General features: G+C 41.9%; 1 protein-coding gene across 1 annotated transcript; it reads left to right on the plus strand.

Annotated features, from left to right (window-relative positions):
- Positions 1-22791: 22791 nt before the first annotated feature.
- On the plus strand, positions 22792-33151 carry LOC130929597 (serine-aspartate repeat-containing protein F-like). Its single transcript, XM_057856884.1, has 5 exons — positions 22792-22870; positions 23179-23199; positions 25904-26773; positions 32812-32882; positions 32961-33151. Exons 1-5 carry the CDS (start codon positions 22816-22818, stop codon positions 33039-33041), a joined length of 1098 nt encoding a protein of 365 aa, XP_057712867.1. The 5' UTR covers positions 22792-22815; the 3' UTR covers positions 33042-33151.
- Positions 33152-72089: the final 38938 nt, after the last annotated feature.

Here is a 72089-nt window from a genome sequence, read left to right on the forward strand (position 1 = left end):
TCCCTAACTAAGAAGTTGTTGTTGTTGTTATATTTAATTTATTTAGATGGACAATTTTGAGTGTTCAAATATTTATATTTTTTGCAGTCCTGGATGGTTTAGAGATGATTCCAAAGTTTGTATTTGTTGTGTATGTTAATATAATTTGTGTTTAAATTTGCTAATAAAATCCAGACATTTATTCTGGAAGTTTTCAAAATGTTTCTTCAGTATTTTTTGAAAATAAAGGTTTGAATAGAACGGTGTACCACCTGAACCTATACATACACACTGCAAAAACCCACCTCCTTAAAACTGATTAAAAAAAAAAAAAAATTCCCATGTTTTCAGTGTAAATCTACTAGAAATAAGTGAAATGATCTGCCAGTGCTTCAAATAAATTTGACTCAGATTTCTTGAAATACGAAAAATAGCTAGCTGATAATAAGCGTAACAGACCTACTTTAAGCAAAAGATTTGTATCTTTAATGGAGGTGTGCATCGGCACTGCCCTCACGCAAAAATTGTACATGCAGGTTAAGCTGTTATATTGTCCCTACCAATATTGAAACCAAACCTACATCGTTGTTTTAAATGAAGAATTAAAATTCCGTACAGTACAAGGATAGACTTCTTCAGATCAAACTAGGGCTGTCAAAATTATCGCGTTAACGGGCGTTAATTAATTTTTTAAATTAATCACATTAAAATATTTGACGCAATTAACGCATGCACTGAATGAGCCGCTCTTGCATTGCCTCAAACAGATTTCAATGACACTGTTTATGGACATTAAGAGTGAAGAGAATGCCACCGGCCGCTTGGGGGCAGCGCCGTTCCATACTAATGTTATTCCTTCTAATAGTGGGAGAATTAGTAGTTGTGAGACGTTTATGCTGTTGCTTTGTGCTCCACACATATTTCGGTAAGTTTGCTTTCTTTTAGTGGCAATTATGTGTCTCTTGTTGTATTTTGGGTAAGATATGCACAGAGCTATATCTGTTATAAAGGCGAGTGGACACAGAAGTATCATTTAGTGAAAGCACAACAAAAATAAATAAATAAAAATAATGTTCACAAAAAGAAAAGCACTTCAGTCTGTAGTAATGAGGCCCTATTCTCACACAGCTAAACAACAATGCAAAGTGAACTGGTATTACTCAGAGTTTGGTCACTCAATTCTTAATATTGTTATTTTTATTCTTATTATTATTATATTAACTCTACTTTTGATTGAAAATTGTACAAATTTTATTAAAACGAAAATATGAAGAGGGGTTTTAATATAAAATTACTATAACTTGTAACTATAACATTTATCTTTTATGAACTACAAGTCTTACTATCCGTGGATCACTTAAACAGAAAGAATGTTAATAATGCCATTTGTGGATTTATTGTTATAATAAACAAATACAGCACTTATGTACAGTATGTTGTATGTATATTTCCGTCATGTGTCTTATCTTTCCATTCCAACAATAATTTAAAGAAAAATATGGCATATTTTAGAGATGGTTTGAATTGCGATTAATTACGGTTAATTAATTTTTAAGCTGTAATTAACTCGATTAAAAATTTTAATCGTTTGACAGCCCTAGATCAAACCACAGAAAGCAATTGACCTTGTCACTCATCCACACCTAAGTTTCACACCTTGTTGAATAACTAAGAGAATTATGGTCATTACAATACTTGAAAGGTTGATCTCTTTTAAGAAGGTCATTATGCTCCTCACTCACAAACAATAGTGATGAATTTAGTTAAATAAGATAATGTTAGGTTAGGAACAATGGGGAAAATAAGTATCGGACGCGTCAATCGTTACATGTCATTAGTTAAAACATACCAGAAGCATCTGGAGGCTGTCATTGCAAACAAAGGTTTCTCCACTCAGTATTAAATTAATCTTTGTGTTCATTCTTTTTTCAGGTGTAATTGCACTGAATTACATATAATCATTATTTATGACCTGCTCCTTGTGTGTCGACCAATCCGCTGACTCTTGAGTCACCCGCCTGTGCTGTGTGCTCATTACCCCATGTCTTTATTTAAAATCCCAGTGTGCTGTCAGCAGTGGTGGATGAAGTACTCACTTTTTTTTTTTTTTACTTAAGTAAATGTACAGATACAGGTGCAAAAATTACTTAAGTAAAACTACAAGTATCTAAGAAAAAAACTACTCAAGTAAAACTAAGAAAGTACTTGCTTTAAAATAATATGGGAATGAGAAAAAAAAAGTTGTATTATTACGTAGGGGTAATGTAGCTGTAGCTTGCTTTAAAATCGGACATTATTGTTTTCAGACCCTCCCCTAAATGAAGCGAGCTTTGGTTCGCACGTCCCTTCATTACTCGACATACTCTTCGAAGGCTCGGCACACCTCGTTATATCAATACTATATAATATATATATACTGTATGTACAGTGGGGCAAATAAGTATTTAGTCAACCACCAATTGTGCAAGCTCTCCTACTTGAAAAGATTAGAGAGGCCTGTAATTGTCGACATGGGTAAACCTCAACCATGAGGGACAGAATGTGGAAAAAAAAACAGAAAATCACATTGTTTGATTTTTAAAGAATTTATTTCCAAATTAGAGTGGAAAATACGTATTTGGTCACCTACAAACAAGCAAGATTTCTGGCTGTCAAAGAGGTCTAACTTCTTTTAACGAGGCTCCACTCGTTACCTGTATTAATGGCACCTGTTTTAACTCATTATCGATATAAAAGACACCTGTCCACAATCTCAGTCAGTCACACTCCAAACTCCACTCTGGCCAAGACCAAAGAGCTGTAGAAGGACACCAGAGACAAAATTGTAGACCTGCACCAGGATGGGAAGACTGAATCTGCAATAGGTAAAACGCTTGGTATAAAGAAATCAACTGCGGGAGCAATTATTAGAAAAATGGAAGACATACAGGACCACTGATAATCTCCCTCGATTTGGGGCTCCATGCAAGATCTCACCCCGTGGCGTCAAAATGATAACAAGAATGGTGAGCAAAAATCCCAGAACCACACGGTGGGACCTAGTGAATGACCTACAGAGAGCTGGGACCACAGTAACAAAGGCTACTATCAGTAACACAATGCGCCGCCAGGGACTCAAATCCTGCACTGCCAGACGTGTCCCCCTGCTGAAGCCAGTACGTGTCCAGGCCCGTCTGCGGTTCGCGAGAGAGCATTTGAATGATCCAGAAGAGGACTGGGAGAATGTGTTATAGTCAGATGAAACCAAAATAGAACTTTTGGGTAGAAACACAGGTTCTCGTGTTTGGAGGAGAAAGAATACTGAATTGCATCCGAAGAACACCAAACCCACTGTGAAGCATGTGGGTGGAAACATCATGCTTTGGGGCTGTTTTTCTGCAAAGGGACCAGGACGACTGATCTGTGTAAAGGAAAGAATGAATGGGGCAATGTATCGAGAGATTTTGAGTGAAAATCTCCTTCCATCATCAAGGGCATTGAAGATGAAACGTGGCTGGGTCTTTTATCATGACAATAATCCCAAACACACAGTCAGGGTAACAAAGGAGTGGCTTCGTAAGAGGCACTTCAAGGTCCTGGAGTGGCCTAGCCAGTCTCCAGATCTCAACCCCATCGAAAATCTGTGGAGGGAGTTGAAAGTCCGTGTTGCCCAACAACAGCCCCAAAACATCACTGCTCTAGAGGAGATCTGCATAGAGGAATGGGCCAAAATACCAGCAACAGTGTGTGAAAAGCTTGTAAAGAGTTACAGAAAATGTTTGGCCTCCGTTATTGCCAACAAAGGGTACATAACAAAGTATTAAAATGGACGTTTGGTATTGACCAAATACTTATTTTCCACCATGATTTGCAAATAAATTCTTTAAAAATGAAACAATGTGATTTTCTGTTTTTTTTTCCCCACATTCTGTCTCTCATGGTTGAGGTTTAACCATGTTGACAATTACAGGCCTCTCTAATATTTTCAAGTGGGAGAACTTGCACAATTAGTGCTTGACTAAATACTTATTTGCCCCACTGTACGTATGTACAGTGGGGAGAACAAGTATTTGATACACTGCCAATGGGTTTTCCCATTGGCAGTGTATCAAATACTTGTTCTCCCCACTGTATATGACACATAACTGTGTAGAGCAGTGGTTCTTAACCTTGCTAAAAGGTACCAAACCCCATGAGTTTCACAGGTGCATTCACCAAACCCTTCGGAATTTCATAATAAAGCCATAATTTTACGAATTCAACACCTAGAAAGCTAATATCTACTGTAAATGAATTCCTGTTCACATTTCTTCCAGATTTAACATTTATTTCAAATAATTTTGCCTTTTGCTATTTTAATGTTGAAAAATGAAAGGAAACTCATTAATTTCACACTTTGTTTTAATGTCTACATTCTGATTTTGTTATCCCATCCTTGCATCACATACTATTTTAATGGCGTAAAATGACGCAATTTTAAAAAATTACCTACACAGTTCACACTGTCTGTAGGTCTGTTATACTTCATCATACAAAGTGCCAGTCAACCTTCCAATGAACAAACCGATCTCTCCTCCCATTATAGATAGAGGGACAGCAGTTGAAAGAAATGGAATAAAGCCTGGAAACCAGTCCAAAACCTGGTCTAAAACGTCCCTTTGCCTAGATCAGAGGTCGGTAATAACGTGTTACATGTACTCTGTTACATTTGCTTGAGTCAATTTTTGATAAAAATGTACTTCTAACTGTAGTTTTACTAAGCTTTACTTGAGTAGATTTGTCAAGAAAATAAAGCTACTCTTACGCCGCTACTTTGGGCTACACAAGAGTCGTTACATTTTTCCTCTTTATTCTACATATTAGATTTTTTTATTTTTATTTTTTTTGCCAGCGATCCCAAAAGTAGAGACATGCCTGGTTTATTACCAGGGTAGCGCTGCCGATTTCACCAATGAGACGTTGCAACAATAATCACATGACTCCATTATACCAAACAGACGCAAGCTTGCCGTTCTATCTTCACGCCAGCCTGTTCAGTCATGTGGTATCTTAAAAGCACCGTAAAACATGAAGTATTTGATATAGAGCGCTACCCTCAACATGACTCGAAAGTGCAGATTTTAACCTCTCTCACAGTTTTTATTTGGTCCCAATTGACCACTGGAGATATGATCCTTTTAATTTCAAAATTGTAATTATGAAGGAACTCTTTACTATTCAAACTAGGAACTATTTCCTCCACCAAAGGGCAATCATGCTCTTCGGATGAATAATACTTTATGTAATTTTTCTCTCTCGTTGTTTTAGATTTGATGCACGGTTTGACAGCTCGCTACAGAGTATCAACACCTCTGGCTGCATTCAAAATGTCGGTGTTTGAAGGAGAGTTGCGATCAGGTGAGAGTTTGGCTAGTTTAGAGGTGGTTTGGAGAGTGAAAAGTTTAAGTGAGCTGAGAAAAGGGTACAGTAGTTCATACTTGGATGGAACCAGCAAGAAAGAGGACTTTCCCTCTGTGGAAAAAAATATTTTTTTAATAAAACAGAATGAAAATCCCCACCATCCTGTAGCTACATCAATATCCAAATTACACAAGCATAATTTGTACTCTTTTTCACAAAACACGTGTTAAGGATCGCGGAAGTGGTGGGGGATCCCAACGCAGACAACAGGGAACGTGAGTGGGGAGATGCCAAGTTTATTGAACACACGATGATTACTCAGACGGAAGGAGGAGTTGTTGCAAGTTGAAGCCAACGTGGGATGTCGGCGGCAGTCGGGTTTAGCGGGTCAGAAGATAAGCTGAGGTATCCGACGAGGGGCGCGCTGATCAGGTCCTGGAAGCGAGACAAAGAGGTCATGAGCCGAGAGTCAAAATCAATGTGTACAATAGGGGTGCGGGATACAACTGACTGAGAAGAAAGACAAGTTGATCTGGCGACGTGGTGGTGCGTCCGCTGGGCTTTTGAAGCTGGCTGATTGTAACTGCTCACAGCTGCGGCCACTCCACCCGTCTGACCTGTAATTAGGACGGAGGGGCAGAGGCCCTAACAGGACCCCCCCTCCCACGGGTGCCACCTGGCGACCGACGGAGAGCATCGGGATGGGCGCGGTGGAAATCCCGGATGAGGGCCCGAGACAGCACCCACCGGGACGGGACCCAGGAGCGCTCCTCAGGACCATAGCCCTCCCAGTCCACGAGGTACTGAAGCCCCCTGCCGCGGCGGCGGACGTCCAACAGCCGCCTCACTTGGTATGCAGGGCCCCCATCGACCGACAGAGGAGGAAGAGGGGGCGGAACAGGAGGGGACAAAGGACACAAGAAAACAGGTTTGACCTGGGAGACGTGGAATGTGGGATGGACGTGGAAATGCCGAGGGAGCCTGAGACGTACGGCTGCTGGGTTCACCACCTTAATAATCTCATATGGGCCCACAAAACGGGGGGTGAGTTTAGCCGTACCTGACTTCACCGGAAGAGACTTGGACGCGAGCCAAACCTTCTGGCCCACAGTGTAGACGGGCGCTGCTGTGCGGCGACGGTTGGACTGGTGGCAGGAATCCTGTGAGGCACGTCGAAGGGCAGTGCGAGCCTTGTTCCAGACCTGGGAGCATCGGTCGACATGAGCCTGGACTGAGGGCACGGCGATGTCCTGTTCCTGTGTGGGGAACAACGGGGGCTGGTAGCCAAGGGAGCAGAGGAACGGGGACATCCGGATGAGGCGTTCGGAAGGGAGTTGTGAGCGTACTCTGTCCATGGCAAATGGTCGCTCCAGGAGGCAGGATCGGCCTGTGTGGTGCATCGGAGGGCAGCTTCTAGTTGTTGGTTGGCGCGCTCGCACTGTCCATTTGACTGTGGGTGATAACCGGAGGAAAGACTCACCTCAATGCCCAATGCTGAGCAAAAGGCCTTCCACACCTGGGAGGTGAACTGCGGTCCCCGGTCTGAAACTATATCTGCTGGAATGCCATGCAGACGGAGGACGTTTCGTGTGAGGAGGTCAGCCGTCTCTGAGGCGGTAGGAAGCTTGCGGAGAGGAATGAAGTGGGCTGCTTTGGAAAACCTGTCTACCACTGTGAGGATTACCGTGTTGCCTTTGGACGGCGGGAGACCGGTTACAAAGTCCAGGGCGATGTGCGACCAAGGGCGGCTCGGGATGGGTAATGGGCGTAGGAGTCCAGCGCTGGGTCTGGTTGTCGTCTTGCTACGGGCGCAGACCGTGCATGCAAGGACGAACGCTCGGGTGTCCGTTGCCATGGTGGGCCACCAAAACCGCTGGCGTAGCACCGCCAGTGTTCTCCTAATGCCAGGATGACAAAACAAGCGTGAAGAATGCGCCCAGTCCAGTACCTGTGAACGAAGGTCTGGAGGCACAAAGAGGTTTGACTGGTCCCCCTCACGAGGGTCTGGGTGTGCTCTGTGCGCTTCTTTAACTTTAGCCTCGATTTCCCACTCGACCGAGGCGAGGAAGCAGGTTGGCGGGAGGATAGTCGGAGGTTCTTCTTGGGACTGGCTCTTTTGGAATTGCCGGGACAGGGCGTCTGGTTTTGTGTTCTTGGAACCTGGAATATAGGACAAGGTGAAATTGAACCGGGAAAAATACAAGGCCCACCGTGCTTGACGTGGGTTGAGGCGTTTGGCGGATTTTAGGTACTCTAGGTTTTTATGATCAGTGTGTTTGACAAACTGTAATGATGCCCCCTCCAGGTGATGGCGCCATTCCTCCAGGGCCAGCTTCACCGCAAGGAGTTCCTTATCGCCAATGGTGTAATTACGTTCGGCGGGGGACAACCTACGGGAGAAAAAGGCGCAAGGATGCACCTTGCCGTCGGCCCCGCGCTGGGACAGCACAGCACCAACTCCTACCTCAGAGGCATCTACTTCCACAATGAATTGAAGTGCTGGGTCAGGATTGGCTAACACAGGAGCTGAGGTGAAACGGGTCTTGAGTTCATTAAAGCCATACTGGCAGAGTGAGACCAGCGGAATGGTGTGGCTGTGGAAGTGAGGGCAGTGAGAGGAGCAGCAATCCGACTGTAGTTACGAATGAACCGACGGTAGTAATTTGCAAAGCCCAAGAAGCGCTGGAGCTGTTTACGGTCTGTGGGAAGAGGCCAATCCTGGACCGCTGAGACCTTAGCTGGGTTCATGCGTAACTGGCCTTTGCCGATTATGTAGCCGAGAAAGGTGGTTTCGGGGACGTGGAATTCGCATTTTTCTGCCTTAACGAAGAGTTTATTCTCGAGTAGACGCTGGAGCACCTGGCGGACATGACGCTCGTGATCGAGTTGGGTGTTAGAGTAGACCAGGATGTCATCTAGGTAGACCACCACAAACTGATTGATCATGTCACCGAGAACATCATTCACAAGGTTCTGGAAGATCGCGGGGGCGTTAGTGAGACCAAATGGCATGACTAGGTATTCGTAGTGACCTAGGGGTGTGTTAAACGCGGTCTTCCACTCATCCCCCTCTCGAATGCGGACAAGGTGGTAGGCGCTGCGGAGATCGAGTTTGGAGAATACAGTGGCCCCCTGGAGGGGGGTAAAGGCGGAATCGAGGAGCGGTAGAGGATATTTATTCTTTACAGTGATATCGTTCAGGGATCGGTAATCGATGCAGGGACGTAAGCCGCCATCTTTTTTCGGCACGAAGAAGAACCCCGCACCCACCGGAGAAGAGGACGGCCGTATAACTCCCGTTGCCAGGGATTCCTTGATGTACTGTTCCATCGCCTCCCTCTCAGGTTGAGAGATGGAAAACAGGTGCCCCCTGGGGAGGGCTGCTCCTGGTAGGAGGTCGATAGCGCAGTCGTATGGGCGGTGTGGAGGGAGCGAAGCTGCGTGCTCCTTACTGAAGACCTGTCCGAGATCATGGTAACACTCGGGTACCGCGGAGAGGTCTGGTTGTTCAGCTTTCCAGACAGGGCAGGACGGCGTCAGGGAGGATTTGAGACAGTGCGCATGGCAGTACGGGCTCCAGGCGGTTATTTTGGGGTGGGACCAGTCAATGGACGGATTGTGTCTCTTCAACCACAGCAGCCCAAGGACGAGGGGGGTTCGAGGGCTCTTGAAAATGAAAAAAGGGCTCACCTCCTGGTGATTACCTGATGTGAGGAGGTTGATGGCTTCCGTCTGATGAGTCACCTGGAACAGGACTCGGCCGTCCAAAGCGGTGGTATGTAAAGGAGCCGAGAGAAGGTGTGTCGCAAGCCCCAATTGATAGACCAGTTCCCCATCGATGAAGTTCTCATCTGAGCCACAGTCCACCAAGGCGGTGACTGTGCGTGACTGGCTCTTCCAGGAGAGGGTAGCTGAGAGTTGAAGTCGGCGAGAGGGAATATTATTCATATGGCTCATGAGTCGCCCCTCGACTACTGGTGAGTCAGTTGGTCTTCCCGGGCGTATTGGGCAATCGCGAAGGAAATGTCCCCCGGTTCCACAGTAGATGCATAATCTGCTATTGAATCTTCGCTCACTTTCTCCAGGTGTTAGTCTGGTTCGGCCCAGTTGTATGGGCTCCGGGTTGTCAGCAGAAGGCGCGCCTGCGCGCACACACGCAGTGCTGGGTGCCTGGCCGAGAGGCGGGGAGGAGACACGGGCGTGAGGAGGCTCCCAACGCTGTCGCTGGCGTTCCCGAATCCGATTGTCCAATTTGAGCGACAGCTCGATCAAACGATCCAGCGAGAGGGAATCATCTTGTGTGGCCAGTTCGTCTTTGAGAGACTCGCTGAGAGCACGCGTAAACACTTCCTGTAGAGCCTGGTCATTAAAACGACTTTCAGCCGCCAGTGTTCGGAATTCAATGGCAAACTCGGCGACGCTCCGGGCTCCCTGGCGTACCGGCATGAGTCGCTTAGCAGCTTCCTTGCCACGAATGGGGTGATCGAAGACTTTCTTCATTTCCTCGGTGAACTCGACGTAGGAATTACACACGGGGGAATCCTGCTCCCACACAGAGGAAGCCCACTCCAAAGCTACACCACGAAGGCAGCCTATCAGATAGGCTATTCTCGCCTTTTCATCCCGGTAAGTAGACGGCTGTTGTTCAAATACCAGGCTACATTTTACGAGAAATGCCCGGCAGGTTCCGAGGTCGCCGCTATAGGGAGCCGGGGCGGGAACGAAAGGCTCGCGGAGATCGGCTGTGGCGGGTGGAAAGTTCGGTGACAGGCGTGTGCGTGGTTCGACCGGGCGATCCGGTTGAGGGAGCGGCGTAAGCCGTGCCTGCACTGTTTGGAGTGTGTGCCCGATATTTGTTACCATTTCGTAAAGGTGCTGGATGGCTTGATGGTGTCCGTCCAGCCATGCGGGCGGGCAGCTGGCGTTGTCCGCGGGATTCATTTGGCCAGATCAAACTGTTAAGGATCGCGGAAGTGGTGGGGGATCCCAACGCAGACAACAGGGAACGTGAGTGGGGAGATGCCAAGTTTATTGAACACACGATGATTACTCAGACGGAAGGAGGAGTTGTTGCAAGTTGAAGCCAACGTGGGATGTTGGCGGCTGTCGGGTTTAGCGGGTCAGAAGATAAGCTGAGGTATCCGACGAGGGGCGCGCTGATCAGGTCCTGGAAGCGAGACAAAGAGGTCATGAGCCGAGAGTCAAAATCAATGTGTACAATAGGGGTGCGGGATACAACTGACTGAGAAGAAAGACAAGTTGATCTGGCGACGTGGTGGTGCGTCCGCTGGGCTTTTAAAGCTGGCTGATTGTAACTGCTCACAGCTGCGGCCACTCCACCCGTCTGACCTGTAATTAGGACGGAGGGGCAGAGGCCCTAACAACACGTTGACTGTTCTCTCACTGATTACGTGTAACGGGTACGCTAGGTCTGTTGGCTTCTGGCTTGGTGGTCAGCGCATCTGCCTGCCGTGCTGGATGTGTCGTCCGCGTGGGTTTGAATCCTGTCCCGGGCAAGTGGGGCGTCGTGCGGGTCCATGCAACACCGGCTACATACGCGCTTGTCATTTTCAGAAAAAAAAAAAAAAAACATGGCACAACCTGCCACATTATGATAATGCCATTAATGGAATCATTTTCACACACACACCCACTACATTAAAAAAATATTGTAAGTTTTACTTCATGAGTGACGTATGACTGTGACTGTATGTGGCGTCTCCTCTTACTGGACCCAAAAGTTCATACGTTTATATGTATAATTTGTTGTACGTTGATTTTTGGGGAGTTGCTTGGCACTGCTGACCTACAGGAGACATCGCCATATCATATATTTTTATGACTGTGAGGTACTGTTTATGTCTATGTGTGCGTTTTTGTTTCATATGTATATATACTAGTGTATTTTTGGGGGTACTGCCCCCCATACATTATGGTCTCTCAGGTTATGTGTTTGATCCCATTGCTGAAAATGTATGCCAAATTTAACTTCTGTGATAGGAAAACAATGAAAAGAAAGTTGAAGAAAAAATATATATACTTATGTGATAATCTATGTACATCAAGGATTTGGTGAGACAATATTTTGCTAAATAACACCTTCCCAACAGACACACACACGAAAATTAATGAATCACTCATGTGGTTGGGAGACAAATGACTGTGATTATAGACTCAGCCAGTAGGTGGTTCCGTGGACACGTGAAGCTCCGAGAAATGGACCCTTTCTCGAACCAATTGGCTCAAGTGGTGCAATGCCTCATGAGGCTTCATTTCACCATCACTACTGGGGACCTAATTCATTAACGATGAGAGGGAGTGTTAGATAGTGTCCGCAAAATCCGGTGAGCAGTTTGGTGATAGAACAGGTGAACGGGCTGGCAGGTGTTTTGCCAGAAAAGCAGGACAGGATCTAGGGTAGAAAACACAAAAATGAGCTCAGTATCAGGATTACAAGATTCTTTGTTAGCTAAAAGTACATACCTGTAGGTGACTTGTTGATCTGGCGATGATGTGAGGCCAAGGACTGTTTAAGTAAGCTGGTGACGATGATCAGCAGCACCTGGCTCACCCATCTGCAGTGTTGTTAATAACGGCGTTACAATATTACGGCGTTACTAACGGCGTTATTTTTTTCAGTAGTGGGTAATCTAATTAATTACTTTTCTCATCTTGGCAACGCCATTACCGTTACTGAGGACGGAAAGGCATGCGTTACTATGCGTTACTATATTGGTCGAAAAGTCTGAGGGAGACGGACTCACCGAGACAACGGAGCAGGAGTATGGAGGAGGCAAGAAAGTTGTGACGCCGAGCAAACGCGATGCTAGGTAGCTCCAATAATACATGTTGTAGCTGATAGCTAGTACAAACTACGCGCGTATGTTATGGTAGATATGGTAGACATGATAGATATCACATGTACTGTACATAGATATAACTAGATGCAAAATGACAGACATGGCACTAAATGAGTTAGTAGACAGCCGCCATCTTAAAGCAGTACTTTTTAGGACGGCTCTGTTGTAGAGAACCTTCCTAGCGAACCTAAGTAACTTTTTAACTTCTAAATCGGCAAAATCTTGACTTGAATCTATCTTTAAATGATGAAACAGTTTTAAAACTTTCATATGTCGAAAGTAGAGAGAAGGGAACTAATGCAATAATGGGAGCAATTTTAACAACTTTTAACAGCTGATTCAGGGTAAAGGGTAAATTAGGGTAAAGAATTGGGCTCGGGCCAATTGTACCAAAAACCTTCACAAAAAACTTCACATAGTGTGGCCAATGTTTTTGGTTTTTTTTTTTTTGGGAGGGAAAAAAAAAAGTAATTATCACCAGTTACTTTGCCAAGTAACTAATTACTCTTACGTTCAGGTAATTGAGTTACTAACGCAATTACTTTTTGGGAGAAGTAATTTGTAACTATAATTAATTACTTTTTTTCAGTAAGATTAACAACACTGCCCATCTGTGCAATCAAGGCGACAATTAAGGCAAAACTGTCATAGTGCTGATCCGGGCTGCATCTGGCGCACTGACGTTAAGCGGGTGTGATTGCTATGCGGATCTAGCGAGCTGAGGCCGGATTCGGCACGCTGTCGCCTGCTATTGGGGTACACACGTTCCATCTTTGTTGCCATTGCTGTCAATGACCGGAGGACAACGAGGGAAATTCGACAAATCCCCCAAAATCGTAAAACGACAAAGCCACACCCCTCTAGTGGCATGGCGGTGAATTACAGAGCAACGCGTTCTCTAGACGCAGAACTTCGAATGACGCAGAAGTTCGAATGCCAGGGCCATTCCTGACCAAATTAGTACCCTAGGCAACAAATTTGTTGGCACTCCCCCCAAAGCTATTTTTACCATAAATATTTAAACACTCACTCTGAAAAAGCTTTGCTTTGTAATTATTATATAAAAAAGACAACAACAAACAAATTCAGAAATTTGCTCTCAAAAAATGCTCTAATAACTATTCAAAAACACAAATCAAAAACACTTCAAAAACAAACACAAATAAATAAATTACAATTGCTATTACAATATAATTAACACCGACCTGCACAAACCTTTACAAAATAGTTTTTTTTCTTTTTTTTTTTTTACCTTGAACTATAACCTTACTCGCCGTGTCTTCACTGATGCAAAAGCATCTATTGCCCTATCATATGACAGTTGTGTTGGAAGGTGCACTTCTTTCTCCATTGGCAGTTTGTATGTGGGACGGTACTGGACTTGGTGGGCTTGGACTTGGTGCTGATTTGGATAGGTTTGCTTTAAAAGATGGCCTGGGATGTGTAGAGGTGGAAGGAAAATATTTCAGAAGAGCATCTACAAAGAGAAGTGTAATATTGCATTATATTAGTCAAATAGCTGTTGATTGAGAATGCAGCATGACATCACCATAATAGCGCCTAAATTCTTGCAGTCTACGGTGCCTGTCTACTGGATCTGGCCATTATTTTTGACTGGCGTAGTTAAAAGAAAATAAATTATTGAAACACTGCAATTAAATAGGACTATCCAATAATAATGAATTAAATAATTTGTGATAGCAAAAAAAAAAAAAAAAAAAAAAAGGAATATTTTTTTACATGAACGGGATTGCCATTTTCATGAATTAATGACACATTTGATAACAAATGTTTTCATTTAGTCCTCCATACCACAGAACTGTGAAATTAATAATTGCATATTTAATGGCGTATTAATTTAATTAACCTTGGCACTTTTAGGCAAGGCAAGTTCATTTGAAACACATAATGTAACACAAGGTAAAAGTGGTTCACATCACATGAAAATCAGCAAGACAATTTAAGTCCCCCATACACTTGTCCAACTTTCTCTAAAATGGGAGGTGGAGTAAATTTAACTGAGGCTAATCCACAGCTGGCTGAATACTGAAAATAATTCTAAAACAACAGCTTGGCTAATGATTCAGTATAATTTAGCTTTAGCAGTATGTCATACAAACTCTATGGAAATAACCGCTAGCTTGCAGTTGCGCTAAGTATACGTGTTTATGCCTTTGAAAAAAGTTTTTTTCATCACAACAAACCTGTCTTTTTTTACGTTTATGCTCCTCTTACTTTTTCCTCTTTCTAAATTGCAACCCAGAGGGCTTTTGTGTTTTCATGACGTCCACGGTTCACCGTACATTGCTCAATTGCGGAGGCTAAAAATTGCACCTTCAGGTGGCTCGTAGGTCTGCTGGGGGGTGAGTGAGACTAGAGTCTGTGGTGAAATTATCGCATCACAGGAAACAATGAAATGGGCAGAAGGCACACTAGAAAAATAATGTCATTATTATTCAAAGACTTATTACATGTTTTGTTGTTCTTTTGTTTTATTGTCTTGTATAATTTTTTGAATACTGCTATCATCAAATATTATTTGAACATCTTTCTTGACGCCCTTTTGGACACCGCGACGCCCCTAGGTATTTGCCTAGCTCGCCATATGGCCTGCACGGGTCTGTCGAATGCTCAGTGACGGCATAGGGTCTCACGTTTCCCCACCGTGTCACAGCGGATGCCCGCCTTCAGGGTGCGAGCATTTGTGACTTCACACGCCGAACGTTAAAGTTAAGGTTTTTAGTGCGTCCGGTCTCCACGGTCCGCCTCGGACCAGTGCGTAACCTATCATTTGGACTGTCAGATTGAAGATCCCAGCCGCATCTGTTGCAGTGAGGCATTCAGCAGACATGATTGCTATTTGAACCTGGTGAGCTGACGCCAGATCCGGCACACTGTCACCTGCCATCGAGTTTTGACTGTCAGATTGATGATCCCTGCCATATCAGGCGCACTGACGCTCAGCGGGCGTGATTGCTATGCAGATCTTGAGCACAGTCAACTGCTATCGAGGTTTGTTAGCCTGACATTTGTGTTTGTATTTGGGGAAACCTGTTCTTTTGTTAGCACCTCGTGTTTTTGTTACCATAATTAAAACATCTGAGTTAATCACGACCTTGCCTTCCTCTCTCTGATCTAGGTGGCGTGGCTCAGTGGTAGAGTAGTTGTCGCCCCAACCCGGAGGTTGTGGGTTCAATTCTCCGCCCTGATGAACTCGCCTAAGTGTCCTTGAGCAAGATACTGAACCCCATGTTGCTCCTGGTGCTGTGTCACCAGTTGGTGGATGGCGAGATAGTGTAAAGCGCTTTGAGCGCCTTGAAAGGTGGAAAAGTGCTATATAAGTATAACACCATTTACCATAACACCATTCCTCTCCTTTGTTTCCTTGCGTTTGGGTTGCACCTCGCCTCCGCCCTTGACAAATACCTATGTCTGGGAGGGATTTCATTTGAATTGCAACTGTGGGAATAACTGATGAGAAAACATTTTATATTTAGTTTTGTTGATACAATAACTGTTTTCCCCATTGTATGTATTGCTTTCAGAATTAACCAAAGCTGTCAAGTCAGGGACAACTGTAGGTATCAATTTTGTTGTTTTGGAATGGTTCTTTAATTTTAATGTGGCATGTAAGAATGTAAAGAAAATACAATTTAAAAGTTTTTTATTCAAAACTTGCAAATGAATCGAAATTCCTTCTTGGAAAAAAAAAAAAATTCTATTTGTTGGATGAGGAATAATCATAAAAATATATGACGTCAGGCCAAGGTTGACTTCACCACAACTGGATCTATTCAAGTATACATTAGTATAAATAAGTATATACAAATACTGCATATTTGATAACAGGTGCATCACTATTGGGGCATATTGCCTCTGCAAAGCCCTTTGTGACAACCTTGTTGTGATATAGGGCTATACAAATTGAATTGAATCACTAGACCTCACTAGTCAGAAATAGCACTTTAAACTATTTAAAACCAAACCAAAATACAAGTTTCTGTAAACAAAAGGAAAAAAAATATAATAAATAACATATTTTTTGGTTTTCAACCATCAATAATTCTAAATCAAAAATTGGGACATCCATTGTTGACCGTCAGTTCACCTCTGCTCCCCCTTTTCCTACACTCTACTGCTTTAATTTGTCTCAACAGATATGGGGATATATCACTGTAACTGTTATGCAATTAACCAGTGTTTCTGAACTTGTAGGTTGTGACCTAAAAGTGGTTTATTTTGCTTGGGTGGGTTACCTAGCTTGCCTATTTCATTCCTAGAGAGCGCATACAGCACGTTGTGAATGGTAAGAAAGTATTTTTTTTCAAAGAATGTTTATTCTTAATTAATAATTAATAATTAAATAATAATTAACAATTATTAATTATTTAATAATTAAATAATAATTAACAATTATTAATTAAAAATATTAATTTAATTTAATATGTTATAATTTGCATGTTTTCTGTGTGCCAGAGAACGTAGTGTAAACATTTATAAAACTCTTATTTTGTAAGTTTTGGCGATAATGTTCTGTCTTGATGCTTTCTGGTTTTGTTGTAGTAGATACATTAAACGGTTTAAAACAGTTTTGCCCAAGCAACAAACCAAAATGAAGACCAGATTTGCTATCATTTTAATTTATTTATTTTTTTTTTTTTTTACGACATCAAACGCACATGAACAGGATGCACTCGTAGTTACCAGCTGGCAAGTGGCAAGGATCAACTTTCCCAGAGCATGTGAAGGCACATTTAATTCATACAGATTGATTATATTCATTTTGGTCATATAAACAAGTAGCAAAAAGTCGCATCAGTATTGATACAGTTCAAACATCACATTCCATATTAACTCAATATTAGTCTAAGCTCTAAAGTGAGAGCCTCTCACTCCATTCCTATTTAATTGTCATTGTATTACAGCCAGTTAGCTAAAAGACGGCAACTAATATGCTATTTTGATTTACGGCCAGAGTAGTTTACCACAGTTAACTGCCTCATACGTAAAGAGTAAAGTTGAACCATTTACACTGCTGGCTGAAAGTATCGGCACTCTTGAAATTCTGTCAGATAATGCTCAATGTCTCCCAGAAAATTATTGCAATTACAAATGCTTTGATAGTAATATCTTCATTTATTTTGCTTGCAATGAATAAACACAAAAGAGAATGAAAAAAAAAAAAAATCATTACCATTTTACACAAAACTCCAAAAATGGGCAGGACAAGAGTATCGGTACCTTCAGCCTAATAGACCCTACTCACATGATGTCACAACCACGCCCCCGCGCCATATTGTCCGTCAACTCGTCGTGTTGATGCATTACCGCTACGTACAGTGCTGCTCAAAAGTTTGTGAACCCCCTCAACATTTTGGAATTTTCTATTATTTCAACCTGATTTCCTAATCAATCAATTCAGTAGTTTTTTTTTTGTTTTTTTAACAGTTGTGTTGTCGAGACTAAATTAAAAAGAGTTTTCATCAACTGATGTAGGTGCAAAATTGAACTGTTTGGTCACAACCAAAACCGCCATGTCTGGCGAAAAGTCAACACTGCATACCACCAAAAGAACCTTCTCCCAACAGTGAAGCATGGAGGTGGGAATGTCAAGATCTGGGCTTGCTTTTCATCCTCAGGACCTGGACAACTCCACATAGTCCAGGGAATCATGAATTCTGAGGAATATTGTCAAATCCTAGAACATAACCTGACGCCATCTGTTTTGAAGTTAAAGCTTGGCAGAAGGTGGATCATGCAACATGATAATGATCCAAAGCATTCCAGCAATACAACCAAGGAATGGCTGAAAAAGAAGAAGATTCGTGTTCTGGACTGGCCCAGTCAAAGTCCTGACCTAAATCCCATTGAAATGCTGTGGCGGGACCTGAAGCGAGCAGTTCATGCCAGACGCCCATCAAACCTCTCTCAACTGACTGCGTTCTGCAAGGAAGAATGGGCAAAAATCCCCCAAAGTAGATGTGAGAGGCTGATTAGTCACTACAGAAACCGTTTGGTTGAGGTAATCTCTGCAAAAGGAGGCGCAATATCCTATTAACTGAAAGGGTTCACATACTTTTGCACACATGATATCTGAGTTTTTCTTAAATCAACCACTTTTGTTAAATAAAGAATGACAATATAACTATTTCTTTTGTTTCAGTCCATTATTTGGAATGTCAGTATTGTGGATTTGGGTATAACTTAACATTTAATAAGGTTATTTTAGTTTTTTTTACAAAAAATCTGACCATCGCTGTGGGGTTCACAAACTTTCGAGCAGCACTGTAAATTCCTCCTATTATGGCGTGTTTTTCTGCTCGTTAACATTAATAATCAAAATGGTGAAGGCGTGTGTGGCGGTCGGTTGCAATAACAGAGAAGATAGACGGAGAGACTTGAAGTTCTACCGTATTCCGAGAGACCCGGAGAGGAGAGCAAGATGGACTGCTGCAATTCGACGAGAAAACTGGGCTCCAAACGATTACCACAGATTATGTAATAGTCATTTTATATCTGGTAAGATGCATTTAATATATATTTAGAGGGTTTTGGGCTGAGAACCACAATTAAGATCATTGCTAGGCTAATCGCCGACAACATACACTCAGACATTGTGAATGAACTACCTGAAAATATATAATTATAAGGGGATAATAAGACAGTTGTCATACAATTAATTTACAATTTCACTATTGAGGTCAAAAGCCAAAAAATAAATTCAACTAGGGACAATCTGGAGTAGTGCTATCGCACTTCATATTTATTACATATTATATATGTATGTAGTGAGAGTGCTATCGCTAAACCATATAAACATTAAAAGCCCTAGCGTCATTGACAAATGATATGAAATACATTAGACTTGACAGTGGATGTTAGCAAGAACAAAAGATTTTGAATTGAAAATTTCGTAACTCACCTTCCCGAGCACAAGATAGATTCCTGCCGAATTTTCGTGGACGAGGACCTGTTTCACCCAACCAGCAACGAAGTATTTATAAGCCTCCAAGCTCTTAAAGTTTTTCAAACTTTAGTGAGAATAGGCTAATTTTGTGTGGACAAGATAGTTGTAAATATGAGGGTAGCAGATGTCAGGCAGAGACGGCGAAGACAGCGGGTCGAAAAACATCGATTTAGGCATCAAATATGGATCTGGCGAATGGATAAACTGAAGCTTTTCCACATAACGCCTTTTATGCAACGCATCCAATGAGTTTACAGCGTCAGATAACACCGGGGCTTCCATGAATTGCTCTATAAATTGCACGACTAATTGAAACCATTGAGAATAGGGCTTAAAAATGATGGACAATATGGCGGCCGGATACAGCGACACGTCATTTTGTGACGTAGGTGAGTAGGGTCTATACTTAGTAGCACAACCTTTAGACAAAATAACTGCGAACAACCGCTTCCAGTATCCATCAATGAGTTTCTTACAATGCTCTGCTGGAATTTTAGACCAGTCTTCTTTGGCCAACTGCTCCTGGTCTCTGAGATTTGAAGGGTGCCTTCTCCAAACTGCCATTTTCAGATCTCGCCACAGGTGTTCTATGGGATTCAGGTCTGCACTCATTGCTGGCCACTTTAGAAGTCTCCAGTGCTTTCTCTCAAACCATTTTCTAGTGCTGTTTGAATTGTGTTTTTGGTCATTGTCCTGCTGAAAGACATCTGAGGGAGACCCTGCTTTCTCACAGTGGGCCCAACATTTCGCTGCAAAATTTGTTGGTAGTCTTCAGACTTCATAATGCCATGCACACGGCCAAGCAGTCCAGTGCCAGAGGCAGCAAAGCAACCCCAAACATCAAGGAACCTCTGCCATGTTTGACTGTGGGGACAGTGTTCTTTTCCTTGAAAGCCTAGTTTTTTTTTGTTTTTTTTTTTACTGTAAACTCTATATTGATGCCTTTCCCCAAAAAGCTTTACTTTTGTCTCATCTGACCACAGATTATTCTTCCAAAACGTTTCTGGCTTTCTCAGTTAAGTTTGGCAAACTCCAGCCTGGCTTTTTTATGTCTCTGGGTCAGATCTGGTGTCTTCCTGGTAATCCTACCATAGAGTCCCATTGCATTTAGACGCTGACAGATAGTACGGGTTGACACTATTGTACCCTCGGACTGCAGGACAGCTTGAACTTGTTTGGATGTTAGTTGAGTTTCTTTATCCACCATCCGCATAATCTTTCATGGAAATCTCGTCAATTTTTCTTTTCCGTCCACATCGAGGGAGGTTAGCCACAGTACCTTGGGCTTTATACTTATTGATGACATTGCGCACGGTAGACACAGGAACATTCAGGTCTTTGGAGATGGACTTGTGCATTGCGATTGTCCATGCTTCCTCACAATTTTGCTTCTCAAATCCTCAGACAGTTCTTTGGTCTTCTTTCTTTTCTCCATGGTCAATATGGTACACACAAGAACACAGGACGGAGATTGAGTCAACTTTAATCCATTTTAACTGGCTGCAAGTGTGATTTAGTTATTGCCACCACCTGTTATGTGCCACAGGTAGGTAACAGGTGCTGTCATTTACACAAATTAGTGAAGCATCACATGATTTTTCAAAGGGTGCCAGAACTCTTGTCCGGCCCATTTTTGGACTTTTGTGTAAAATGATAATGATTTAATTTTTTTCCCCTTCTCTTTTTTAAATTTTTTTTTATTGAAAGCAAAATAAATGAAGATATTACAACCAAAGCATTTGTAATTGCAATCATTTTCTGGGAGAAATTGAGCATTATCTGACAGAATTGCAGGGGTGCCAATACTTTTTTGGCCAGCAGTGGAAATTCAAAATTCATGGGAATAGGCGACCAAACAGACATCAACACAGAGCAGGTGGGAAGAAGTCATTTGCAGTAATATATCTTTTCCGTGTGAAGTAATCGGAAGAAAAAAAAAAAAAAAATCTTTATTACATGGTGTCTATTAAAGCGCCAAGTAGTCATTCAAATTGTGATGTATTGTTGGAGCATTAAAATAGGCTACTCTTCTTTGTAGCAACAATATTTTTATCCCACAGTAAGACTTTAAAACACATCAGAACGATTTTCCAACTTAGGAACTCAGATCTCCGGACACACATGAATGCAGTATATCCTCCGAAGGTGCTTCGCGGAAGTGTCAACTCATATGCCAATCAAAGCCAAAGTTACTTGCATAAATTTACCATATTATGGAGCCATGTAATATGACCATGTGAAATAGACACATTGTGTTAAACTAAGTAGGCTTAAAGTGCGTACGACAGGAGGAAAAAAGTCTTAAATAGCATAATTGTTTGAATTGGAATCATATTTTGAGACGTTTCGACTACATACAACAATTTGGCAAAGCGCAGATGACGAAAAATTAATCTTTTAATCCGCCGATTAGCCACACCTACCATTATAGGGCTCTAGCGTCCTCAACAGGAGAATGACGTCGGCAGGGTCATGGTTTCATCTGATTTACAATTCAGCCCAATGAGGGGGAATTATTCAGAATGAGAAAAATGCGAAGAAGATAGCTGCAAAATGTCATTGTTTCGGTCTCTCTACTCCAATATTTTTACAGGAAATTTTTTTATCCAAGTATTTTTCCCCAATAGCTAAACAAATTGTATGGTCATGACAAATAACAGACTTGTGCTAAATGGAATATGAAATAATAAAACTGAATTTATTCAGTACGACATGGCAATTACTCCATAATGGTCAAAACTGTCAACAAGTCGTCGGCCGAATGGACAAGGAGCATGTCAGCCAAAAAATGCAAGCCACCTCCACATTAAAACATGTGCTATGATCCCAGTATTTGACATTATATAAAACACGATGTCTACGCACTTCCTCGTAAGTGCAATAGTCCCACAGTTGTCGCACACATGTTTTGGCCGATCTCGGGGTGAACGGGAACTTTCTGAAACCCCAAAAGGCTCACAGGCGTTAAAATAAATCAAATTAATTAATTAATTAATCCGCAGTCCATCTGCATGCTATAAATCAATGCTATATTGTGAGATGCTTACCCAGGTGTCGTCACATTTGCATTCCTCCTAAACCCGAGACTGGAGTCGGAAGTAACTCACTTTCATGGTGCGTGATTCAAAAGTTGAATATATAAAACGATCGCTTCCACACACATCCCTGCGGTCCATTTCATTCAGGAGCATAAAACACTGCGTGAAATATCAAATAAACATGCTTTTTGGTGTCATACGCACTTTTAAAAAGTTTTTTTTTACCGGTGAAATTTATCCTGGGGCACTGCAGATGAATACTGGGGCACCTGCCCAAGTGAAATATGTCTGGCGACGCCCATCATGAGAAAAGTATAGAAGTGGGATTAAGATGGAAAAGAAGATTATGATGATGATGAAGAGGATGACAATGACAGCAATGAGAATGAATGAATAATTAAATCACATGGGCTCATCATTCAAGTTAACAGCCAAACAGTGGAAGCATGCTAATTTCCTAACAATGTGAAGCGTTGGGTGTGTCCAAATAGATGATAACATGCAATTACCAGACAACAAGAACATATAAAAGTTCACATTGCATTTACAAAGTGTGTGAGAAGACTTGCAAGGCAAGTGTACGCTATCAAAGATGGATCGTGTGTTTTGGTTATTGTTTCTGTTAGTCTCTGTACCACTGATCAAAGGTGAGTAATTGAGTCATTTCTTGAGTAAAGCCTAAAATGAACATGAGTTTCAGGTTAAATTAACTTAATTTGACTTTACTAAAAAAAATAATAGCCAGCCAGAACAAGAGAAGCTCGTAAGGTTTACGTAAGCTGGCAAGTAAAACAAAATTTTTTAAAGTGAAATTATTTCTGTAGGTTTTTATTTTATTAACAGATGGGTAGTTATGTGCAGTAAATTGATTATTGTATTATGGTGTTTAGTATTTCATGATGGTTAGTGAAGAAATTAAGTAGTATTTAACATGCTTTCTCTTCTTTTTTTTTAGGACAGACCCCTGATGATACAGGTAAAAACAAAGACCACTCCTTGGAAACATTCAATTAAAACTCTGACAAGCTTTCGTTTTATTGCAATTGTTTCATTAAATTGCCCATTGGCTGTTAAACTCCCACACTTGTAGCCAGGGGTGGACTTGAAACAAAAAATGGCTTCGAGGGACGAATTTGAATGTATTTATGTACTGTATATATAATAAATCTGCAAACATGAACATAAAAATTTCATTAAATCTGTTAAAATATTAAAAAAATAATATTAAATATCAAATAAATTTAATTATCAAATTATTATTAAAAACAAAAAAAATCACAATGTATGAAAAATGAAACAAGCGTAAAATAGTACGAAAAAAACCCACACACATAGATACATACATACATACATATATACAGTACATACATATCGTGGCATATTGAGGCGCATTGTATTGTGAGCAGGGGTGGACTGGAACCAAAAAATGGCCCTGGCGTTTCTGTCCTAGGCGGCCCAAGGTAGCCCCTATTAAACATTGTTCTCTCCTGTAAAACTTAAGAAAACCCGAGCGGGGGTGGTGCTAGCATTGCGTAGCTTATAGAGTGTTTTCCCATACTATATTTACTGTAACGATTCCTTGAGGGCCACAGTGGGTCCTTGTCTTTGTTCCAACTGATTCAGCACAGAAAGTTTGGTAACACTTTACAATAAGGGTCCTTTAAGTTTAAGCAATTTGATTTTTGCTTTTTACAGGTTCTTTAATTCTTTTAATGATCAGGAGATAATGACACACATATCATGAACTAAAAGAACAAGAGATGTAAGAGATGCAAATGTCCTGGTCATATCAGGTCATTTGGGGGGCATGTCCGGGTCATATCAGGTCATTTGGGGGGCATGTCCTGGTCATATCAGGTCATTTTGGGACATTTGGGATGCCTGTCCTGGTCATATCAGGTCATTTGGGGACATATGGGGGGCGTGTCCTGGTCATATCAGGTCATTTAGGGACATTTGGGATGCCTGTCCTGGTCATATCAGGTCATTTGGGGGGCATGTCCTGGTCATATCAGGTCATTTGAAAGACATGTGCCGGTCATATCAGGTCATTTGGGGGGCATGTCCTGGTCATATCAGGTCATTTGGGGACATTTGGGATGCCTGTCCTGGTCATATCAGGTCATTTGGGGGGCATGCCCTGGTCATATCAGGTCATTTGGGGGACGTGTGCCGGTCATATCAGGTCATTTGGGTACATTTGGGGGCCATGTCCTGGTCATATCAGGTCATTTCAGGGCATGTCCTGGTCATATCAGGTCATTTGGGGGACGTTTGCTGGTCATATCAGGTCATTTGGGGGACGTGTGCCGGTCATATCAGGTCATTTGGGGACATGTCCTGGTCATATCAGGTCATTTAGGGTAATTTGTGGGACATGTCCTATTGATACTATATCTGGTTATTTCCTGTTGATTTGGGGACATTTGTTTTTTTTGCCATTGAAAATGAATTTGAAATTTAGATGTCCATGGCCGTCAATGGCATCGAACATTTGCGTTAGTGGAATCCAAGTACATTGGCATAAATAGAATCAACAAACACGGCCGCCAGTGACAATAAAAAATGTAAATGCAATTTAAAATGAACAGGAAATTTGTACATCCATGCCCGTCAATGGCATCGCCTTACATTTGTGTCAATGGAATCTAAGTACTTTAACATCAAAAGAATTGACAAACATGGCCGTCAATGGCATTAAACAAAATAAACGCCATTGAAAATGAATGGGAAATTTGGACGTCCATGGCTGTCAATGGCATCGACTTACATTTGCATCAGTGGAATCCAAGTACATTGACATCAATAGATTAGACATACATGGCCATCAATGGCATCAATGCAATGTAAATTCCATTGGATATTCCATTGGAAGTGAATGGGAAATTTGAATGTTGCAGCCCATAAAAAATGAATGGGAACGTTTTTGGCAAATTTCAGGGGAACCGTAATTTTTTTCCAAATTCTGTTCACAACTTTGTGTCCCTCACCGTCCCGAAATTTTCGATGTCCAAATTATGTGATTTGGTCAAAAATTGTAGCACTACATACATTTTGACATTTTTTTTTCTGCTAAATCGGTGAAAAATCTGCGTTTATGGGGGAACAGAAAATTTTACGGGATTTGAAAAATTCCCGGTGTCGCGCAAAAATTCCGGTCGTTCCCATATTCAATGGTGCCGATCGGTCAAATGGTTTGGGGTGTGTCGAAGAAATCCCATTAAAAAAAAAATAGAATTTTACTATTTAGATAATTAATTGCCCAACCCAGCTGTAGCCGTATCCGTTAAAAAGATTGTGAAAATCCCACACAAAATACGGGCTGGTGGAAACAATTTTGTGACATTGGTCATAGTGCAATAATAAATTGGATTTCAAATCTCTTCTTACTGTATTTATTGATATGCCATGCACTACATTTTTTTAATGTCAAAGAAATCAAAGTCTTTAATAGGGGACATTTCGTAGATATGACGTTAAAATGTGATGAATTTGATTTATTACAAATACTGTAATTCATTAGTTAGAAAAACTAACATATATCTAATATAATATATAAGTATAAAATCACATTTTTACTACTATCTAATGTCTGTTTAAATTATTACTGTAAGTGTATTTTGTGATTTGACTGGATTGTGCAAATTGGATAGGAAATAACAATGTTTTGTCTTTGCCAGTCGAAGATGGTGATGGAGACGGAGATGGTGACGGAGACGGTGACGGAGATGGGGACGGTGACGGAGTTGGGGACGGGGACGGGGACGGTGACGGAGATGGTGACGGAGTTGATGATGGAGACGGAGACAGTGACGGGGACGGTGACGGAGTTGGTGACGGAGACGGTGACGGAGATGGTGACGGAGTCGGTGACGGGGACGGTGACGGAGATGGGGACGGAGACGGGGACGGTGACGGAGTAGGTGACGGGGACGGTGACGGAGATGGTGACGGAGTTGATGATGGAGACGGAGACAGTGACGGAGACGGGGACGGTGACGGAGTTGGTGACGGAGACGGTGACGGAGATGGTGACGGAGTTGGTGACGGGGACGGTGACGGAGATGGTGACGGAGTTGGTGACGGGGATGGTGACGGAGATGGTGACGGAGATGGTGACGGAGTTGGTGACGGAGACGGTGATGGAGACGGAGATGGGGACGGAGACGGTGATGGAGTTGGTGACGGGGACGGAGATGGTGACGGAGACGGTGACGGTGATGGAGTTGGTGACGGGGACGGTGACGGAGATGGTGACGGAGTTGGTGACGGAGTTGGTGACGGAGTTGATGACGGGGATGGTGATGGAGATGGTGACGGAGTTGGTGACGGGGACGGAGACGGGGATGGTGACGGACACGGTGGAGACGGAGATGGGGACGGAGACGGTGACGGAGTTGGTGACGGGGACGGAGATGGAGACAGTGATGGTGACGGAGACGGTGATGGAGACGGAGATGGGGACGGCGATGGTGACGGAGACAGTGACGGAGACGTTGACGGGGACGGAGAAAGTGATGAAGACTGTGACGGAGACGGTGACGATGATGGTATGTCCTCAAACTCAACACAAAGCACAAGACAGTACCTGTAAATGATAGCTACCAGAAGCCAGTCTATTTGTTCGCCACCGTATAACAACCAGCGTTGCTGTACCTTTCTTAACCAGTAGATGTCATCAAAGTAACATCTACAATTAATTAACCTCTCCCAAACTCTCTAGCGTCTGTTTAACAACCAGCATTTCTGTTCCTTTCTTCACCAGTAGATGCCGGCAAATTAACATCTACAATTGACTTCCCTCTCCCAGACTCTATTGTCTGTTTAAGTTAGTAATGTACCGTAAATATGTCGTGATTTATGGAACCTCAAAAGGGTCCAAATCAAATAAATAAAAACATTTTAAAATAAATACTTATTTGATAAATAACAGACAAATTGTGTAATATGGCCCTTAAATTTTAAAATAAGGCGATATTATTATGAAACTGATTTTACAAGATAAAAAATATACTTTGTGAAAAAAGCTTCTCATCTTAGAATCCTTTTTTCCAATATAGCCTTTTTATTTCATAATGTCGTTTTTCAGCCCAATGAAATTTTACAAGACAAGAAGCGTTTTTCACAAAGACATTGTTTTCATAATGTCTTTTTCCACAATGGCCTTTTCATTTCATAATGTTTTTTTTTCCAGCACAATGAATTGTCTTCTGTCAATCAAATACATAATGTGGAGTCAGTTAATTGATTGGATGGTGGAGTCTGGTCATTAGCATTTAGTAGCTTCTGGTCGCTAGCATTTGGTAACGTCGATAAACTGTTTGGTAAACTTCCAGAAAAAACACACACTTTCTCTTTTGCCCGGACAAGTCCTCTTATCACTTGCTCTCCGGAGAGTCCGTCCGGGTTTCACAAATTCATGAAAATGTCTGGTTTTTATGATTTTTCACGGGAACAATTTGAAGAGAATCCCTCCGGCCGCTAGGGGACAGCGCCTGCATGCGTTGACGTGGCTCCTACTAGTAGGGGCGGGACAAGGAGTAGATATTGCTGTTTTTTTGTTGGCAGCTTACCCTATGTTTCATGGGGAATTACCTCCATCTACTGACGGTTTGGCGAGAGATTAAACTACAGCAGTCCTTCTCAAATAGTGGGGCGCGCCGAGAATGCGCTGTTTGGGGCCGTTTGGCTTTTGGCTTTGACTTTTAATACAGTGGGAAACGAGTAAAGACCACTCTGTTTACTGTGTCTAAAAATGATTGTAGCGGACTGCGGGGAGCCAAATCAATTAAGACGTCACTTAAAGACATTAGACCCCAATCTAATTGATAAGCCGCTTGATTGTTTTCCAGCGAAAACGTGCCGAATATTGCCAACAATCGTCCCGCTTTGTCAGTGTAAACCAGTGAGTACTGTTAGCATGCTCAGTGCAAAATAACCCATTATTGATTTTATTACATTTTTCAGTATCAAATGGTCAAAAATGTACCTTGAGTGTATTTTTACAGTTTGGATGTGACTTTTATTTATTTTAATTCAGGCAAAGTGATGTGCTTTAAGTCTTTTCTGTTACAAACAAAACAATGTTAAAAAAGTTATACTTTATTATATGTTGATCTATGTTACTTTTTTTCTTTAATAGAAAAAAGGACAATTTTAGGCAGAGGTGTACTTATAATAGTAATTTTATAGACAAATGCTGCTATATACAGTGGCGGCCAAGAGTTTGTGGTGGGGGGAGCATTTACGTCTTCCTTGGGGGTGGGGGTGGGGCTAACAGAAAATAATTGAGAAGCACTGGACTACAGTAAGGAGTTCTAAACGTGGCTCCATATACCTTTCTGTAAATTAATCTCCTGTTAATGTCGATCATGTGTCTTCTGTTGTATATTGGGTTATATGTGTACACAAAGACGCAGTATATTGTATGAGGCTTGTAATTGTTCTGCGTTCATTTATTTGGTTGAATGTTAGTAATATATTCTTAGTAGCTGTGTTACTTATGAGTTTTTTACGATAAATATGTATATAATGGCCACTCTTGGCTTCTGTCGAAGCTTTGTATTGGCGTGATCTGTAAAATTGTTTGGTGTTGCATCGTTTGGCTGCCGATGATTGTAAACGTTTATACTAGCAAAGTTTGATTTGCCTCGGCTCCCGATACTCGCTAATAGGGTAGCTATCAGTCAGCTAAGCTGCGCTAGGGATTACAGGAAATGTAGTTTTGAACTGTGTTTGGAAACATGCTGTTTGAATAGTTTGTCAGTTTATTTCAGTTATTGTTTGCATGCAAACTAGAACATTGAACGGGAGCAAAAATTGAGTGGGAATAACAATATTTTAACGACAACTGTCGCAATAGTAATTTTTAAAAAAAATTGTTGGAACATAGCCATTGACTGGACTACATTTCCAATTCAATTCAATTCAATGTTATTTGTATGGCCCTATATCACAACAAGGTTGTCTCAAAGGGCTTTGCAGAGGCAATATGATAAACAGTCAGAAACAGTAGATGAATTAAGTAACTTTCTAGTCCAAGTCCTGGGCATCTCTAATCCTTACACCCTCCATGTCAGCAACGAAAAACTCCAAAAACCCTTCAGGAAAAAATGAGAAAACCTTGGGGAGAACCACAGTCAGGAGAGATCCACTCCCAAGAAGGATAGGCAAGCTGCACCAGGACTCCTAATGGGAATTAGCAGACGGAGTTACAGTTTATAGAAATGCAATAGAGTGAGGGAACCAGAGGAGGTCCATCTAGCCAGATGAGACGGGGGTTGGGCAACAAGGACGTCCATCCAGCCAGGGGTCTGGATGGTCAGGAGGCTGCGGCTTAAAAATAGCCCCTCCCCAGAGGAGAGGGGGGAAAGGAGACACCGGGTGACTAGTGATAAAGAGACTAGTCAACTAGGTATCGAAATTAGAAAAGAGAAATAAAGTAAGACAATTGGTAGGTAGAGTGAGAAAAAGGAGATAGGACTCAGTGGCTGTACTTCCCCCAGCATTATAGCTTCTAGTGCAGCTTAGACTAAACTGTGAGTCTAGTCCGATTTCAACTAGCCTGACCATAAGCTTTGTCGAATAGGAACGTTTTTAGTCTAATCTTAAATATACAGACTGTGTCAGCTTCTTTAATACTAGCTGGAAGCTGATTCAAGACAGGAGCTTGGTAGCTAAAGGTTCTAGCGCCTACTGTACTTTTAGAAACCCTGGGAATTACCATGGGACTGCATTATAGTATTTATTATTATTATTATTATTATTTGCATTTTTATTATTATTTTTAGTAAGAATGAAAGCTGTTGAATAAAAAAGATTTCCATATAGTATATAATATATACCTTATGGACATATATTTTATTTTTTATTTTTTTTCTTTTTCTTTCGTAAAACGGGCCGAGTGTCTTCTTTTGGGAATTTTCGGAATCAAAATATGGTCTCCCATAGACTTCATAACCAATTGACATGACATGGGGCGCAGGGCCGATCCGTAGGGGGCCTATTTTCAAAACCAAAGCTGCTAACAATCTAAAACCAAAAGAGGCACCTAGCTTAGCCATATATGAGTCTCCATGAGCAGCGGCATAAAAAAATTCAAAGTCGTTCCCTTATAAAATCCAGATGAATTATTTTTTATTTAAGTATAACACAACTTGCTAAATTGCCAAACAAATTGCTATATAAGTCTCACCAAAATCACCAAATGCAGAGATAATCACCTATATTTTCAGGATCAATAGCAATATTTAACATATCATAGTTTTTGACCAAAATAGCAACTTAAATTTTGTTTTTATTTACTGCAAGTTTTCAACAGCTAATAAATCACTCAATTTAACATCAGAAACGTAATACTTGAAGAAAACATGCAGAATCAATTATAAATAATATGTAAATAGATTATTAATAAATTCTATGTACAATCACTTATTATAACTTATTAAAGAATAGAATAGCCCTTTATAATCATTATACACTATATACTGTTAGCAAAAGAGGCACGCGGCCGCCTGGCGTAAACAGCTTTTCTGGCAAAAATTCTTGTGAATGAATGCTTAAATCCCTGTATTCTTCATAGATTTGGACGTAAAACAGTCTCGATTCTTGGTTAAAAGCAATGAAACTCTGCAGTTAGCATTTATTTGACATATATTGTTTAAGTACAATGCTACTTTGTCTGCGAATGAGGCTAGCAGCCGCCTGCGCGTAAAAGGAGCTTTTCTGGCGAAAATTCTTGTGAATAAATGCTTAAATCCCTGTATTCTTTATAGATATGGACGTGAAACAGTCTCGATTCTTGGTTAAAAGCAAAAGAAACAGTGCAGGTAGCATGTATTTTACGTAAATATGGCTAATGTGCGGCTCGTCTTAAGCCGCCTCCATATGTAAATGAAGAAAATTCATGTGAGTAAATACTTCAATCACTGAATTCTTTATAGGTATGGACGTAACACTGTCTCGATTTTTTGTTGAAAAAGCTAAAAACCCAGGCAGTTATGCATCTTTTTTACGTGTATATGTCAAAGAATGACCATAGCGGTTCCCATTCTCCCTTTGATTTTTTTCACAACGTTTCAAAATGCATGCGTGGTACGAAAAATATAGTATTTACCTTGAATCCTTCCTGTTTGTATGCGGTACAGCTTTCGTACTTCTTCCAAAATCTAAGCTTAAACCAAGCTTTGACATGACTGTGTGCCGCCTTCGACTGACTATTACTAAATAACGATTCAAGCTCGGCCCCCTATGGTAAGCCGTCACGCAAAGAATGACGAAGTGTCACGTCAATCAGGGCTGAAAGTGGGCCAGAACGGTCAGGAACGCAGTTCCGGTATAAGATTCAGGGCCGGAATGCTGTTCCTGTACATGGTGCTTTGTTTCCAAAAATATGACGGCAACTGTCAAAACGCTATGAAAAAAAAAAAAAAAAAAAAGCTAAACTGCCACACATGCATTTCATCTCCAAGAATTAAACAATCTACCAACATCAGATTTACATACACAAGAGTTAACAACAAGCATAATAAAGTGCTTGGGTAGCAAAATCCGTTTCCACTGATATATATTATTTATTTTATTCCACGGACGGCATGGAGTTTTCCCCAGCTGCTGCAGTTATCTGAGTCTGACGATGATGAGTCACGTCAGTACGAATGCACGCAGCAAAGAAAAACGCCTGGACTCATTTATCCGTTCAATTGGCTGACATACTAGCTTGTGATCAGCATAGATAGTTAGCTCTGTTTGGTTCAAATGCGCATGTTTTCTGGAACAGCAAAAAAAAAAGTTTGTTGAATGGATGCGACAAAAAAAAGGGCAATGCAACAGAAAATGGGTGAAATCTTTAAGAGCAAGGAAAGAGTTGAGGCTTATTTATCATATTTAGTTTCATTTGCTCTGATGGGTTGTGCGATCTTCAAAATATATTCCATTTCACTCTGCATTATATAAGTCATTTGTACTTATTTTTCTGAATGTATGTTACTTATATCTTTATAAAAAAAATAATAATAATAAAAAAAGCAAAGGTAAATGTTTACATTAACTTCAATTTTAATATACATCCTATGTTCTTAGGTAGTTAAAATTGAGATTTGACATTTAGTATGTGAGGAAATGAGGGAAAATAAAAATTAGGAGATGGAGGTTGGTTGGGGTTATTGCTGTTTTTGTTAATTTTTATTTTGCAAATCATTGAAAAAATAAATTTTGAATGAAAATCTGTTTTTGTATGTGTTATAGAAATAACTGTGTTAAAACAGTTTTCTTTGCATTTCAGTAGTTTTAGGAGGTTTGATCCCCACTCCCTCCAAAATGAAAATAAATAAATAACAATTTCTGGCTCCGTGGCGACCATCACTTCGGGGAGTAGCGGTAACAAATTGTAGCCACTTTCACCCTTGACGTCAATAGTAATAAAGTCTATAGGTCACCCTAATAAAAGGCTTTTTGAGGCTGTTTTCAAGCAAGTGATTGTATGTGTTCAGTTTCCTTGCATTCACTCAAATGAGTAGTGTACAACTAAAGGTCAAAATATTGTATGTAGATTGTCACTTCATCACTTTGTTTATTTCTCTTTTTTCAGAAGTGCTGTTTAATACAAGTGTTGTCCTTAAACTGGGCCAGGGAATTGATGTGGGCGAAATCATCGAAACTGTAAGTGTATGCAGTACATAAAGTGTGCAGCAGTTGGACACATCCTTGCTCTCATGATGAATGTTTGCTGTCTTACAGCTGGTCGAAGAGGCAACTGATATAAATTGTGAAAAATGCGTGTTTGACGTCCGCATGAAAATACGGAAATGTCATCCCTAACTTCCTCATCTACAATGGAGATGCCCACTGTTCCACTCTGTCAGAAATAGTGTGTACCTAATGTAACCTACTGAGGATTACTTCAAATCATGTTCATGTAAACCATGACAATAAAAGCATATAAACCGTCTTTTTTAATGAGCTTATTCATTTTAATTTCCTGACTTGAACTGGTAAGCAGTATTAGAAGTGTAATAGGCATGCCGACATTTAACAGGTTAAGCTTCATTTAAAGCAACATTAGGTAACTTTTCAACTTTGACAAAATATTCTCATAACATTTGTGATGATATGGCAACTGACAACTAGTTGAATGACACCTCTTTTACAGTTAAGGGGGTCTTTGTCGCTTTTGCCGGCACTAATTCACTTTTAGGAGGCTGGCAGGAACCCTGCCACACAACCCTGCCGCACAAAAAAAATTACACATGTGCTAACTGCTTTACGGCATACGTGACTTCCCCTTACCCCATTCGTTATAAAGACGGAAGTCGCACGAATTTTGCATAGTTAGCAGAGTAACTAAAGAGACAAAAAGTTTTGTCCGAGGAGATTAAAAAAAAAAACAGACAAAAAAAAAAAAGGGAAACTACCAAAGACTACAAAAAGACTCTCCAGAATAAATATTGGCTCGGCTTTCACTCGCTGGTGTGACCACTCCTTCCTTCAACTGAACTCATCACCACTGACAAGTTCCGGTGAGGGTGGAGGGCTGGTGTGGAATACCGTACGAAATCAAACGGTTTGCAATACTGTCATATGCTATTGTTTAGCCAAAACTGGATTAATTACCTCAGTACTATTGTAAACATTTTTTAAAGGGTACCAAGAATAGAAAGACATTTAGTTCTTAAAAGATACATGTTAGTACGAGTTATAATAATGTAATATTAAAAGACCACTTAATGTTTTTGTTTCAATAATATTTGTAAATTTATTTTAACTAGTAGGTCGCCATTGTTGTTGACGTCGCTGGGCGGTGACGTCGCATGGCCACGCTACCGGAATTCCACGTGTCACTCTAAAAAAAAAAAAAAAAAACTGTCACTCTTTAATTATGTACGGTAGTTATTTAAATACGCCACAAGGTGTCAATGGCGAGTTTTAAATTAATTAGGGATCAAGCCACTGACTGCGTTTTGTCCCTTGACTGACGCTGTAGCTTTCCTTTATTCCACAAAGGAGTGTAAGGCAGAAGAGAGAAAGGAGAGAGGACACAAGCAGATTCGTCGCTCATACCGCCCTGTTTATTGGCATAAGCTTGAGCAACTCCATCACAACAAACAGTAGTATCATATAGTGAAAATACAACAAAAATAACATTCATGTCTCTCAAAAACTAATGTTTACAAAAAGAAAAGTGCTTCAATCTGTATTAATGAGGCCCCATTCTCACACAGTTAAACAGCAATGCAAAGAGAACTGGCATTCACAAATTCACAATCATAATATATATGCAAAATACTAGTGCTGTCAAATTTATCGCGTTTACAAGCGGTAATTCATTTTTTAAATTAATCACGTTAAAATATTTGACGGATTTAACGCATGCACGGAATGACCTGCTCATGCATAGCCTCAAACAGATTACAATGACGCCGTTTTTTTGCACATAATAAGAGGCATAGAAAGGCGAGTGGACTCAGGCGTTCATTGGACTGCGCCGTTTATTGGCATAAGCTTCGGCAGCTCCATCACAAAAAACAAAAGTATAATTTAGCAGAAGCACAACAAAAACAATATTCCTATCTCTCAAAAAAATAATGTTCACAAAAACAAAAGCGCTTCAATCTGTATTAATGAGGCCCTATCCTCACACAGTTAAACAACAATGCAAAGAGAACTGGGATTCCCAATCAAAATAGCTAGGCGAAATACACATAAAACTTACTCAGATTTTGGTCAAACTCTATTCAAACATTTCGTTTAGCTCAACAAATACACTGGATGGCAATATTTAGTCACAATATAAAAACTATCAGAGGTCTCGTATGTTGTGAAGCCAACTCTCAAATGAACCAAAGGTTCAATGAACCCGGAAACTACGACGTTAGTCAAGAGGCAAAACGCACTCGCTGGCTAGATCTCTAATTAATTTAAAACTTGACACCTTGTAGTGTATTTCAGTTAGTACCTTACGTAGTTAAAGACACTGTGGAAGAACGGCAGGGAGCCCATGTGACGTCCCGCTAGGCAACGTCAACAATGGCGAGCTACTAGTTTATTTTTCTGATTGAAAATTTTACAAATTTTATTAAAACTAAAACATTAAGAGGGGTTTTAAAATAAAATTACTATAACTTGTACTAACATTTATCTTTTAAGAACTACAAGTCTTTCTCTCCGTGGATCCCCTTAACAGAAAGAATGCTAATAACGTCAATACCATTCGTGGATGTATTGTTATAATAAACAAATACAGTACTTATGTACAGTATGTATATATCTGTCTTGTGTCTTATCTTTTCATTCCAACAATAATAAATATAAATAATATATAAAAAATAAATATGGCATATTTTACTGATGGTTTGTATTGCGACTAATTACGATTAATTAATTTTTTAAGCTGTGATTAACTATAAATTTTAATTGTTTGACAGCCCTACAAAATACACATAAAACTTAGAATCTCCTCACCCTGTAATAGTTACAACTGTTTATTATGAAGAGCTGAAGTACACAAGAAGTTACAGTCTGTCAAGAACTTTTTAAAGCCTATCAAGGAAGGTAACATCCTCCCCTTTACACAGTAGCACAAAACTAACGGGAACCTTGTTTGACAAAATGGTATACTTATTCCGAATGTTCCACATGAATGCGGAGGTGTGCAATTTTCCTAGTGCTCCCCACATCACTTGCATCAAGCTGGCTGCGACCTTGGGTAAAAGCAGGGATCTTTGTCTTCCTCTGCACACATGAGCCCCACACTGTCTTGTGTATCAAACCCTCGATCTGCCAACACCATTTCACTGGCTTGTCTTTTTCCGCTGAAGTTTCAGCGTGCACTCTTCAACTTCGCCTATCCAACCTCTTGTAACGCTCTGATGTGGCTTGACCTCAGAATGACCCAAGAAGAGACATGGTGACCTATTGGGATGTGTTGTCAGCATTTCATATGCAAGTTTACCTAGGAACACAACAAATGTAGGTGCGCATTGCTACCGAGGCAGATTTACACAACGGTAAGAAACGTGTATTGAAACCAAAACAGTGGATAAATTGTTCAACTTACCAGTGTAGAAATGACAGGTACACACTCTCATTCAAGCAGAAAAATGGTCAATAGATATGCCTCACCAAAGAACCGCCACGACCCAAGCCATCCGTCGTCAATAGATATGCCTCACCAAAGAACCGCCACGACCCAAGCCATCCGTCGGGCCTTTGTGATCTCTGATATTTGGTCCCTTTTATTGGTCCTCCATACAGGAAAGCGGTGAAAAGTGAGTGCAGTTTTCTTCACCCCTTTTCCGTCGTGTGAAACGATGTTGCACCCGGTAACACAACAATGCACACCCATTTTTTCTTTTGAATACAATGAAGGAATTAGCACTACCACAAGTTACAATCCGTGTTGAGTCTGCCGGACCAGAAGTAGGTCATGTTACCAACTGGGCGGCATCTCCAAGAGACATACTACGTCCCATTCCCTATAGATTCCACCAAAAAGTGGGTAGCAACTGAAGAACAAGACAAACATGAATTAAGAGACGCCACCGTGTGGTGGATGTCATAAGGAACAGAGAGTTGACCGTTACATTGCAATAGAGATCGATGCCAATATACTAACGAATTCACGGACGTCACAGAAGGGCTCAAGGGTATATGTTTGCATAGGGACGGTAGGGACATAACACAACCAACTTTTCAGGATGGGCAAATTGCCCCCACCAACTTTTAAGCAACCTTATTTGCATTATATAATGGCCCTACCTATAGAGGTCATTTAGATTGTCTTTCCATATGTCGTAAGGATAGAATTGACCATACCATTAATAAGTCAATGAATTTACATTGACCCCTTTTTGCTTGCTGAATGTGCCAGTCCATTTTTTTCCTTAAACGCACGTTTGATTTGCTGATTTGCTTTCACACACACCCTTTCAAACACACACACTCAACCACAGCCAGGGGCGAAAGTGGGCCAGAACGGTCAGGAACGCAGTTCCGATATAAGATTCAGGGCCAGAACACAGTTCCAGTATAAGATTCAGGGCCGGAATGCTGTTCCGGTACACAGTGCTTTGATTCCTAAAATGTGACAGCAACTGTCAAAACGCTGTGTTAATATAAATGCTAAGCTGCCACACATGCATTTCAGCTCCAAGAAGAAAACAATCTACCAACATCAGATTTACATACACAAGTGTTAACAACAAGCATAATAAAGTGCTTGTGTAGCATAATCCGTTTCCACTGATATTTATGCTTGATTTTATTCCACAGACGGCATAGGGGTTTCCCCAGCTGCTGCAGTTATCTGAGTCTGACGATGATGAGTCACGTCGATGTGCCAATGCACGCACCAAAGCAAAATGCCTGGACTCATTTACCCGCTCAATTGGCTGACATACTGACATGTGTTCAGCAGAGATGGTTTTCTCTGATTGGTTTAAATGTGCATATTTTCTGCAACAGCAAAAAAAAAAAAAAAACTTTTTGAATTGATGCGACAAAAATGGGGCAATGCAACATAAAATGGATCTTTAAGAGCAACAAAAGAGTTAAGGAGGCTTATTTCTCATATTTAGTTTTATTTGCTCTTATGGGGAGGTTCAGAACATCTTAGCTGTCAATGTGCACTTTGGACTTACTGTATATTTGTTCATTTATGTTTGACTACTTATTCATTTCCTTATGATTTAAAAAAGTCAATATTTGCGCGATCTTCAAAATATATTCCATTTCACTCTGCATAATATAAGTAATCTGTACTTATATTTCTGAATGTATGTTGCTTATATGTTTATTATAAAAAAAAAAAAATGTTTACATGAACTTCAATTTTAATATGGAGTATATCATATGTTTTTAAGTAGTTAAAATTGAGATTTGGCATCTAATATGTGAGGAAATGAGGGAAAATAAAAATTAGGAGATGGAGGTTTGGGTTATTGCTATTTTTGTTAACTTTTATTTTGCAAATCATTTAAAAAAATATACATTTGAATGAAAAATAAATAAAATTTTTGGCTCCGTGGCGAACTTCCCGTCGGGGAGTTCCGGAAAGAAATTCTAGCCACTTTCACCCCTGATCACAGCCCCGACACAGATACAACATGACGCCAACAGCACCCAGTGCAAGTAGTGTCAAAATACGTCAATGTTGTGGAAGTGGGGAACACACCACTAATTTTGCTACTGAAAGTCCGACCTGCATCACAGTTAACATAACATTAATCTGTGTGAATTTCCCAAACTTCAGTAGGAAGCTGCTTTAATAGAAATATCCCCCTGTATGTGTTTTCTACTGTTAACGTTAATTAAACTGTGAGAAATGTAGTGAACCGGGGTTTACCCCCTTTTCCCCAATTTTCATTTTTATTTTATTTATGTGGTTTTAAAGCAGCCCAAAGGAGCTTTCATTTTTTTGTTGAGTTGGCTGTGCTTGTGGACAAAAGCAGTAGTGCAGTGCTTAATTTGTAAGTCATAAGGTGCCGGAATGCAAAGTACATATGACAGCGCAGGGATGACGGCAAGGGGACAGGTCCCGGAACATATGCAGAATATGGAGCTGAAAACAAAACGCAAATGCGCACTTCCCATGCTGTTGAACTTTCATTTTTTTCTTTCTTTTCTTTGTGCTTTTCCGACTCGTTTGGAACCATCTTCCTTCTTTTTGAAAAAAGACAGTAAATGCAACTGTCTTTTTGGCATGTTGAAATACCGTTTGATCCTGGCTGCTTGCTCCCCAAATTTCAAATTTTTTGTTTTCAATGTCAGGGACGTGATTTGTTGGTCCAGCTTTTCAGTGCATCAACAAAATCTCCGAGTCTTTCAAATGACGTTAAATTTTTTTAACAACATTATTTTATTTTATACTGTAATGTCCGTAACTAAGTGTGATATTCTGATATAATGTTTTCCGAGGCACCCTGAAGTGCAAGCAACGTTACTGTTGTTTTGGTCACGTGATGCGGTAGTGTGATAGAGAAGCACAGCAAGCCAAGAGCCCAAGCTGTGTTCGTACTTTTAGCTCCATGTGTTAATAAAGAAAAAAAGTCAGCACGTCGTGTGTTGATACCTTTGTCAACAAAAACCTCAAAACAATATACTGTGCACGATCCGTTTAAGAGACGCTGGGACTGGAGAGCTGTGAGTAGTAGGAAGCGAGGGGGAGACAAGCGAGAAGCAAAAGTTTGCGGTCGAATGTGTCGGCCATCCACTATTATTTTTGTTTATCGTTTTCTTATTGTTGTCACAATAAAGTGGAGAAAGCCATTAACGACTCCTCTCCTTCTTTCCCCCCAACGTTTTTATATTATTATTATTTTATATGCACGAGAGGTGCCGGATGTGCCCAAATAAGTCCCGGAACACAGGGAGGCCAAAATCAAGAGGTGTCGGATCTTGTTCTGGCAAGATCCAGCTCAAATTAACCCCTGCAGTAGTGTTTTTCCTGAAGGAAGGCTCCATTTTTATTTATTTCTGTTATTCCCTGACTAAGAAGTTTTTTTTTTTTTGTATTAAATTTATTTAAACAATTTTGAGTGGTATTAAGACAAATGTTTAGTTTTTTGCATTCCTGGATAGTTAAGAGATTATTAACAAGTTTTTATTGATTGTGTATGTTCATACAATTTATGTTCAAATATTGCAATATAAATTTGGCTCATAAAATCCCTTTATTCTGGAAGTTTTCTCTGTTTCTTTAGTAGTTTCTGAAAACAGAGGTTTGAATCAAACGGTGTATCACCTTAACCAATGCAGATGAAAGTTAGTAAAAGTCAGTACAGATGTATTTTGCATCATTCATTTAGCCTATCAATTAGTTAGGTTCATATTCGTGAGAAATGTAGCCCTGACCCTTGTTCACTCAATCTATTTGGTCTTATTAATATCTCGTCCCCAGCAAAAAGTGTACAAGCAGGTTATGCCGTCATATCGTCCCTGCCAATGTTGAGACCGAACATTCGCCCTTGGAAGGGCTAAATAGACAAAGTACGGCAACAGAGCTGTACTTACTTGTTATCATGTACTGATGTGCTTAGATGCCCATAGATGAAACCAGGAAAAGAAGGATTACGCCTCATTAAGTTTATTGCTCACTCGCTAACACAAGCAAACAGGTGCTGTGTGATAGCAACCCATCAGGAAAAACACGGGATGAACCGAAAACAGATAATTTGAAACCATTTAAGACAATAAATGTACGTCAGTGCAATGATAGTAGGAAGAGGGCTGACCCCCGAAACACACAGAGTCCGCCGCGCTACGCTCAGCTTCGTTCCGGATGACGCAACAAATATAGTGCGGATCGCCTGCAACGCCCAATGCCCACAGTATACAACTCTCATGCGGTCCGTATACCCGCGGACTCTAGACGAGCCTGCGCATACCGGAGGAGACTACGTGATCAGATTAGCACAAAGTTTATTATTTTGACAGTAATGTCATAGGGAAAAAACACGCCAAAAATGCACAAGGCAAATACAACAGTTGAGCTACAGTTAAAGTTCAGTTCAACACACACAAAAGCACACAATAACCCACGGATGCAACCCCCCGTCACTACAAATCTACGCATGCACGCGCGATAGAGGTAAGGTCGGGCCTAAAAAATCCGACCCGGGCCCGTGGGTATTAAAGCTCGACCTGGGCCGAGCCCGATCTATTAAATTGATTTGCTGGCCTGAGCCCGACAAGACCCGAATTGTTATGTTTTATTTATAGGCTTGAGCACGGATGAATTTTTATGTTTTATTTGTGATGACCAGTGTTGTTAATCTTACTGAAAAAAAGTAATTAATTATAGTTACAAATTACTTCTCCCAAAAAGTAATTGCGTTAGTAACTCAATTACCTGAATGTAAGAGTAATTAGTTACTTGGCAAAGTAATTGGTGATAATTACTTTTTTTTTTCCTCAAAAACAAAAAAACAAAAACAAAAACAAAAAAAACATTGGCCACACTATGTGAAGTTTTTTTGTGAAGGTTTTTGGTACAATTGGCCCGAGCCCAATTCTTTGCCCGAATTTACCCTTCACCCTGAATCAACTGTTAAAAGTTGTTAAAATTGCTCCCATTATTGCATTAGTTCCCTTCTCTCTACTTTCGACAAATGAAAGTTTTAAAACTATTTCATCATTTAAAGATAGATTCAAGTCAAGATTTTGCCGATTAAGAAGTATTTTAGATAAAAAGTTACTTAGGTTCGTTAGGAAGGTTCTCTACAACAGAGCCGTAATAAAAGGTCTACTGCTTTAAGATGGCAGCTGTTTACTAACGCATCTAGTGCCGTGTCTGTCATTTTGCATCTAGTTATATCTATATACAGTATATGCAGTGTTGTTAATTTTACTTTAAAATAGTAATTAATTACAGTTACAAATTACTTCTCCCAAAAAGTAATTGCGTTAGTAACTCAGTTACCTGAATGTAAGAGTAATTAGTTACTTGGCAAAGTAACTAGTGATAATTTTTTGTTTTTTTTTCTCAAAAAAAAAAAACAAAAAACAAAAAAAACAACAACAACAAAAAAACAGGTCACACAATGTGAAGTTTAAAGGATTTGGGGGACAATTGGCCCTAGCCCAATTCTTTACCCTCCACTTAACTAGACACAAGGGTATTGCGATAACTAGCTAGTAACCTTTTCTACGTGTGGAAGTCATTTAAAGTTGTGAATCAACCGTTAAAGTTGTTAAAATTGCTCCCGTTATTGCATTAGTTCCCTTCTGTCTACTTTAAACATGTGTAAGTTTTAAAACTGTTTCATCATTTAAAGATAGATTTAAGTTAAGATTTTGCCGATTTAGAAGCATTTTAGATTTAAAAAAAAAAAAAAAAAAAAAAAAGTTACTTAGGTTCGCTAGGAAGGATCTCTACATCAGGGCCTTCCTGAGAGGTCTACTGCTTTAAGATGGCGGCTGTTTACTAACGTATGTAGTCCTTAAAACATGTTGGCAATGCAGCTGTGTCGGTTTTTGCATCTAGTTCTATAATATGATATCTACCGTGCCATGTGGGCGTAGTTTGTCGGCTATGGCTACAGTCAGGTATTATTGGAGCCACCTAGCATCGCGGTTGCAACGGCGTCTTCCCCACTGCTGCTCTGCACTCGTACCCGTGAGTCCGTTTCTCTCAGACTTTTTTTATTCAACCAACTTAGTAACGCATAGTAACGCACGCCTTTCCCGTCTCAGTAACGGTAACGGCGTTGCCAAGATGAGAAAAGTAATTAATTAGATTACTCATTGCTGAAAAAAATAACGCCGTTAGTAACGCCGTTATATTGTAACGCCGTTATTAACAACACTGGTGATGACTCAGGAGAAGGAGCGCGGGGATTCAATGTGTCAGTCAGACCTGGATAGAGTGCTGCTTGGAAAAACAAATTAGAGCCTGTCTTTTGTAAAGAATTCTCCCAGTTAAACAAGACTGTATTTGTATATTCAATTAACATTTATATCTTTTATATTTGTGCACTATCAGCTGGACAGTTCATGTTTCATTTCCTTGGCAATTAAATGCAGCAGCCCATTTCATTTATTTTAATTTCCTTGAGTTACCAGAAAAAATGTTTTTAAAGTTTTTAAAATGTTTAAATAGTCTACATATTTTTTATAATCATTATAAATGCATTTACACACTGAAATAACGCTGGAAAAGTCTGTTAAGTATATTTCAGTGTGGGATATTGTGCTCACATGGACGCCTCTCTGTCAAGGAGAGGCTCTGCGTGGCTCCTGTTCGCTATTCCCATCCAGCGCCTTCTCTGTTCATCAAAATAATTTATTTTATAACAAGTATTCCTTAGTTTAACATCCACGCATCGTTTTAGTTTACATATAAAGATTAGGGCTGTCAAACGATCAAAAGGTTTAATTGAGTTAATCACAGCTTAAAAATTAATTAATCGCAATTAATCGCAATTCAAACCATCTCTAAAATATGCCATATTTTTCTGTAAATTATTGTTGGAATGGAAAGATAAGACAAGATGGATATACTATATACATTCAACATACTGTACATAAGTACCATATTTGTTTATTACAATAAATCCACAAGATGGCATTAACATTAACAATTTTTCTGTGAAAGGGATCCACGGATAGAAGGACTTGTAATTCTTAATAAAAGATAAATGTGAGTAAGTTATAGTAATTTTATATAAAAAGTAAAACCCCTCTGTATGTTTTCGTTTTAACATATTTGTAAAATTTTGGGCAAAATGAATGTCAGTGGTCGCTGCAAATGGTATATCTTCTCTGCATTATGTTCAATACAGGGTGTTTAGAAAAAGTTTTTCTCCTGTCATTTTTCCCCACGTCGCTCACCACAATATTTATAATTGTTGTGGAAGAGATGCCAAAGCATATGCCAATAAGTAGCGCAGCCCCTCTCTTGAAGGCATACATATGGGGTTATATTGCTGACACTATTCTTAGCATACATAAAAACCTCGTTCGTGTGTCGTCCTTTCCTCCTCCTGTGTCTGTCTGTGGCTGCGCAGACAGACATGTGCTCAACGTACCTAGCACCAAGCCCCTTGCCCCTCCCCTTTCTCTTCGTGTCTCTCTGTGTACAGCAGCTAAGCCACTGCCAAACCTCGCTTCAGACACGTGAAATTAGAGAGAGCGACACAGAGAGAGAGGGAGAGAGCGCGAGAGAGAGGGAAAATGACAGAGTCGGTGTTCTTACGAATGGGCGGCACTCATCGTTCACTTTAAAGAGCCGGCTCTTTGTACGGGAGTTTACTCCACTCACTTGCCTCTGCCTCTTTGCTCCCAATATACATATACAATATACATTTTAGTCTGTTTGCAGCAATGCATGAGTAGGTCGTCCCGTGCATGCGTTAATTGCGTTATATATTTTAACGTGATTAATTTTAAAAAATTAATTACCGCTCGTTAACGCGTTAATTTTGACATTTTAGGCCCGACCCTGCCCGAAATTCGGGTCAGGTTCACACTTAAAGATCTTACCTCTGACGACAAACATAGTGTAGTACTTGCAAGAATTGCCAGTGGCAATTATTTTAAATAAATCAGCACAGAAGTCTAATTAGATGCATAGCATAATACTTTTATTACCATTATTTACTTTGAAAGACCTGAAATTTCTCCCGTTCTCTTTCCTGTTTGGTGCGTGCTAAACAGCATGGCTTGATCCGGCCGCAGGTTGACGGACCAGAAAAGAGACCTCGTACGTATTTTAGTGTTGACGGATCGGAGAGGCGGACTCAGGCGCATCCATATCGGAGCTGAGCGGATCATGTGGACCACTTCATATTGACTACAATACAAACGTATTTGTTGCGTTGTTCGGAACGGAGCTGAGCGTAGAGCGGCGGACTCTATGTGTTTCGGGCTTGAGCCTTTATTACAAATAAAGTGGGCCGGTCTGAGGCATGAAATTCCAGAAAGCTGAAAGTCTGTGAGTTTTTGATCTGGCAATGAGCCAAAGACCGGTTATAGTAAGCTGCTGACGATGATTAACTGGTCCCAGGCTCACCCATCTGTGCAATCAAGGCAGTGACAAAAATAGACAAACACAAGGAGGAGGGGCTCAGTTTGGATAATAGGATTGAAACATTTATAGCAACACAGTGTAAATGCATTCTCCCTCCATATGTTGTTATGCAACACATTTTGAATTACTTAACTTGCTGATATGGCAGATCACTTTAATACATCGGCCATTTCATCAACGCCCTATTGAATAACTGGAAAACACCACAACAACACAGCCGTTCTCAAACATTCGCAAACATCTTTTGTGTTGCGTACGCTTCTACATTTGTCTTAACAACATTTGTTTGTTTATTATTGATTAGCACCAGCTGCAAATGCACACGTTCAATCTTCATTGCCATTGGCGTCAATGTCAATGTTGCATGGCGGTGAATTACAGAGCAACGCGTTCCCTTGACGCAGAACTTCAAATGCTCAATGACAGCGTTGGGTCTCGCCGTCGCTCCGCTGTGTTGCAGCGGATGCCCGCCTTCAGGGTATAAGCTGTTCTGACGTCACATGCTGAACCTTAAATTCCAGGTTTTTAGCGCATCCGGTCTCCATAGTCCGCCCCTGACCAGTGCGTAACCTATCATTTGGAGTGTCAGATTGATGATCCCGGCCGCATCTGGTGCAATTAGCCGTTCAGCAGACGTAATTGCAATGTGAACCTGGCGAGCTGACGCCAGATTCGGCGCACAGTCGCCTGCTATCGGGTTTAGTCTGTCAGATTGATGATCCCCGCCGCATCTGGAACACTGATGTTCAGCGGGCGTGGTTGCTATGCGGCTCTAGCTAGCTGACGCCGAATCTGGCGCACAGTCAACTGCTACCGGCATTTGTAAGCCTGACGTTTGCCTTTGTATTTGGAAACCTGGTCTTTTCTTTGTACCTTGTGTTTTTGTAATTATAATATTTGAGTTAATCACTACCTTGCCTTGCCACGTCTTAGTTTTCCTGTGTTTGGGTTGCACATCGCCTGCGCCCTTGACAAATACCAATGTCTGGGTGAAATTTTATTTGAAATTCAGCTTTGGAAGTAACTGATGAGGAAACATTTTATATTTATTTGTTGATACAATAATTGTTTTCCCCATTGTGTTAGTATGCCTTTCAGAAATAACCAAAGCTGTCAAGTCAGACACAAATGTAGGTATCAATTTTGTTGTTTTGGAATGGTTGATTGTTTTTTGAATGTAGCATGTAAGAACGTAATAGAAATACAATTTGAAACAGTTTTTTTTTTTCTCCAAAACTTCATGGCAAGTGCCATCAAAATAGGTTGATTAAATGTAATACACATTCAGCAAAAAAAAAAAAAAAAAAAAAAAAAAAAAAAAAGATAGTACTATTTGTTGGATAAGGAATAATCATAAAACTAGGACTAAACGGGCCCACCAGTTCCTCGCAACTCGGACGTCACGCAGGTCAGGGAGGTGACAGATCGTCCCCGTCTAAGCATCTCATGAGAACCTAAAATGCTCAAAACTCACCTCGTTTTTTGGGACTAAAAATACATTCACACACCTCGGAGAAAAATACCCTATTGGAGAGAGTATTACAAAAAAGGTGGGGCTACTGACCTGTGCCTTATTCCAAAACCAAAATTAATCTTCCAATTGGGCCAATTCGACCAAGTTTGCCAAATTCTGTGGCTCTATAAGTTGCCTAAGTCTAATCAAACCAAAATTCAAGTTTCTGTAAAAAAAAAAAAAAAAAGTACGTTTTGATTTGTTTTTCAGCCATCATTCAAAATAAAAAATTGGAACACTCATTGCTGACAGTCAATTCACCTCTGCTTTTTCTCTTCCCACACTCTGCTGCTTTATTTTGTCTCGACAGATACAGGGATATATCACTGTAACTGTTATGCAATTAATCAGTTTTTCTCAAGTTGTAGGTTGTGACCTAAAAGTGGTTTATGTTGCTGCGATGGGTTACATAACTTACTTAATTCATTCCTTTCTGTGTGCCAACATATAAAACTGTTATTTTGCAACCAAGTGTTAGCTATATGATGCCTTCTCGTTTTGTTGTTGTAGATCAATTAAAAGGTCTAAAACACGCAACCACGCAATGAACAAAAATAAAGTCCATATCTGCTGTTTTTTTTATATTTATTTTTTTGCTACGACATCAAAAGCACATGAACAGGATGCGCTTGTAATTACCAGCTAGCAAGTGGTAAGGATCAACTTTCCCAGAGCATTGTGAAGGCAGCGTTAATTCATACAAATTTATTTTTATTTTGGTCACATAAACAACGAGATATAAATAGCATCAATATTGATAGAGCTCAAATACCGCAGACCATATTAACGCAATATTAGACAAAGCTCTAAAGTGAAAGCCTCTCATTGAAATCCTCTAACCCTAACCCAATTTAATTGTCATTGTATTATAGCCAGTTAGCTAAAAGACGGCAACTATTATGCTATTTTAATTTACGGCCAGAGTAGTTTACCACAGTTAACTGCCTCACACGAAAAGAGTAAAGTTGAACCATTTAACCCATTAACAATTCATGGGAATAGGCGACCAAACAAACATCAACACAGAGGTAAAAACAAACAAGGTTGGGCAGTTTATGTGGCACTAACCTGTAAAGCAGGTGGGAAGATATCATTTCATACCTGTTAACCCGAGGCCGTTGGCAATCTTACAAAATGGTGACTAATCTTACAACGTTTTATCTAGTGTGCAATATGAAACAAAACTGAAACTCAATTTTTAATATAATAGAATTTGTTGTAGTGACGGGATCTGTCGTTCACTTGAGTAAACGAATCCATTCCGGATCGTTCAGTAAAAAGATTCGTTCAAACGAATCGTTCAACGAATCGTTCGCCCCCCTCATCTCCCTCCCCGCCCAAATGAATCGTTCGGTTAGTGAACGGGAAGTGACGTTGCCGAACGAATCACCAAAGACCGCTTCGCAGTATAACTGAACGGGAAGTGACATTCTTGGTCCCTCCCTCTCTCTTGCACACAGACTCCTCATTGATCGCTCGTCGTAGTTTCAGTAATGAGTGACAGGCAATATCATTCTGCTTTCACAGACAGCCTCGTCTCCATCCCTCCCGCTGCTGCAAAAGCGAGGGAGAACTTCCGCGTCGTCTGTCCTAGTTCTATGGGCTCAAAGTCATGGCTCGTGCTTGCATTCCGATTGAGGACACGGTTAAACATTTTCCTTTTGTGGGGGGAGCGGGGGGTTGGGGTCGGGGGGGCACGGACTTTCTTTAGCATGTTCTTGATCACATTTACAATGCTGCTTGCTACCAGCCAACGCAGCATGCTTGCTGTCACGAAAATAAAAATAAATTGAAAGTTTAATTTCTAAATATGGAACGACCAACACATCATATTTACATCTCGCTCTGTTGTATTTTTGTTTTTATGCTCATCACTATTATTTTTAGTCACTATTGTTAAAACTATAAGTGTAAATAGCTAGTTGTCGAATGTGCTGCTCTGAAATAAAGACAATACTACATTTTGATATTTGCCAGTTTAATTGCCAATCAGTATTAAGATGATCGTATTGAATTTTTGCACTGGTATTAATAAATAAAATAATCCGGTCAACTCCCCTGTCGTCCCCGCATCTCAGCTCGTCAAATGCTGACGAGAAATGATTGCTTGCTCTTTACGATGTCGCCTTTCTACCCTCATTAGTCTGTTAAGAAAAATGTAGACATATTGCGACATCTCCCGTGTTCGCGTGCGTTGTTTTAGGGCGCTTGAGTAGCGCATGATGGACGGATTGACATAACTTGTCAAACCAACCGACATGCTCTGACACGAAAAAAAAAAAAAATAAAACACTCGGAAAAATTGACATGTATATACAGTTTCATTGCAAATCAGTATTATGGTGATCGTATTGAATTTTTGCACTGGTATTAATAAATAAAATAATCCGGTCAGCTCCCCTGTCGTCCCCGCATCTCAGATCGTCAAATGCTGACGAGAAAATTGTTTGCTCTTTACGATATCGCCTTTCTACTCTCATTAGTCTGATAAGAAAAATGTAGACATATTGCGACATCTCCCGTGTCCATGTGTGTTGTTTTGGGGCGCTTGAGTAGCACATGATGGACAGATTGACATAATTTGTCAAACCAACCAACACCTGACACGAAAAAAAAAATAAAACACTTGAAAAAATGGACATGTATATACCGTTTCATTGCAAATCAGTATTATGGTGATCATACTATATATTCTTTTTTTCTGTGCACATATGAGGTAAATATCGCTGCCATGAAGCCTCCATATAGTGACGGTTCTTTGCCCCCTTCATTGCCGTCACGCGACCGCAGCTCAGCTTTTGCTTGCCTCGTAGCTACCCGTGTTTTAAATGACTGTAAATTTGATAGTATGTCGTAATAGGTAGTCCCGAGTCTGTTGAGAAAAGTAGTACACTAAACCATGCTCGCTAGATTTGTGTGGTGTTTTTGTCTTTTTGAGCTGCATTTGATAGGCTCCACGTTAACAAATATGTGACAAAGTCCTTTCCTTTCATTTTTTGATTCGTTCACCGCATAGTCATTACTGGAAAGTCAAGTTAGCAGCAAGCTAGGTCAGGAGCCGGAGGACCGAGTCACTGAACGGGAAGTGACAAAACTCAGTCTTGCCCCCCTGCCTGCACGCTGGCTGCTTATTGGCCACACGTGGAAGTGAGTGACATACACCCTGATTCTGTTTCCGGTCCCTCCCCTGCCCGCGATGAGGCTGGCGTCTGATTGGTCGTGTGCGATGTCAGAAGACGCTGCCGCTTGTTCAACGCCCTCCTACGCAGTGAACAAGCACCAACTTCATAGAACGAATCAGTGCAGATGGTGATTAGTTCGGTCTCGGTCACCCAAACAATTCGTTCAAAAAGAACGAATCGTTTGCGACCGATACAACACTAATTTGTTGGTAATATTGTCACATATAACCTGGTGCAATCAAAGAACAATCAATATCGCCAGCTATCCATCCATCCATTATCTTCCGCTTATTCCGGGTCAGGTCGCGGGGGCAGCAGCTTTAGCACGGAAGCCCAGACTTCCCTCTCCCCAGCCACTTCAGCCAGCTCCTCCGGCGGGATTCCAAGGCGTTCCCAGGCCAGCCGAGCGACATAGTCTCTCCAGTGTGTCCTGGGTCGACCCCGGGGCCTCCCGCCGGTGGGACATGCCCGGAACACCTCTCCAGGGAGGCGTCCAGGAGGCATCCGAACCAGATGCCCAAGCCACCTCAACTGGCTCCTCTCAACGCGAAGCAGTAGCGGCTCGACACCAAGCCCCTCCCGGATGACCGAGCTTCTCACCCGATCTCTAAGGGAGAGCCCGGACACCCTGCGGAGGAAACTCATTTCGGCCGCTTGTATCCGGGATCTTGTTCTTTCGGTCACGACCCACAGCTCGTGACCATAGGTGAGGGTAGGAACGTAGATCGACCGGTAAATCGAGAGCTTCGCCTTTTGGCTCAGCTCCTTCACCACAACAGACCGGTGCAGAGTCCGCATCACTGCAGACGCTGCACCGATCCGCCTATCAATCTCCCGCTCCCTCCTACCCTCACTCGTGAACAAGACCCCAAGATACTTGAACTCCCCCACTTGGGGCAGGATCTCATCCCCGACCCGGAGAGGGCATGCCACCCCTTTCCGGCTGAGGACCATGGTCTCGGAATTATAGGTGCTGATCTTCATCCCAACCACTTCACACTTGGCTGCAAACCGCCCCAGTGAGAGTTGGAGGTCACGGCTTGATGAAGCCAACAGCACCACGTCATCTGCAAAAAGCAGAGATGCAATGCTGACGGCACCAAACCGGACACCCTCAACGCTTCGGCTGCGCCTAGAAATTCTGTCCATAAAAATTATGAACAGAATCGGTGACAAAGGGCAGCCTTGGCCGAGTCTAATCCTCACTGGGAACGAATTCAACTTACTGCCGGCAATGCGGACCAGACTCTGACACCGGTCGTACAGGGACCGAACAGCCCTTACCAAGGGGCTCGGTACCCCGTACTCACGGAGCACCCTCCACAGAACTCCCCTAGGCACACGGTCGAACGCCTTCTCCAAATCCACAAAACACATGTAGACTGGTTGGGCAAACTCCCATGCACCCTCGAGGACCCTGCCGAGGGTGTAGAGCTGGTCCACTGTTCCACAGCCGGGATGAAAACCACACTGCTCCTCCTGAATCCGAGATTCGACTTCCCGACGGACCCTCCTCTCCTGCACCCCTGAATAGACTTTACCGGGGAGGCTGAGGAGTGTGATCCCTCTATAATTGGAACACACCCTCCGGTCCCCCTTTTAAAAAAGGGGAACCACCACCCCGGTCTGCCAATCCAGAGGTACTGTCCCCGATGTCCACGCGATGTTGTAGAGGCGTGTCAGCCATGACAGCCCTACAACATCCAGAGCCTTTAGGAACTCCGGGCGGATCTCATCTACCCCCGGGGCCTTGCCACCGAGGAGCTTACCAACCACCTCAGTGACTTCAACCCCAGAGATTGAAGAGCCCACCTCAGAGTCCCCAGACTCTGCTTCCTCAAAGGAAGGCGTGTCGGTGGAATTGAGGAGGGCTTCGAAGTACTCTCCCCACCGACTCACGACGTCCCGAGCCAGCTACATCGTGATTACTAAAATTTAACAGTGACTTTTGTTATAATTGTATCTACATGTAGCACTTTTGGCAAATTCTATCATGTCTTTTGATGGATGTACTTTAGCTCGCAATTCAGTTTGACTTGAAGGTAATTCGTTAGTGTGTCCACTCCCAAAGATTTCCTAGACTGGTAAACGAAATTGAAAGGTCAATTGATTAAATTAACTTACCGATGCAATCTTTGAGTCAGGGAACATTTCTTTTGCTAATTCTGAGAAGTGATCAGCGATAGTTGCAGGCAAATTGTGTTCGGCAACAAATTAGCAAAATAAAATCTCCGCTTTCGTTGCAGCATCCGATGAGTGCGTGGTTGTGTTTTGCAGTAAAAAACTGTTTAATGATAAGCTTGCAGCTTTGTAGCTTGTCTCGAAGTGCTTTCTGAGATCGTAGAATCCTGTTGCTGAAACTTTAATGTTCAATCCACACGTCACGCAAAATGAATACTGTTGTCCTTTCGAAGAAGCCTTTATCCATGCAGCGTATTCACCAGTTTGTGTCTCCTATTCTGGTAGATGGTGTCCGTAGGCAACAGTTTTTCTTTTCTTACGAGCTGGTTCATCCATATTTTTATCACGTTTGTATCAACTTTGTCGACTGCGAGTCACGAAATGGTGGCGGAAGTGCAAATGTAGTCTCGTGATCGGAAGACGCAGACACTAAGCTCAACGTGCGATTCTCGCAAGCAAACGGCTACAGACTAAAGGCCGAGTTAGGCTTCCGTGTCAGACCTGCGCCGTCAAGGAAGACCTGATTTACAACCCTGCACCGTAGCCTGACGTGCTCATATTGATTTTTCAAACCTAGCGTCATGTCGACACATATGACGTGGCGGAAATGGACTGTGATTGGTCCGCTCAGACTGTTGTTTCCGGTTCAGCACAAAATTACCACCATTGTCACATATGATTTTTCTACACACGCAAAAATGGACCAAGCCGATTAGAGTATCAACAAAGAGCAAGTACGACAACTTCGACAATGTCTCGTCAAGATATTATGAAGAATGCCAAATGGCAAGCAATTTGTTTGAGGAGATTGCTGAAAATACAGGGCTGGAGGTCAGCCAACGATTGAATAAAAAATGGAAGAACCACTGAGATAAGTATGTGGGTGTTAGGAATCGAGTGGCCACACGAAGCGGTGACCCAGTCGGCCAAAAACTGCCAGCTTTTTATCACTTTATGTTGTATTTTTAGTTGGTGCACTTCATCATTTTTTGTGTACATATGTTTGCTGTGAGTCTGTGACATATATGTGTCACACTTTAAGTATATGAAGAATAAAGCACAGGTTTGGTGTAAAAAGAGTTGTTTTGATGTTTAATTTTCGACAACGGACAGTTCACAAACGATTCTTCATCACTGATTGAGAGTGCCTCGGTGCTTTTATGATAACGTTGACATCAAGGCTTTCAATGCAACACAGTCTGGGAAGTTCCATAGATGCCAGAAATTTGCTATGGCTTCCCACTGGCTGGTTGTAGGACACGGCAAACAAATCGGGCTGGAGGGCTTTGTAGACCTCGGACAAAACGCTGGACGCAGTGCTTGATGCCAGCTTGAAGCTAGCCGCCACAGCTAGCTGGTTGCCACCCGAGGCTAGAACTCTCTATGCGGCATCAAAAGTTGGACAGACCACCTCGAAACCGTCTTCTGCGTCACCTGCGCCTCAACATTTGTATGATCAACATTTATTCATGATCAACATATATAATTGATGAGCTGAAGATCCACATTCAAGCTTTCCATTTTGCATTGTTTATTTAGTTTTTCCCTGTTAAGCTAGACAAGAGGAAGACAACAAGCATGCCACACCCCTCTTGTGGCTTGGCGGTGAATACAGAGCAACGCGTCACCTGGCCGGAGAACCACAACGCGGGAGCATAACTCAGGCTTAATTCGGTGCATTGTCTCGTTGCCGAAACGGTGACAAAATCAGAACAGAGTAAAAAAAACGTAATGCCCGATAAATGTACAGATTTTGAACGTACAGCGTACACATTTAAAAATCAGTGCTCACTTGTACAAATTATGCCAAAATCGTACAATTCGACAGATATGTCATGTGCACCGACTGTATGACGCTACATTCACGTATTGTTGGAGTAATCGAAAAATGATTCCTTATTACATTGTGTCTATAAAAAGCGCCGAACGGTTACTCAATTTGTGATGTATCGTTGGAGCATTAAAATACTACTACTCAAGCCCGTCGACGGGGGGGGGGGGAACCGGGTATGTTGTCCCAGGCCTCAGTATTTAATAATCTTTCATATTTATACTCACTCAGTGGGAAACCTGGGCCTGCTTCGACGAACAAAGAGCTGATATCCTGGCAGGAATCAATGAAAGGCACACACGAAGCTCTTCATCCACAGCTCTTAGTCTTTCTCTGTTTTTAGTTTTTACAGCAGTCAGACTTGAAAAGCCCACCTCACAAAGGTATGTTGTGGAAAATGGGAGCAACGTCAAAATAGCTTTGTTGGCCAGCATAGGGAACTCCTTGGCAGCTGCCAACCAAAAACTGTCCAAAAGTAGATCAGTAAAGCTTAGCTTGTGACCACGATCTTGTCTTCGTTCAGTTAATTCCTCCTGCTCCTGTAAAGTCATGTCCTTTCCAAAAGCTGATGCTGAGCTGAATGGGTCCCTAACCTAGTCAAGGCACTCTGTGGAGGCTGCAGAGAAATAAAATGACATCTTCTCCCCAAGAGTTTTCAAATGTTTAACAATTATCTCACACAGTGCAACAGTGTTAATATCTCGCCATTTATTGGTGAGTGGGAACATTTCAAGACTACCACTTTCCATATGTAGCTGCCAGAGTTGCACCTTTGAATGGAATCCATGTGTTTTAGCTGTACTTGTAAGCAGGTTTGCATTTCAGCCTTGCATTCGTGAGTTCAGTTGATTCAGATGAAAACAAATATCTGCCAGGTATGCCAGCCTTATACCACTCATCACTTGCAAGCTCCTTTGCGTAAACAGACCCCTCATTTGTCAGAAACACTAAGTTCCTCTCGCAGCTCATACACACGGGCCAGCACCTTGCCACGCGACAACCATCGGACCTCCGTATGAAACAGTAAGGCTTTATGCTCCGCTCCCATTTCCTCACACAAAGCCGCAAATATGCGACTTTTCACAGGTCGTGACTTCACAAAGTTTACCGTGCGCACAACATCATCCAACGCAGGAACGAGGTCTGCTGGTAAAGTCTTGACTACGAGGGCTTAGCGGTGTAAAAAACAGTGCGTAATGATCTCATCTGTTTTTTTTTCCTTCACTCTGCTTACAAAGCCTTTGGTGCGCCTTCTCCTTTGTCCAGATATTCTGATGTAACCCGAAAAATTTCCTCTCTTGTTGTTTTTCCTGGCAAAGCCTTGTGAAATAGAAAGTTTTCTCTGATTGTGTGTCCATTTACAAAACGCACATTGGTCAAGAGTTGAGCATATCCACTTATATCAATAGACTCATCAAGTTGCAACGCAAATGTATTACTGATACAAATTTTGTCCAAAACTACACATTCGATGTCTGCAGACATCTCATCAATACGTTTGGAAATTGTTTTATCTGAGAGAGGGACTTTGGCTATATTTTAGCCGCTTCAGGTTGGAGCATCTCATTTACAATGGCTGTGCAGGCGGGAAATATTACTTGCTCTGCCACAGTGTGGGACTTTTTTGATTTAGCCACAAGTTCAGTGATGTGGTAGCTAGCTTTAAGGGCTCTCTCGTTTATTTTTGCGTTTTTTTCATGAAAGTTGCTTGTTTCCCCGTGTGTTCACGCAGGCGAACAAAATACTCCATACTTTTGTTTTGAAGTAAAGGGTGTTTCGTTTGGAGATAGCATTTAAGCTTACTTGGGACCGTACCACTGTTGGAGAGCTTTTCACCACATACAAAGCACAGCGGAGACTGTGCCGATACATCTCCAGTAAAAGTAAATCCAAATGAAAGATAGCTTTCGTTGTACTGCCCCGCGCCAGAAACTTTGCTGGACGTCTTTGCTTTCTTTTTACCTCCACTCATACAAGGTTCTTGATCTGGGTCCGGATTTTGCCCACGGTCCAGTCTGAACTGGACCGTGGGCAGAATCCGAATTCAGAATTTTTCCTCTTCAAAAACGCATCCATCACTTTCACCGTCGCCGTGCAATCCACCTGTTGCTGAATCCATGCGTCACTAATACGCTTGTCTCCCAGCACAAGGCTACTGCTGCCTCTCAGTGGTATGAACGAGTACTAGATGATTACTCTGCCAGGCGCTAGACTGCACAGGCACACAAATTGGATAATTTCCCACGGCACACCTGACAATGTCTCGCGGCACGGTTGAAAAACACTGCTGTAGATTATGCAATGTAGTCTTAAAACTCCAAAGTATTTGTTTTTTTAGTGAAAATGAAAGTGAAATTTATACTGGAGCACTGCAATTCAATAATGGGGCACGTGCCCCAGTGAAATATGTCTGTGACGCCGATGATGATAGAGAAGCGGGTGTGAGATGGAAAAGAAGATGATAATGATGACGATGATGATGATAATGATGATAAAAAAGGGAACAATTACATCAATGAGAATTAAGAACACCTTAAATCACATGGGCTCCAATTAAAGTGCATAGTCATACATTGAAACCACGCTAATTTTCTAACAGGGAAAAGCGGTGGGTGTGTCTCAATAGAAAAAACATACAATTATCAGACAACAAGGAGCATATAAAAGATCATATTGCATTTACAAAATGTGTGAGTAGACCTGAGAGGCAAGTGTACGCGATCAAAGATGGATCGGGTTTTTTGGTTATTGTTTCTGTTGGTCTCTGTACCGCTGATCAAAGGTGAGTAATTGACATTTCTTGAGTAAAGCTATAAGGAATCTAAGTTTCAGGTTAAATTGAATCAAATTTACCTACTATATATAAAACAAGTAAAACAGAAGTTTTTATAGTGAAGTTATTTCTGTTGGTTTTTATTTTATTAACAGATGGGTAATTATTTGAAGCACATTGATTATTGTATTATGGTGTTTTATACTGCATAATGGTTACTGAACAAAATAAAGTATTTAACATGCTTTTATTTCTTCTTTTCAGCACAAATGACCGCTGATGATTCAGGTAAAAACCACTCCTTGGAAACATTCAATCAAAACTCTAACAAGCTTTCGTTTTGTTGCAATTGTTTCATAAAATTGCTCATTGGCTGTTAAACTCCTTAACTTGTAGCCAGGGGTGGACTAGTGACGGGATCTGTCGTTCACTTGAGTAAACGAATCCATTCCGGTTCGTTCAGTAAAAAGATTCGTTCAAACAAATCGTTCAACGAATCGTTCGCCCCTCTCATCTCCCTCCCCGCCCAAATGAATCGTTCGGTTAGTGAACGGGAAGTGACGTTGCCGACCGAATCACCGAGACCGTTTCGCAGTATAACTGAACGGGAAGTGACATTGCTTGGTCCCTCCCTCTATTGCACACAGGCTCCTCATTGACCGCTCATCGTAGTTTCAGAAATGAGTGACAGGCGATATCATTCTGCTTTCACAGACAGCCTCATCTCCCTCCCACTGCTGCAAAAGTGAGGGAGAACTTCCGCGTCGTCTGTCGTATTTGTATGGGCTCAAAGTCATGGCTCGTGCTTGCATTTCGATTTAGGACACGGTTAAACATTTTCCTTTTGTTGGGGGAGTGGGGGTTTGGGGTCGGGGGCGCACGGACTTTCTTTAGCATGATCTTGATCACATATACAATGTTGCTGCTACCAGCAAACGCAGCATGCCTGCTGTCACGAAAATAAAAATAAATCAAAAGTTTAATTTCTAAATATGGAACGACCAACACATCATATTTACCTCTCGCTCTGTTGTATTTTTGTTTTTATGCTCATCACTATTATTTTTGGTCACTATTGTTAAAACTAAAGTGTAAATAGCTTGTTGTCAAATGTGCTGCTCTGAAATAAAAACAATACTACATTTGATATTTGACAGTTTAATTGCAAATCAGTATTAAGGTGATCGTATTGAATTTTTGCACTGGTATTAATAAATAAAATAATCCGGTCAGCTTCTCTGTCGTCCCCTCATCTCAGATCGTCAAATGCTGACGAGAAATAATTGTTTGCTCTTTACGATATCGCCTTTCTACTCTCATTAGTCTGTTAAGAAAAATGTAGACATATTGCGACATCTCCCGTGTCCGCGTGCGTCGTTTTTGGGCGCTTGAGTAGCACAAAATGGACAGATTGACATAATTTGTCAAACCAACCAACACCCGACACGCTCTGACACGAAAAAAAATAATAAAACAGTCGGAAAAAATGGACATGTATATAATTTCATTGCAAATCAGTATTATGGTGATCATACTACATATTCTTTTTTTCTGTGCACATATTAGGTTAATATCGCTGCCATGAAGCCTCCATATAGTAACAGTTCTGTGCCCCCTTCACTGCCGTCACGCGACCGCAGCTCAGCTTTTGCTTGCCTCGTAGCTACCCGTGTTTTAAATTACTGTAAATTTGATAGTATGTCGTCATAGGCAATTCCGAGTCTGTTGAGAAAAGTAGTAGACTAAACCATGCTCGCTAGATTTGTGTGGTGTTTTTGTCTGTTTGAGCAGCATTTGATAGGCGCCACGTTAACAAGTATGTGACAAAGTAATTCCCTTTCATTTTTTGACTTGTTCACCGCATATATATCATTCCTTAATTACCAGGATTTTAATTGAACATTTTTGGACTTTTACCTTTTTGTATATAGGCTGTTTTTACCATAGTATGTAGAAAGGAAAAAAATGCCAGTTACCATACCTGCTGTTTCTGTTGAATTATCAAATATAAAACTATTCAGCCTCATTTTATTCTGTTGAATGTTTATCCTAAGCAGCTGAATAAATTTTATCTTCAAAACGTTTCATTGAGCATGTTTGGTTGTCAGTGGGGCATTGATATTACAAATTCTGTCCAAAAAATGTTGTTTTTTGTTTTTTTGGGTCCAAAATGTTTATTATAATTGGTCAGTGGAGAAAACAACAGTTTGGACATGAAAGCTATGGTGTCTTGAAAAACGGGACCCAATCAAGCCATTGTGAACATTTTTTTTAAGGATAACATCAAAAGCATGCAAATTCAGACAAAATAAACCCAGGCCTTAAAGCAGGGTTGTCCAAACTTTTTGCAAAGGGGGCCAGAATCGGTGTGGTAAAAATGTGGGGGGCCGACCTTGGCTGACATCCTCAACGTAGAACAATATATTTATGCAAATTTTAGCAAGCCATTCTGTGTGTCACATTTGCTTTATTATTATTATTTTTAATTAATAATTTCCACAAAATCTTGCAACTAGCCTTTGTGGCGTTCTCTTTCTTCTCTTGGGCTCTTGCGAAATACTGCTGCTGTAAAATTAAACTAGCTTTAAATTGCTTCAATTTCTCGCTACATATCTTCCCTGTAATCTTGTCGTCCATGTCAGCTTGTCTTGTTTGGTAATTTCGCCTCACATCGAACTCTTTAAAAACAGCAATTGCCTCTTTGCAAATGAGGTAGACAGATTTTGCGTATTTTAGTGAAGAATTAGTCCAATTTCCACCTATCCTTGAAGCGTCGGCCGTCACAGTCAACTTCCTTCTTTTTTGTTGTTGATTGTCGCCATTTTAGAAAATTGGGAGTAAAGGGTCACGCGGGGTAATGTTGCTTAGAGTGCTGCTGCCTTTTAGTGGGTAAATGAGGAGCTTCATTTAGTGTGTAAGCTACCTCATATGTTGGTAGCAGTACTGCTGACCAATTTATTAGGTCTGTGTGCGGGCCAGACATTATTGATTTTATGATACAGGCTGGGGGCCGGATGAAATTTGACCACGGGCCGCATTTGGCCCCCGGGCCGCACTTTGGACATGCATGCCTTAAAGGGTTAATTACCAGGATTTTAATTTGACATTTTTGGGACTTTTTAGGGGCCCGAAGAAACCCTTGTATGTCAAATACTTCAAAATGAACCCTGTTTTAGTAGTTCATCTGTCACGTTCCGCTGCTGGTCACAATTTGTTTTTGTTGCAGAGCCGGCTGTGGGGGCGTGCTGAAGTCGCACCTGCAGCTAATCCCTGCTCATCAGCAATAGTATATAAACGCAGGCCATCCGAAAGAAAGACGCCGATGTGGTGACCCTTTATTATGACATAATTCACCCACCGAACCTGTGTGTGGGAGATGTTGTGCGTCACAGTCACGTGACACAGACACTTAAGAGCCGTGTGCGTTCCAGCAGAGTTCATAGCGAGTTACAAGAGACACATGAGCAGCCGAGCACGGCAAATAAGACTCCATCCAACGTCTTACCGCTACACCGAGATATTTTCCTTGCTGGTCGCCATCCATGTATACTGCTTTCGAGTCGCTTTGTAATTGCCTTCTAGTTCGTCAACCGTCTTAGTTTTGTGATCCTCTACCTTGTGCAGGTATTGAGAGTGTTTTTGTTTGTCTTTTGGCTCTCTGCCCTCCGCTCAGTTTTCGCATTTTTGATCCCTGTCGACCTATTTGTCACGGACCCCTTTTGTTATTCCCTTTTTACCGCGTTCGCGTGTTTTGTTTTATTTGTGATTAATAAATCCCTGAACGCATCCCCTTTGTTGTCTGTTTTTGGGTCCAGTCGTTTTCTCCGCATTCGCGGATCCTTAACAGAATATCTCGGCCATAACAATGGACCCTGCAGACAGCGAGCCAGGACAGCATGCTAACTCGCACGATCGTGTTTTAAGTGAGATGATGTCGGCGATAAGAGCCCATACAGTTAATATGTGCTCTCTTGAGGCATGGGTGGATCAGGTTTGCACTTACCGTCCCGCTTTACCTGCGACCGCGGCGTCTGCGCACGTCCCCCTCGTGGTGCCGTCTGCCCCGGCTTCCATTCCGTTGCGTGAGCCAAACATTCCGCACCCCCCACGCTACGGTGGGGAACCCGGCTCGTGCGGGCAGTTTCTGCATCAATGTTCACTAGTCTTTGACCAACAACCACTCACGTACTCCTCCGATAGATCCAGAGTCGCGTTCGTCATGAGCCTCCTAACCGGAAAAGCGGCAGCGTGGTCCATCGCGATCAGCAACCAGTACCCCGAAGTTCGTAACTCCTTTCTTGATTTCGTCGGGGAAATGAGGAGGGTTTTCGATCACCCCATTCGGAGTAAGGAGGCTGGTAGTCGCCTGCTAGACCTAATTCAGGGCAAACGTTCCGTCGCAGACTATTTGGTCTCATTTCGCATTCTTGCAGCGGAGAGCGGCTTTGATGACGCGGCTTTACACTGTATATTCCAGAGGGGGCTATATCCGCATGTGTAGGACGAACTAGCCGCCCGCGATGAAGCCACGGATTTGGAGGACCTTATTGGAGTACCGGTACGTTTGGACAATCGACTTCGAGAGCGGGAGCGCTAAAAAAAAGGCGTCGGGTGGCACGGCCGGTCAACAAGCGCAGTCATCGGGAGGGCTGCCCCAGCGGCACGCATTGCGGTCTCCCATCCGGCTTCCCTTCCTTCGTCGGACCCTGAATGGCAGCCAACGACTGACGAGGAACCTATGCAGCTCGGCGGGAAGAGACTCACTGCAAGGGAGCACCACCGACGCATGGTATCGCGGCTCTGCTTGTACTGCGGTGAACCTGGCCATCACGTCACTTCCTGCCCCACGAATCCCCGTGCAGCCTCCGGCGGCCAACTTGCCCAGGTACCGACGTGAGACAGTGGCCTCGCAGCGAGGCTTTTCCCCTCTAGTGGCACACCACCACCTCAATGTGAGTACCCGCACACGGCCACTAAGACTGCCACACAGCTCAAGAACACTAGGCTACAATTGCCCGGGATTATTACAGGGGGAGAGCGCAGTTGTAATGTAACAGTTTTAGTCGACTCGGGAGCTGATGACTGTTTCGTGGATTATTCAGTCATAGACACACTTGGTGCTTCTCTAATTAAATTGAAGGAGCCACGGGAGGTGTGGGACCTTAACGGAGACTTGATTTCAACCATAACACATGAGACTGACGTTCTCACCTTGGTAGTATCTGGTAACCACAGTGAGCGTCGGCCATTTTTTGTCATGCCCACCAAATTGGCTCCGGTTGTTTTTGGTTTAACCTGGCTTAAGCAGCATAATCCAGACATTGACTGGGAGGTCCCAAGGATAAATAACTGGAGTGTCCATTGTCACTCGCATTGCTTGCGTGCGGCCTCAGCTTCCCTGGGAGCGTTTGTGACACGTAAACCAAAACCAATTGACTTGTCTTTAGTACCCAGTGAATATCGTGACCTCAAGTTGGTTTTTAGCAAGGACCTAGCACAGTCGCTTCCACCACATCGCCCCTATGATTGTTCCATTGATCTGGTTCCCAATTCTAAGTTGCCGTCCTCTAGACTGTATTAGGTGTCCAAGCCGGAGCAGGAGGCCCTGAATGAGTACATAACATCGTCTCTCGCGGCTGGGCTAATCAGACCGTCCAAATCCCCTTTGGGGGCAGGCTTTTTTTTCATTGATAAGAAGGATAAATCGCCCCGCCCATGCGTTGATTATAGGGGCCTGAATGAAAAAACTGTTAAAAACAAGTACTCCCTCCCTCTCCTTGACTCGGCGTTCGCACCTTTGCAGTCCGCAATGGTTTTTACTACTCTAGACTTGCGCAACGCTTACCATTTGGTAAGGATAAGGGAAGGGGACGAGTGGAAGACTGTGTTTAACACCACCATGGGCCACTTTGAATATTTGGTTATGCCGTTCGGATAACTAGTGCGCCGGCTGTGTTCCAAAATCTGGTTAATGACGTGCTCAGAGATATGATTGGCCGCTTCTGTTTTATATACCAAGATGACATTCTTATTTTTTCCAGAGACCTCGATGAGCACAGACAGCACGTTCGGCTGGTCCTACAGAGACTGCTCGAGAACCGTTTGTATGTTAAAGCTGAGAAGTGAAAGTTTCATGCACGATCGTTCCAGTTTCTGGGGTTCATTGTGGAGAAGGGCCATTTGAGAGCAGATCCAGCCAAGATACAGGCTGTGGTCAAGTGGCCTTCTCCGACATCAAGGAAGCCCTTGCAAAGATTCCTCGGGTTTGCCAACTTCTATCGGCGCTTCATTCGCAACTACAGTCAGAAGGCCGAACCTATGACAAGGCTTACCTCCATAAAAGTTCCATTTAAATGGACCCCAGAGGCCGAGGCTGCTTTTGTAGCACTTAAACGAGCTTTTACGCGTGCCCCTGTTCTCACTCACCCTAATAGGGATTTGCCGTTTGTCGTTGACGTGGATGCTTCGGATTCAGGAGTCTGGGCGGTCCTGTCTCAGTGTTCCCCAGTTGACCAGAGGGTATCACCCCTGCGCCTTCTTCTCACGTCGTCTCAGTCCCACTGAACAAAACTACGACGTTGGTAACCGTGAGCTGCTGGCCATCGTCCTGGCACTACAGGTGTGGAGGCACTGGTTGGAGGGAACATCAGAGCCGATCGAAATCTTTACAGACCACAAGAAACTGGCATACATCAGGGCAGCCCAACGGCTGAACTCCCGTCAAGCGCGCTGGGCCCTCTTCCTCACCCGCTTCAACTTTACCATTACATACCGCCCCGGGTCAACACGAAACGGGATGCCTTGTCAAGGATCTTCAGCCCTGTCCACAATGAGACTGTTCCGGAGCCTATTGTGCCTGCGGTCCATGTGTTGGGAGCACTACAGTGGGAGGTGAAAAGGAAGGTCGCCAGGTCCTTGCAAGACGGGGCTGTACCAGTCAGGTGCCCAAAGGACAGACTGTTCGTCTCTCAGGAACACAAATCAGAGGTCCTACAATGGGGACACGCCTCCAAGGTTGCCTGCCACCCAGGGGTCTCACGGACACAGTTCCTGATCTCCCAGAAGTTCTGGTGGCCTGGGATGAAAGACGATATCCGGGAATTCGTTCTTGCCTGCTCAGTGTGTGCCCGCAACAAGGCATCCCATCATGCCCCCTCTGGTTTCCTGCGCCCACTACCGATTCCGTCCCGTCCATGGTCCCACATTGCCTTGGATTTTGTCTCGGGTCTTCCTCTCTCCCGGGGAAAGACCGTGGTGCTGACTGCCATCGACAGGTTCTCAAAGATGGCACACTTCATACCTCTGCCCAAGCTGCCTACCGCTCTAGAGACTGCAAATATACTCGTCAGGCATGTCTTCCGCATCCATGGCATTCCATCGGACCTGGTGTCTGACAGGGGCCCGCAGTTCGTGTCGCGCGTGGAAAGCCTTCTGCAAATCCATGGGGGCTACAGCAAGCTTGTCATCAGGGCACCACCCTCAGATGAACAGCCAGACTGAGCGGGCTAACCAAGATCTTTGCTGCTCTTCGGTGCGTCTGCCACCAGCACCCGTCTTCCTGGTCCTCCCATATCTCTTGAGTGGAATATGCACACAACACGCTCATCAGCACAGCCACAGGTATGTCACCTTTTAAGACTGCATATGGCTATCAGCCTCCTGTGTTCCATACTCAGGAGTCGAATGTCTCCATTCCGTCGGTGCAACAACACCTGAGACGAGCCCATAGAGCCTGGCGAGACGCTCGCGCGGCACTTTCGAGAACTGCAGTGCGCAACCAGCAGTTGGCTGATCGTTTCCGGAGACCGGCCCCTCAGTACCAGCCGGGCCAGAAGGTTTGGCTCTCGACTAAGGACTTGAACATTAGTGGGGTCACCAAAAAGCTGGGTCCCCGTTTCATTGGACCGTATGAGGTAGAAAAGGTGGTCAACCCGGTGGCTGTGAGGCTAACGCTCCCTCCGTCCATCAAGATCCATCCGGTCTTCCACGTCTCCCTGCTGAAGCCCGTCTCCTCCAGCCCACTATGTACCCCAGAATCGCCTCCTCCACCTCCACGTCTGATCGACGGTGACCCGGTCTACACCGTGAGGTCCATTTTAGACTCCAGGAGAAGGGGCAGGGGGGTTCAATATCTGGTTGACTGGGAGGGCTACAGTCCTGAGGAACGTCAATGGGTCCCCCGCTCCTGGATCCCTCGGTCATCCGCGACTTTCATGCGCGCTGTCCCGGGAAGCCAGGTGGGTCGCCAAGGGGTGCCCGTTGGGGGGGGGGGGGGGGGGGTACTGTCACGTTCCGCTGCTGGTCAGAATTTGTTTTTGTTGCAGCGCCGGCTGTGGGGGCGTGCTGAAGTTGCAGCTGCAGCTAATCCCTGCTCATCAGCGATAGTATATAAACGCAGGCCATCCGAAAGAAAGACGCCGAGATATTTTCCTTGCTGGTCGCCATCCATGTATACTGCTTTCGAGTCGCTTTTTATTTGCCTTCTAGTTCGTCAATCGTCTCAGTTTTGTGATCCTCTACCTTGTGCAGGTATTGAGTGTGTTTTTGTTTGTCTTTTGGCTCTCTGCCCTCCGCTAAGTTTTCGCGTTTTTGATCCCCGTCGACCTATTTGTCACGGACCCCTTTTGTTATTCCCTTTTTACCACGTTCGCGTGTTTTGTTTTATTTGTGATTAATAAATCCCCGAACGCATCTCCTTTGTTGTCTGTTTTTGGGACCAGTGGTTTTCTCCGCATTCGCAGATCCTTCACATCATCACTGTAGTATGTTCACAATAATTTAAATAACTAGACTGACAAAAGTAATGTTGATGTTAATATTGATGAATTCAAATCAAACTAGGCCTGCAAGCTGGACTGAACGGGCCATCGCAATCTAGCGCAACTCCGTCGTCACGCAACTCGGACAGTGTGCAGGTCAGGGTGGTGGCAGATCGTCCTCTCTAATCATCTCATTAGAACCTAAAATGCTTTAAAGTTGCCTCTTTACATTCACACACCTAAGAGATAAAAACCCCTATTGGACAGAGTATTACAAAAAAGGCGCGAATAAAGGGTCGTTACGGCAACAGACAGAGACATGTGGACATGGACCGTAAATAAGTATTTCAAAAGATCTTGAAACTACAATGACCAACCTGAAAAGAACTGGACATGTATTGGAAAAACGAGTGACTTTCTATTGCCACTAGTTGGCGCTTTAGGGTTGATGCAAATGACCCCTACAGTACCCTTTAGAGTATGACTCAACAAGCACGAGATGTTTGGCGCAGATATGTTGTAGATCTTCCAAGTTATGACTGTTCAAAACTTGTGGTGAGACGAAATGGCTTCAGTCATGTTCACTTCTCCTGTTGGACCCTTCTGCTTCAACCAAACCTCAGTATTTTTCATCAGGCACCTGAACACATGTCTTATGGCTCCCCCGATGAAGGTTTCAGATGAATAGATTTTTTTTCCTTGGAGGAGGAGCCTGTTTCGTAAAAAAAGGCATTTCCTGTTCCCACTAGGGGGCGCTAGGCCTAATGGGTAATATTTCAATGCACTCGTGTTAAGGGTGGGATCCCGCAAATACATGCCAGATATGAAAAAGATTGAAAGTTGCGTCAAGGAGCTATTAGTCATTTACTGAATTTGTCATTTTGCCAAAAAAATGGCCGACTATGGCACCACGCCCAGGTCAGACCCATGAATGAAAACGCACCATTTTGAAAATTTTAAATCTCCTATGTCTCCTGAATAGTCTCACCAATTTTGAAGATGATCCAACCAACTCCTTCTGTGACAAGGTCTCAAATGTGCACCCTGTCAATTGATAAAAATTTCACATTCAATCCAAAATACCTGATTTTCTGTTGGGTTTGGAATATGGGTTCAAGAGACTTTTTGGAGCAGTTTTGCACAAGGTATTGACTCCCCAAATTTCATTGCTCTACGTTAAAAAAACCTAATAGGAAATGCCTTTTTGAAAAATTCAAGGGGGCGCCACTGAGCCATTTTGTTACATTTTTTTGTAACGTTGCAAGATTATCGAAATGCACGCAAAGCCGCATGTATGTGCAAAATTTGGTGAGTTTTCGTGCTTGTTCAGGCCTCCAAATGTAAACTAGCCAACAAATGGATAAAAATTTTACATTCGATCCAAAATACCCGATTTTCTGTTGGATTTGGAAAATGGGTGCAAGAGACTTTTTGGAAGTTTTGCATAAGGTATAGACTCCCAAAATTTCATTGCTCTACGTTGAAAAAAAAACAATAGGAAATGCCCGTTTTAAAACTCCTTTCTGTCGCCACTAGTTGGCACTATAGAGTTTATGCAAATGACCCCTACAATACCCTTCAGGGTATGACTCTCAACAAGCATGGGAAGTTTTGCGCAGATATGTTGTATATCTGCCGAGTTATGACTGTTCGAAGTTTTTTGCGAGAAAAATTGTTGACAGTCATTTTCACTTTCCTGTTTGGACCCCTCTGCTTCAACGAAACCTCAATATTTTTCATCAGGCACCTGAAGACAGGTCATAAGGCTCCCCTTATGCAGGTTTGAGGTAGATTGATTTTTTCGCTTTAGAGGAGGAGTGTGTCCCGTAAAAAAGGGCATTTCCTGTTACCACTAGGAGGCGCCAGGCACAAATGGTAAATTTTCAATCCAGTCCTGCTCAGGCTGGGATACCTCACACACATGCCAGATTTAAAATAGATTGATTGTTGTATGAGGGAGTTATCAGTAATTTTCCGAATTCGGTGTTTTGCCGAAAAAATGGCCGACTTTGGCACCCTGCCCAGGTCAGGCCCGTGAATGAAAACACACCATTTTGATAACTTAAGATTTTATATGCCTCATGAACAGTCTCGCCAATTATGAGGATGATCAAACTAATTCCCTAGGTGCCAAGGTCTCAAATGTGCACACTGTAAATCGATAAAAATTCCACATTCAATCCAAAATACCCGATTTCCTGTTGGGTTTGGAATATGCGTGCAAGAGACTTTTTGGAGCAGTTTTGTACAAGGCATCGACTCTCCAAATTTCATCCCTCTACGTTGGAAAAACCTAAATAGAGAGGCCTTTTTGAAAAATTCAAGGGGGCGCCACTGAGCCATTTTGTTACATGTTTCCGTAACGTTGCAAGATTATCAAACGTTACACAAAGCCGCATGTATGTGCAAATTTTGGTGAGTTTTCATGCATGTTCAGGCCTCCAAATGTAAACTATCCAACAAATGGATAAAAATTTTACATTCGATCCAAAATACCCAAATTTCTGTTGGATTTGGAAAATGGGTGCAAGAGACTTTTTGGAAAAGTTTTGCATAAGGTATGGACTCCCCAAATTTCATTGCTCTATGTTGAAAAAACCCAATAGGAAAGGCCTGTTTTAAAACTCCTTTCTGTCGCCATTAGTTGGCACTGTAGAGTTTATGCAAATGATCCCTACAGGACCCTTCAGGGTATGACTCTCAACAAGCACGGGAAGTTTGGCGCAGATGTGTTGTATATCTGCCGAGTTATGACTGTTCAAAGTTTTTTGCGAGAAAAATTGTTGACAGTCATTTTCACTTTCCTGTTTGGACCCCTCCGCTTCAACGAAACCTCAATATTTTTCATCAGGCACCTGAACACAGGTCTTAAGGCTCCCCTGATGCAGGTTTGAGGTCAACAGATATTTTCCCTTGGAGGAGGAGCCTGTCTCGTAAAAAAAGGCATTTCCTGTTCTCACTAGGGGGCGCTAGGCCTAATGGGTAATATTTCAATGCACTCGTGTTAAGGGTGGGATACCGCACATACATGCCAGATATGAAAAAGATTGAACGTTGTCTCAAGGAACTATTAGTCATTTACTGAATTTGTCATTTTGCCGAAAAAATGGCCGACTTTGGCACCACGCCCAGGTCAGACCCGTGAATGACAACGCACCATTTTAAAAACTTAAGATCTCATATGTCTCCTGAACAGTCTCACCAATTTTGCAGATGATCCAACTAACTCCCTCGGCGAAAAGGTCTCAAATGTTCACCCTGTAAATCGATAAAAATTTCATATTCGATACAAAATAACCGATTTCCTGTTGGGTTTGGAATATAGGTGCCAATGCTTTTTTGGAGCGGTTTTGGACAAGGTATAGATTCCCCAAATTTCATCGCTCTACGCTGACAGACCCTAATGTTATAGGCCAATTTCAAAATTTCAAGGGGGCGCCACTGAGCCAATTTCTTAGATTTTTTTTTTGCAACATTGCAAAATTATCGAAATTTACAATTTTCCGCACGTATGTGCAAATTTTGGTGACTTTTCGTGCATGTTCAGGCCTCCAAATTGGCCGTTTTCATTTGCCCTGAAAAAAAAAAAATCCTTTGCAAAACAATAGGGCCTTCGAACGCTTAGTGCTCGGGCCCTAATTACATAAATTCAAATAGATTTCATATCTTTATATTTCTTCCTTACTAAGGATCTCCCACTACACCAGTTTAGCTTCCACACATCACACCTGTACTTTACTCCAGTACACCTACAATGTTCACCTCAAATATTCATTCATAAGTAGGGTTGGGCATCGATGGGAACCGGTTCCATCACTCCGATGCTCCTGGTATCGTGGTATGTTTCGATGCCCTGACCGCCGAGCGGAAAAAAATTGCCCAAGTTGAAAGACTGCTATTTATATACAAGTTAAAATTAGCCCTGTGTGATGTTCACATAATTTAAAAAATCAAGAAGTTAAGATGTTAATATAAACCATTCAATTTTTTTGACCCTGCCTTTTTTTTTTTACCCTGTCTCTTAAAAGAATCGGAAATCTAGAATCGTTTGGAACTGGAATTAAAACGTGTAGTCGTAATCGAAACCGGAATCGTTCAATTTCAAACCATGCCCAACCCTATTTATAAGTTAATTATATACTTTGATATATTCAAGTTGATTTAATCACATTTTTTCTCTTTTATTTACTTAGGAACTCCCCCCACACCAACTAATGGAACCTCAGGTGAGCACCCACAACTCACACCTGCAGGGTACCCGTGGGTTATTCAAAGTATTAAAAAAGCATTGAATTTAGTTTTCCATTATTAAAGGTATTAAAAGCATTAAATTAGCTGTCGTAAGTCTGGAATTTTGCACAGTGGTTTTAATTTTCAAGAACATCTCAGTGCAACCTAAATAATATCCGTGACAAAGTTTTTTATTTTTTTTTAAATCCAAGATGACGCATAGAATTTTTACGATGCGCTGCACCTAGCGCGTGCGCGCCGTTAGCATCATTAGCATCAACAGCAGGCAATCGCACAGTACTGTGTGCTAATGCAAGGAACTGCTCAGATGCCTTAGTTGTTATGTTCGACGAAAGCCTCAACAAGACAACCAAGTCCAAACAGTTGGACCAGCATGTGAGGTATTGGATCGGCGACCAAGTCGCATCCAGATACTTTGGGTCGCAGTCTATGGGCCATGCGAAGGCAGTGGACCTGCTTAACATTTCAAAGTAAGTTGCCAATTTCTCCAATTAAAATGTGTTAGATGCAATAATGTATTTCTGCACGGTTTGCCTTTCGAATGAATGTGAATTTCGCAGTTTTAACTTGAGTTAGCCACGTTCAATGGGGTATTGGCAGGTGCACTAGCCTTAGCATGATAAACCGGAGTCGTAGATTCACCATCATTCTCAGATCCACAACACGGTTGACACTGTCTAGTATTGGAACAAGTGCAGGGTAACGTTGATCTGAATAACATGGCATGGTGATAGACAAATTATAATGTAGGTGATAGTAAAACAACTCCTGGTATATTTAAATGTTTTTCTTGATTAAATAAGAGTATGGATTTTCTCTGTCTGATTAAAAGAAATGTCTTCAATAGCTAACAAAGGATTAACATGTGTTTTTTATACTTGTAATGTGATTAGAAAAAAACAATTACCAAGGGAAATGGTCATGCGTAGCTTTTTTATTTTGTGGTAATTAATGGTAAACTACTGCTATTTAGTGGCTGTTTTTTAAACTTTCACTGCCAATTGCAAGCACTTTACAGTTAAGGTGGCCAACTTGACAATTACCTACCTACCACCTTGACTAGGTCCTCTTAAAAGGGAAACCTGTTGTATTGCAAATGTAATTTCTGAAGTTGCTTTACAATAATAGTGTAAAATCGATTTTATCCTGGGAAAAAAAATTCTGAAAGACCTTATATTTAAATGTGTTTTAATTGTATCTTCAATAAATGCATTCTTTTGTCAAACACACTTAGTAATTGAGGTTAAATTTGATGTTCAGTGCTTTATTTTTTTAATATAATTCAATATTATCTAAATAATGGGTGCGAGAAAAGTATTAATACTCAGTTGAAATGGCATTACAAAAGGTCTTAAAAGTCTTGAATTTAGATTTATCAATCCTGGGGGGACCCTGACCTGTACTCTACACATTTTACCCCAGTATACCTATAGAATTCACCTAAAATATTAAAGGTTTCAGGTAGATATCATTCAATCATATGCAACTGCGTAGGTTTGCATAGGGACGGTAGGGGCATAACACTACCAACTTTTCAGGATGCTCAAATTGTCTCCACCAACTTTTAAGCCAATTTATATGCATTATATAATTTGTTCATTTATATAGGTAATTTAGATTGTATTCCCATATGTTGCAAGAAAAGCATTGAACCTACCTTTATTAAGTGAATTATTTTCATTGTTAAAATGTTAAAACTGTTTTCACTTGCTGAATGCACCGGTCCATTTTTTTCCGCTATAAACACACGTTTCATTGGCTGATAACGTCACCCATCCCGAACACACATGCACGCTCACACTTGCACAGCCCCTATGTTGATAACATGCCGCCTCCTCCCAAGAAGAGGGATATTTTAAGTTTTTTTTTTTTCGGCCAGCAGCAGCCATTGTAAGATGATGTCAAAAAAATCTTGGGGTGCCCTGAGCTACCCACACTAGCGTTGCGATCGACTGGTCGATTATAATCGACGTAATGAGCACCCCTGATTTAGCCCATCAATTAATTAGGTGCATATTCATGTGAAATGTAGCCCTGACCCCCATTCACCCAATCTATTTGGTCTTATTTTTATGTCGCATCCCGAGCAAAAAAATGTACATGCAGATTGTGCTGTTACACCGTCCCTACCAATGTGGAGACCAAACCTACAGCCTTGATCATATGTCAATTATATAAATTCAAATAGATTTAATATAATTTTATCTCTTACTTACTTAGGATCTCGTACAATACAAGTTTAGCTCCCACACAACACACCTGTACTTTACCCTCGTATACGTAAAATGTTCACCTAAAATATTCATATTTTCAGGAAACATCATTCATTCATTCGTCAATTATATACTTTAATATATTCAAGTTGGTTTAATCGCATTTTATCTGTTTTATTTACTTAGGAACTCCCCCCAGACCAACTAATGGAACCTCAGGTGAGCGCCCACAACTCACACCTGTACTCTACACATTTAACCCCAGTATACCTATAGAATTAACCTAAAATATTCAAGGTTTCAGGTAGATATCATTCAATCATATGTCAATTATATGAATTCAAACAGATTCAATATCATTTTATCTCTTACTTACTTAGGTTCTCCCACTGCACCAGTTTAGCTCTCACACATCACACCTGTACTTTACCACAGTATACCTAAAATGTTCACCTAAAATATTCATGGTTTCAGGACAGATCAATTATTGATAAGTCAATTATATACTTTTATATATTAAAGTTGATTTAATCGCATTTTATCTCTTTTATATACTTAGGAACATCCCCCACACCAACTAGTGGAACCTCAGGTGAGTGCCCACAACTCACACCTGTACTCTACACATTTTACCCCAGTAT

Source organism: Corythoichthys intestinalis, chromosome 14, assembly GCF_030265065.1.
Source record: "Corythoichthys intestinalis isolate RoL2023-P3 chromosome 14, ASM3026506v1, whole genome shotgun sequence".
In the NCBI taxonomy this organism is placed as follows: Eukaryota; Metazoa; Chordata; class Actinopteri; order Syngnathiformes; family Syngnathidae; genus Corythoichthys; species Corythoichthys intestinalis.

Excerpts from the sequence above, each read along its gene's own strand:
- LOC130929597 (XM_057856884.1), top strand. The coding sequence starts at position 22,816 with ATGGATCGTGTGTTTTGGTTATTGTTTCTGTTAGTCTCTGTACCACTG. Across the intron at positions 23,200-25,903 it reads ACAGACCCCTGATGATACAG|TCGAAGATGGTGATGGAGAC; the intron begins GTAAAAACAAAG and ends TGTCTTTGCCAG. Across the intron at positions 26,774-32,811 it reads CGGAGACGGTGACGATGATG|AAGTGCTGTTTAATACAAGT; the intron begins GTATGTCCTCAA and ends CTCTTTTTTCAG.